Source organism: Eumetopias jubatus, unplaced genomic scaffold, assembly GCF_037043125.1.
Source record: "Eumetopias jubatus isolate StellerSeaLion01/CBP00866 unplaced genomic scaffold, mEumJub1_p1.0 scaffold_6, whole genome shotgun sequence".
In the NCBI taxonomy this organism is placed as follows: Eukaryota; Metazoa; Chordata; class Mammalia; order Carnivora; family Otariidae; genus Eumetopias; species Eumetopias jubatus.
This window is the reverse complement of record NW_028274812.1, coordinates 101,049,891-101,121,979: the sequence shown is the minus strand read 5'-3', so window position 1 is coordinate 101,121,979 and position 72,089 is coordinate 101,049,891. Positions and strand designations below refer to the sequence as shown.

Genomic DNA, 72,089 nt, shown 5'->3' with positions numbered 1-72,089 from the left:
TCAGATATTCCTGACAGCACAATGTGTATGAGGAACAAAAAGCAGGCCAATGAGCTGATGCTCAGTGAGTGATGGCACGAGTGAAGGGAGAAGGTCAAGGAGTGGGAGGGGATTGGTCTCATCTAACTTTTTTTTTTAATTTTTTTATTGTTATGTTAATCACCATATATTACATCATTAGTTTTTGGTCTCATCTAACTTTTTAGGTCGCAGTTAAGTGATGGATTTTGTTATATGTTTGATGGAAGCCATTTAAGAGTTTACGAGTTCACTTTGGCTCTAGTACAACTGAAGGGAACAGGAAGAAGGTCAGGGAGGGAGGTAATTTTGAAGACTACTTTAGTAATCTGTGAGGGACAAGATGGTGGCTTAGATACAGTATCTCTGTTAGCTACCTATCCATTGTTCTCCTTGCACTTTACCTCCCCCCCCCCCGCATGGCTTTGCTCAGTTTTCCTCCCTGGGAACCTGCCTAAACTCCTACCTCTCAGACCTGACCACAGATAAGGAGACCCTGTGCCTGACATTTTAACCCATTGCCAAATCACTGATCATTAATAAGTCTGTCTTCTCTTCCTCACTTCTAATCACCTTGGGTTGGACTCCTTGTGCTTTCTTAAGGTACAATCCGACAATATATCATACTGAGCCATGTGGGAGTTTAGAGCAGAAAGTTTTCTTTTTATCTCATAATACATGTGCACTTTATCCCCCAACAATGTTTGCATCTAACACATAGGGGAAAAAAACAAACAGAAGCTTTCCCCACCCACTCCCCACCCCGCCCCCTGGGAAAAAAATGCAGGTTAGTTGAGAGATGAGAATAAATGCTTGAAAGGAAAGAGAGGGAGAAGAAAAAAGAGGAAGAGAGAGGGAGGGAATTACATAGAAACTGACTGGTAGATAGATGCAGCTCTGATGTGTTAAGATAGTGTTTCTTGAACTCAAATGTGCAATGTGAATAATCTGGATTCTTGTTGAAAAGTAGGTTCTATGTCAGTAGGTATGGGACAGGCCAGAGATGTTCCATTACTTACAAGCTCTCTCATGGTATAAATGCTATTGATCTGCGGTGCCCAGGGAGTACAGAAACCCTAGCGCACATGCATCTTCAGGGTTGCACTGCTGGTCCTCTCTCACACTGTCTTCCTGGGAAGAGAGCTCCCCAACGGTGTGGTGATAACCACAGAGCAGAGGTGCACTGGTGCAATGACAATTATTCTTTCATCCATCATCAGTGAATGTTTTTGTTGCAGTGGAAGTTGAAACAAGGGCAGGAATGTAAACATTAATTCTGGTTACACAGTTTTTAAGAAAATGAAATTCTCCTGTTAGTCTCTCTCCTTCAGTCAGGGGTTGTTGAGTACGGTTGGGAGGGGAAAAAATCAATTGGGGAAGGGTACAGATCTCTTCAGCTTTTCTCCTTATAAGATGCAAAGGAAAACCCTTAACAAGAATAGGTAGTGGAGGAGAGATATTACTAGTGAAAACAAAACAGTGATTTAAATGTAGGTTTCTATTTCAGTTGAGGGTTAAAGATATTAAAGGATAAAAGATTATTGTGCTTTTTTACTTTTATTTTTTTAAAGACTTTATTTTTTTATTTGAGAGATAGCATAAGCAGGGGGAGGGGCAGAAGGAGAGGGAGAAGCAGACTCCCCACTGAGCAGGGAGCCTGAAATGGGGCTCAATCCCAGAACCCCAGGATCATGACCTGAGCTGAAGGCAGATGCTGAACTGACTGAGCCACCCAGACATGCAAGGATTATTTTTCGACCATAATCTTCAGGCTAGGTACAGAAAGCTTTTAATCTTAATGTTCTTAGTCACAAGTTTAGCCCTGTTTTTCTAAATTAATTCTGGATTCTTTATCAGCCCTATTACGTATTAACTTGGTGCATACATAGTAATCTGGATCGAACTTCAAGAATGCCTTTCAATAGGCTTCATGGAAAAATCCCAATAAATATGTTACTCTTACTTGCAGGAATGTGTGCCAAAAATAAGGAAAATATTAGAAATGAATTCTCATGGCAGGTGCAGTTTCTTAAAGCAAGAAACAATAAGATTATATATGTGAAGCTCTCTAGGGTTTGGGAGGAGAGACATATTCATATTTATAGTTCACTTTGTGGCTCCTAGTTTAGTTTACTGACTCTTAGAAGATTATTGAATCTGTGCCTTCTTGAGCAGACTACAGAGCTGAAAAACTTCCCCAACATACCTCAGAAAAACTAAAGAGAACCTTCATATGTCATGCAAAGCTTAGTGGTTTTCAAGGATGTTAAGTTTGTTAACGATTCCTTGGCAGTCTTTTGAGTAGTGGTTTTAAAGTATTTGATCTCTGAATCTCCAGTTTTCATTGAGAAAACTTTATTACCCTTGGTTTTTTAAACTCTCTTCCAACTAACATCATTATCTGTGGAAATTGCAACTATGTGGGCGATATGTGGACAACTTGTTTCTGAGTCACAGACTTTATACTTTAGGATATTAGCCCACACTTCTCCTCTGTCCTCCACAGGGTCCTTCTTGGCTTCTGTGTTCTGTTTGATGGCCAATATGTTCTCCTTTGAAGTGGCAAGCCAATCTTCACCACCTTGTGTGTTTACTTATAACTCTTCTGTCTGTTTATGGCTCTGATACTCATTGCTGTTTCAGTGATTTCACACTTGTCATCTTCTCAGGTCAGGGGCACCTCTCCTTGCTGCTTCTATTGCTACCATTGCTGCTCCAGCTGAAGTCTAGGCTCTTCTCTCCTGACCGGGGTCATGCCTCATTTTTCAAGGTCCCCAAGGGGATATCTATGCACTCTGAATTTCCTACACATCCCCAGTGTGACAACTATAATGTTTCATGTCACTATCTTGAGCAGTGTTTTTCCAATTCCCTGCCTTGTATAGAACAAGGACCATGTCTCTCACACCCTAGTTGTAGAACACCAAGGCCTTTGCTGGGTCGGTTGTCCTTTCCCCAACCTCCACCCTACATTGGGCTACCTCACTTCCAGGCTTTATCACTGTAGTTTTTGGTTTTCTCTTTTGTCTAGTATGTCAAGTTAGCTCATTCTGATGAACACAGTTGGGTAATTAACAATTTTAAAAATGCACTTTACCCAAAGCTTCTGGCTATTCAGTAAGGGTTCTGAATTCTCTGTCTGCCATGTTACCAGAACCAGAAATCTCTGAGCATTTTTAAAAAATAATTTAAAGTATGATTTTGCCCAATGCTATGAAATCTCAAACATGAATGTGGAAAGGAAACCTATTTAAAAGCCAGGACATTTACATGAAACAGTTTTGAAAAAGATAAGAAAGGGGGTCTAACTTTGGAATTTTCTTACCACCTAATGCGAACCAGAAGTCAAAGCAATAATAATCAATATTCTTCTCTGAGTTTGTTTGTTAATAAAACGGAATGTCATTATCTTAATAATTTGCATTCAACCTTTGAAAGATTATGGGACTTGGCCTTTGAAGTGGTGTCTTTCAGCTCTTGAATGTATTATGCCTACTGTTGATTGATCTCATCACAGTTGATGGCAATTGAATGCAACACCCGATATGTGTTGGCTGTCTGCCAAGACACACACACACACATATACATATACATATACACATTGAGAAAAGTCATCAAAAGTTTTCTCCACTCTGGTCTAAATTATTATTCTTAAGAAAGAGTAAACCTCTCAAAATAGCTCAAGAAAAACAGAAGAATATATATTTTTTCAAAGATTTATTTATCTCTTTTAGACAGAGACCAAATGTGCGAGTGGGGGGAGGGGCAGAGAGAGAGAAACTCTAGAGCAGACTCCCCACTGAGCACAGAGCCCAACATAGGGCTTGATCCCATGACCCTGGGATCATGACTGAGTAGAAATCAAGAGTTGGACGCTTAACCAACTGAGCCAACCAGGTGCCCCAAAGAAGAATATATTTTAAGGCTAAAAAAAAATGTCAGATGTAAATTCAGCAAAAGCTGGTTTTGAGAAAAGGCAGCAAGAATGGTGGATTTGTAACTCATCTCAGTGCCTATTCTGCAGGTTCATCTGTTCCATTATCCTCTGACTCACAACTAGCTCCCTTATATCCTTAGTGCTCAGACAGTATCATATCATCCTCAACCTGATTGGACATAAACCTTCAATGCCTATGTTCAACACTGATTGCAATATCCCTCCTTTTCCGCCTGATATATAAATTACATAAATCACACATCTTGAGTTAAATAAAAGATATGCTGTCACAGTAAAGAAACAAAAATTATCTCCAGTAACAAATTAGATGATTGAAATCTGATTTAACATTAGTATTGCTGTTTACATTTATGAGTGATTTCAGTCACTGGAAATTGGAAAATGAGTTGTTGCTACCACCATTTTATATTACTCCTACTGGTAGTAGTAAACTTATTTGGGATATGAAAACCTCAGGTTTTCATTCCGATGCTCCTTAACATTCAAACCCCTCTTCTGATTCCAACTGTTCTTATTTTTTGCTCGTAAGGAAAATTCCTTATAACTTGGCTTACCATGTAAATTGCCTACAGGGAAAATATGCATTTGTCAGGCCAACACAAATGATCAATAAGCCCAAGAATATAATGTCTTATTATAGATATAAATCTTGTATTAAACAGCATCTTGTATTAAACAGTTGAGGCCCAAATTGCCAGTGAGTATCCTAAATCTGATACACACTATGGCACTGAAAAAATAGACTTTGTGGTAAAGCAGAAGTTCGAAGAGAAACATGGTGAAACTGTGCAAGGTAATGGTTGATGTTGACGATCTCTATGAAAGCAACCTGCATGACAACAGCCCCAGCTTGGCAGCCAAACGTTGAGAATGACTACAATGCTTGGTGTGGGTCTTATGTTTTGCCTCCTATGGCAGTGAACCACTTTTGATCACCATGCAGCCTCTCCAGGGCATTAGCAGGAAAAACCAACAAGTGTAGGAAAGGAAAACATGGAGATAAAAGTGAAGAGGACATCTTGGGAGTCATGGACACTGAGTTGCTACCAGGAGAAAGAAAGATACTGGTTTTCCTTTACAACATTTTAAACAATTCATATTTGCCAAAATGTGACCTGAATCTGGGCAGTCTTGTGTTTTTGCATCTGTGTATGTATGTGTTTATGGGAGTGCAGGGATCAAAGTAATTGTTTTTTATCACCCTATACCATTTGTGTGTGTGTCTGTGTCACAGAGTTGCTGGTGTTACATCCTTTGGAGCACTGAATCCATCCTTTCCATTACCTTGCTACTCTTTTTAGATTAGACTCCCAAATCCCAAAACTATATACTTTAGAAATAAAAGCGTAGATGTTTCCTTAGCAGTGATTTTTAAAATGGAATCACAAATCTGAAAAAGACAAAAGCATGGAGACAATAAAAGGATTAGTTATAGCCAAGGGTTAGTGGGATGGAAAGGAACAAATAGGCAGAGCATAAAGGATTTTTAGGGTAGTGGAATTATTCCGTATGATACTATAGTGGTGGATACATGTCATTTACATTTATCAAAACTCATAGAATGCACAAAACCAAGAATGAAGCCTAATGCAAACTATGTACTTTGTGTGATAATAATATGTGATAATAATAATACTGTAGATTTGTAGATTGTAACAAATACACCACTCTGGTGCCAGATGTTGATAGAAGGGGCTGTACATGTGTGGGGTTAGGGGGTGTACGGTAACTTTCTGTACTTTCTGTTCAATTTTGTTGTGGACTTAAAACTGCCAGTCTGAGAAACAGAGGGTTCTAGAGGGGAGGAGGGTGGGGGGATGGGTTAGCCTGGTGATGGGTATTACAGAGCGCACGTACTGAATGGAGCACTGGGTGTTATACGCAAACAATGAATCATGGAACACTACATCAAAAACTAATGATGTAATGTATGGTGATTAACATAACATAATAAAAAAAACTTGCATAATAAAGCTAAACTTGTCATAAGGGAAAAAAACTGCTCTAAGTGTACATGTCATTTATAGACTCATAAATACTAATTATGACAATTTTAGTTTAAATAAAAATGTATTTCTGCTTCCTTATTTTAAAAATGAGAAAACTAAAACCCAGAGAAATCTAAAAAAACAATTTTTCAAGTTACTGTGAAAATAATATCTCAAAATTGTTTTCAGTTATTATGTACCTTTCTTATGATTCTCCAGCACCCCTCAAATGAAATCTCTGAGTTTTAGGTTTTGTTTGACAGTCACAGACATCCAACTCAAAGTAGCTTAAGTATTAATGTATAAATGCAGACTTTAATGGATCTCATAGGAAACCAGCTGAACCAAACAAAAGAGGAAAGCCAAATGTAGGACTTGCATTAGGAAAGACTGTAATGGGGCTCACTCACAGTAATCTTTCCCAGTAATTCTTATATCTATTTCTCTCTATATTGGCTTCACATTGGTCTTCTAGCCTATCAGACAGTTGGGGAATGGAAGGGCTATTTTGTTAGTAGAAGCACCAAACTCACTTTATTATGGAAGTGTGAATAGAGAGGAAGGTGTTAATAATCCCAGGTAAAAACTGATTGGACCACAGTGATCAGAGGTTGAACTTTTAATATTGCCATGGTTAAAAAGCAAGAATTGTAAGAAAATGTTGACCCCTGATTAAATCCTGAGACGAGAATCATGGGAGAAATTCCCCCAAAAGGGGAAGTACAGCACGGAGACAGCACTAAGGAACTTGTTACAAATGTAACAAGTAAATAAATTGGTGTCTATCTTAGGTAAAAAGGAATCATTGTCCTCATTTTACATATGAGGGAAAGAGACAGAAATGATACTCATGTGCCTTTCCATATATGAGAACATTTCAACATAGACATTTTATTTGATGTTAATTATACTTCAATAAAGATGTTAAAAAAATTTAAAAACACATGAAAACTTAAATTTCCAGTCTAAACATAGAGAAGTTACTGCCACTCAGAAATTTAATTTAAAAACATAAATGCCAAAAATCCAATAACATAATGGTCAATGGAAGTTTAAAAAGCAAAAGAAGCTCAATAGCATATAAAATATGACATAAAGCATTTTAAAAAATACAGAAAGACCAAAAGAACCTGTGCTTCTAATACTCTTCAGGAGACATTTTGCAGATGTGTCAGTGATAGAGGACAACTAGCCTGGGAAAGACAAGCAAAGAAATCACTTAGAGGATTGTCCAAAACATAAGTTTTTTTTTCTTAATTAGCATTTATGCTCTCATGTTGAATTTTAACCCCTTTGTAAGCAGAGTTTTAAAATGATGTATATAACTATATGCCTACTTTATCCAAAACACCACACCTTCCAAGATAGTCTATATTATTTGGCATTATGTATGACCACTCCTCCTGAAAATGCCTTTCCCAATTCTAACTTTATTTCAGTTCTAACTATTTGAAAACTCACTGTCTTCTTCCTTTCCATGTTATGCTCTTCAATACAAGTATTCCTCGAGATAGGGTCTCTAGATCTTCATTATTTATGTATGCATCCAGCTATCAATTCACTCTTTCTATAAAAAGGTATCAAGCGCCTACCCTTGGTCAATCTCTGTGCCAGACTCTAGGGATACCTGATAATTGAAGCACAAGTGGTGCTCCTTGCCCTCAAATATCACCTCCTCTTGGAAGTCTTCCCTGAACATTCTAAGAAAAGTTATAATCTCTTTTGTCTTCTCATACCATTTATATGTGTAACTCATATGGTATATATGGCATTCTACCAAAAAAGGGAATTTCTCTAGCTAATATCTTCTCTCAATATTGGGGAGGGTATTCACTAAGCAAATTCCTCAAACCCAGAATTCAAATTTTTGTCATTTTATTTGACAAAGTAAAAGTTGCACTAGACAAAGTTAAACAGCCAAGGAAGACTTTATTGAAGACTATTGCAATAATGGAGAGAACGTGAACTCAATTTCAATGAAACCAAATGCAGGAAGGTTCTTTAGGGTCTGGTGTGATCAAATAGAAAAGCAGGGGGGGATGACAAGGGGCAAGGAGTTTGATCACTGAGTTACCTTGAACATAGCAGGTTATCCCAGAGTTTGCCAATGCTTTCCTCTGTGATTAGACGGTCTGTATTTGATAACTGGCACCCACTGAAGTTAGGCTTTTAACCTCTCACAGAGACTGAGCGACAGGAGTGTTATGTCCTTTGAAAAGTATATTTCAAAGGGATGGTTCTCAGGTCCTTGAGAAAGACATTTCTGGTAATACTGAGGAGAGTCTGGGAGAAGATTTACATATATTTCAAAGGAACAGAGAAAGAATTTACAATTGCAAGTTTTCTAAAGTAAATTCAATAAGAAAAGTGAGGTCAGGGGCCTCTAGTCTGGAAGAAATCCATCTGAAGTTTAGTCAAAGCTAAGGGGAAAACTATCTTGATCACATTCCTTTTGTTGACCATTATATCATCCTTTGAAGCAGTAAGAAAATCAGCACTGCCATTTCAACACAACTATACATATTCTGTGTCTAAAGTATAATCATATCAAATGTAGAAAAAAGTAGAGAAAGTAGAAAAAATGACTTATTCTGATTTAGTTTACTTTTACTTTGTTTAGGTCAAGCAACACCTATTGATAAACTATAAATAATGAGAGACAGAATTCTAATTTCCTTATCTAAAATTTCTCTCTACATTTTCCTTTTGCTCATATCCTCTCCAAAGAAAGATATGTCACTTGGCATCTTTCCTCTCCTACTGGACATTATTTTATCAGTAATGTCAAGGAGTCTTGAAAAGTTTGATCCAAGTTAACTAAAACATTAAAGGATCATGATTTTGCTTCAAAATTCAACAGTTAAGAACATTTCTAGGCAAAGGTTAGCAAATTTTCTGTGCATTATAATCAAGTTGAGGACAGGTTAAACACATATAGCTGGACCCATCTCCAGAGTTTCTGATTCAGTGCCCCCCAAATTAGCATGTCTAGCATGTTCTCAGGTAGTGTTAAAATAGATGCTCCACAGACCACAAATTGCACCTGGAAATTTTACTGATTCTTTTCTGTATGGAGACCAGCAAATATATTCTGTAAAGGGCAAATATTTGAGCCTTTGCTGGCCAAGATGCAAAATCAAGGATATTTTGTAGGAACTTGAATAGAAGAGAGAAAACAATTTTCCATAAATTTTAACTGACAAAAATTCAATAGAGAGTAAGAATGATTGCATATAATATTTTGAGGGGAATACAGATCTACTAATAAGGATTACATTAATTAAACGTTTTACTTAATTGATGTTAGAAGTTAGTAGTTCATATTGTCAAATAAATTACAATGTCATTGGTAAATACTAGCCTTTACTCATAGGCCATACAAGGAGGAGGGCTTGATTTGACCCATGGGCTGTAGTTTGCTAACCTTTGCAATACAGTACCATTAAAAAGAAAATAACAGAGTGATAAATAGGTAATTAAACATAAGAGGATGAGGAGGGGTGGAGCAAGATGGCGGAGGAGTAGGAGACCTGGATTTCGTCTGGTCCCAGGAATTCAGCTGGATAGGGATCAAACCATTCTGAACACATACGAACTCAAATTGAAGAAAAGAATAGCAACAACTTTCTGAACAGAAAAGCGACCACTTTCTGGAAGGTAGGACGTGTGGAGAAGTGAATCCGAGGCGATATTTGGGAGGAGAGACGGCGGGGGAGGGGGCCTCCGTCGGCCGCTTCTGGAAAGTGATAGAGCCGCGGAGCACAAAATCGGAACTTTTAGAAGTCAGCTCCGCTGAGGGACATCACTTCAGTGGCTAAGCGGGGGTCATGGGAAAGTGTGGTCTCAGGACCCTTGGGGTCACAAAAAGACCGGGGGTGCCTGAGTGCGGCAGAGCTCCCAGGAATCGAAGTGGGGAAGCCAGCTGTGGAGACGGAGCCAAGGAGCAGGCCTCAGCTCGGGGTTGCCATAAACCATGATCCACGGCACAGTCTGGCCAAGGCTCCTCCAGCAGGGACCCAACAAGCAGCAGATCTGGGGAGACTCCCCTTCCTCCCCCGGGAGGAGTGGCGTGGGAGAGCACTGCAGGGATCTGCAGGGTTTGGAGACTCCGCATGGGGTCAGGTGCCAGAGAGAAAAACGCTCGGTCACAGGCCGGGTGAGCACAGAGTTTGGCCAGAGACCGGGGAGACGGGAGTGATTGACTGCTTTTCTCTGGGGGGCGCACTGAGGAGTGGGGCCCCAAGTTCTCAGCTCCGCTGGGGCGGAGATTAGGAGGCTGCCATTTTCACTCTCATCCTCCAAAGCTGTATGGAAAGCTTGCAGGGAAAAAAAGCTCCCGAGAGCAACCCAAGCAGATTACTTAGCCCAGAACATCAAAGGTGGGGCAATTCCACCTCCCACAAAGACATTTGGGAACCACGGCAACAGGCCCCTCCCCCAGAAGATCAGCAAGAGCAGCCAGCCAAGACCAAGTTTACCGATCAGTGAGAACGGCAGAACTCCAGAGCTAGGGGAATAATGCACATAGAATTCATGGCTTATTTACCATGATTCTTTAGTCATTCAAAGTTAATTTTTTTAACTCTTTTCTTTCTTTTTTTTTTTGAATTTTTCTTTTTCCCTTTTTCAACCAACATCTTATCAATCCCTTTTTTAAAAAAATATTTTTTATTTTTCATTTTTAGAGCCATATTCTACCCCTTCATAGTAGATCCCCTCTTTTTTGGTATATATATATATATAAGTTGTTCTCTCTTTAAAATTTCGAGATAACAGCTTCTTCTTTTTAAAATTTTTTTATTGTTATGTTAATCACCATACATTACATCATTAGTTTTTAATGTAGTGTTCCATGGTTCATTGTTTATGCATAACACCCAGTGCTCCACGCAGAATGTGCCCTCTTTAATACCCATCACCAGGCTAACCCATCCCCCCACCCCACTCTCTTCTAGAACCCTCAGTTTGTTTCTCAGACTCCATTGTCTCTAATGGTTCGTCTCCCCCTCCGACTTACTCCCCCTTATTCTTCCCCTCCTGCTATCTTCTTCTTCTTTTTTTTTTCTTAACATATATTGCATTATTTGTTTCAGAAGTACAGATCTGTAATTCATCGGTCTTGTACAATTCACAGCACTCACCATAGCACATACATTCCCCAATGTCTATCACCCAGCCACCCAATCCCTCCCACCGCTCACCACTCCAGCAACCCTCAGTTTGTTTCCTGAGATTTACAATTCCTCATATCAGTGAGGTCATATGATACATGTCTTTCTCTGATTGACTTATTTCACTCAGCATAACACCCTCCAGTTCCATCCACGTTGTTGCAAATGGCAAGATCTCATTCCTTTTGATGGCTGCATAATATTCCATTGTGTATATATACCACCTCTTCTTTATCCATTCATCTGTCGATGGACATCTTCGCTCTTTCCACAGTTTGGTTATTGTGGACATGGCTGCTATAAACATTGGGGTGCACGTACCCCTTCGGAACCCTACATTTGTATCTTTGGGGTAAATACCCAGTAGTGCAATTGCTGGATCATAGGGTAGCTCTATTTTCAACTGTTTGAGGAACCTCCATACTCTTTTCCAGAGTGGCTGCACCAGCTTGCATTCCCAACAACAGTGTAGGAGGGTTCCCCTTTCTCCGCATCCCCGCCAACATCTGTCATTTCCTGACTTGTTAATTTTAGCCATTCTGACGGGTGTGAGGTGGTATCTCATTGAGGTTTTGATTTGGATTTCCCTGATGCCGAGCGATGTTGAGCACTTTTTCATGTGTCTGTTGCCCATTTGGATGTCTTCTTTGGAAAAATGTCTGTTCATGTCGTCTGCCCATTTCTTGATTGGGTTATTTCTTCTTTGAGTGTTGAGTTTAATAATTTCCTTATAGATTTTGGATACTAGCCCTTTATCTGATATGTCATTTGGAAATATTTTCTCCCATTCTGTCGGTTGTCTTTTGCTTTTGTTGACTGTTTCTTTTGCTGTGCAAAAGCTTTTTATCTTGATGAAATCCCAATAGTTCATGTTTGCCCTTGCTTCCCTTGCCTTTGGCGATGTTTCTAGGAAGAAGTTGCTGCAGCTGAGGTCGAAGAGGTTGCTACCTGCGTTCTCCTTTACGATTTTGATGGACTTCTGTCTCACGTTTAGGTCTTTCAACCATTTGGAGTCTATTTTTGTGTGTGGTGTAAAGAAATGGTCCAGTTTCATTCTTCTGCCTGGGGCTGTCCAATTTTCCCAAGACCATTTGTTGAAGAGACTGTCTTTTGCCATTGGACATTCTTTCCTGCTTTGTCAAAGATGAGTTGACCATAGAATTGAGGGTCCATTTCTGGGCTCTTGATTCTGTTCCATTGATCTATGTGTCTGTTTTTGTGCCAGTACCATACTGTCTTGATGATGACAGCTTTGTAATAGAGCTGGAAGTCCGGAATTGTGATGCCGCCAGCTTTGCTTTTCTTTTTCAATATTCCTCTGGCTATTCAGGGTCTCTTCTGGTTCCATACAAATTTTAAGATTATTTGATCCATTTCTTTGAAAAAAGTGGATGGTATTCTGATGGGGATTGCATTGAATGTGTAGATTGCTCTAGGAAGCATTGACATCTTCACAATGTTAGTTCTTCCAATCCATGAGCATGGAACGTTTTTCCATTTCTTTGTGTCTTCTTCAATTTCTTTCATGAGTATTTTATAGTTTTCAGACTACAGATCCTTTGCCTCTTTGGTTAAAATTATTCCTAAGTATCTTATGGTTTTGGGTGCAATTGTAAATGGGATCAACTCTTTGCTTTGTCTCTCTCCTGTCTTGTTTTTGGTGTATAGGAATGCCACTGGTTTCTGTGCATTGATTTTATATCCTGCTACTTTACTGAATTCCTGTATGAGTTCTAGCAGTTTTGGGGTGGAGTCTTTTGGGTTTTCCACATACAGTATCATATCATCTGCAAAGAGTGAGAGTTTGACTTCCTCTTTGCCGATTTGGCTGCCTTTGATTTTTTTTGTTGTCTAATTGCTGTGACTAGGACTTCTAATACTATGTTGAATACCAATGGTGATAGTGGACCTCCCTGCCGCATACCTGACCTTAGGGGAAAAGCTGAGAGCTTTTCCCCATTGAGAACGCTATTTGCTGTGGGTTTTTCATAGATGGCTTTTATGATATTGAGGTATGTACCCTCTATCCCTATACTCTGAAGAGTTTTGATCAAGAAAGGATGCTATACTTTGTCAAATGCTTTTTCTGCATCTATTGAGAGGATCATATGATTCTTGTTCTTTCTTTTGTTAATGTATTGTATCATGTTGATTGATTTGTGGATGTTGAACCAAACTTGCAGCCCAGGGATAAATCCCACTTGGTCATGTTGAATAATCCTTTTAATATACTGTTGGACCCTATTGGCTAGTATTTTGGTGAGAATTTTTGCGTCCATGTTCATCAAGGATATTGATCTGTAATTCTCCTTTGGATGGGGTCTTTGTCTGGTTTTGGGATCAAGGTAATGGTGGCATCATAAAATGAGTTTGGAAGTTTTCCTTCCATTTCTATCTTTTGGAACAGTTTCAGGAGAATAGGTATTAATTTTTCTTTAAATGTCTGATAGAATTCCCCTGGGAAGCCTTCTGGCCCTGGGCTTTTGTTTGTTGGGAGATTTTTGATGACTGCTTCAATTTCCTTAGTGGTTATAGGTCTGTTCAGGTTTTCTATTTCTTCCTGGTTCAATTTTGGTAGTTGATACATCTCTAGAAATGCACCCATTTCTTCCAGGTTATCTAATTTGCTGGCATAGAGTTGCTCATAATATGTTCTTATAATTGTTTGTATTTCTTTGGTGTTGGTTGTGATCTCTCCTCAGAGACAAAGAGAAAATCCTGAAAGCAGCTCGGGAGAAGAGATCTGTAACCTACAATGGTAGAAACAATAGATTGGCAACAGACCTATCCACAGAGACCTGGCAGGCCAGAAAGGACTGGCATGTTATATTCAGAGCACTAAAGGAGAAAAATATGCAGCCAGGAATACTATAACCAGCTATATATATCCATTGAAAATAGAGGGAGAGATAAAAAGCTTCCAGGACAAACAAACTCTAAAGGAATTTGCAAACACGAAACCAGCCTTACAAGAAATATTGAAAGGGGTCCTCTAAGCAAAAAGAGAGCCTAAAAGCAACATAGACCAGAAAGGAACACAGACAATATACAGTAACAGTCACCTTACAGGCAATACAATGGCACTAAATTCAAATCATTGAATAGTTACCCTGAATGTAAATGGGCTCAATGCCCTAATCAAAAGACACAGACTATCAGATGGATAAAAAAACAAGACCCATCAATATACTGTCTGCAAGAGACTCATTTCAGACCCAAAGACACCCTCAGATTGAAAGGGAGGGGGTCAAAAACCATTTACCATGCTAATGGACACCAGCTGGGGTGGCAATCCTTATATCAGACAATTAGATTTTCAACCAAAGACTGTAATAAGAGATGAGGCAGGACACTGTATCGTACTTAAAGGGTCCATCCAACAAGAGGATCTAACAACTGTAAATATCTATGCCCCTAACATGGGAGCAGCCAATTATATAAGGCAATTAATAACAAAATCAAAGAAACACATCGACAACAATACAATAATAGTGGGGGACTTTAACACCCCTCTCACTGAAATGGACAGATCATCTAAGCAAAAGATCAACAAGGAAATAAAGACTTTAAATGACACCCTGGACCAAATGGACTTCACAGATATATTCAGAACATTTCATCCCAAAGCAATGGAATACACATTCTTCTCTAGTGCCCATGGAACATTCTCCAGAATAGATCATATCCTAGGTCACAAATCAGGTCTCAACTGGTACCAAAAGATTGGGATCATTCCCTGCATATTTTCAGACCACAATGCTTTGAAATTAGAACTCAAATACAAGCGGAAAGTCCAAATGAACTCAAATACATGGAGGCTAAAGAGCATCCTACTAAAGAATGATGGGTCAATCAGAAAATTAAAGAAGAATTAAAAAAAATCATGGAAACCAATGAAAATGAAAACACATCTGTTCAAAGTCTTTGGGATGCAGCAAAGGCAGTCCTGAGAGGAACGTATAAAGCAATACAAGCCTTTCTCAAGAAACAAGAATGGTCTCAAATACACAACCTAACCCCACACCTAAAGGAGCTGGAGAAAGAACAGCAAATAAAGCCTAAACCCAGCAGGAGAAGAGAAATAATAAAGATCCGAGCAGAAATCAATGAAATAGAAACCAAAAGAACATTAGAACAGATCAACGAAACGAGGAGCTGGTTCTTTGAAGGAATTGACAAGATTAATAAAGCCCTGGCCAGACTTATCAAAAAGAAAAGAGAAATGACCCGAATAAATAAAATCATGAATGAAAGAGAAGTGATCACAACCAACACCAAAGAAATATAAACAATTATAAGAACATATTATGAGCAACTCTATGCCAGCAAATTAGATAACCTGGAAGAAATGGATGTTTTCCTAGAGATGTATCAACTACCAAAATTGAACCAGGAAGAAATAGAAAACCTGAACAGACCTATAACCACTAAGGAAATTGAAGCAGTCATCAAAAATCTCCCAACAAACAAGAGCCCAGGACCAGATGACTTCCCAGGGGAATTCTATCAAACATTTAAAAAAGAATTAATACCTATTCTTCTGAATCTGTTCCAAAAAATGGAAATGGAAGGAAAACTTCCAAACTCATTTTATGAGGCCACCATTACCTTGATCCCAAAACCAGACAAAGACCCCATCCAAAGGAGAATTACAGACCAATATCCTTGATGAACTTGGATGCAAAAATTCTCACCAAAATACTAGCCAATAGGATCTAACAGTACATTAAAGGATTATTCACCACAACCAAGTGGGACTTATCCCTGGGCTGCAAAGTTGGTTCAACATCCACAAATCAACATTGTACAATACATTAACAAAAGAAAGAACAAGAATCCTCTGATCCTCTCAATAGATGCAGAAAAAGCATTTGACAAAGTATAGCATCCTTTCTTGATCAAAACTCTTCAGAGTATAGGGATAGAGGGTACATACCTCAATATCATAAAAGCCATCGATGAAAAACCCACAGCGAATATCATTCTCAATGGGGAAAAATTGAGAGCTTTCCCCTTAAGGTCAGGAACGTGGCAGGGTTGTCCACTACCACCACTGCTATTCAACATAGTATTAGAAGTCCTAGCCACAGCAATCAGACAACAAAAAGAAATAAAAGGCATCCAGATAAGCAAAGAAGAAGTCAAACTCTCACTGTTTGCAGATGATATGATACTTTATGTGGAAAACCCAAAATTCTCCACCCCAAAACTGCTAGAATTCATGCAGGAATTCAGTAAAGTGGCAGGATATAAAATCAATGCACAGAAATCAGTGGCATTCCTATACACCAAAAACAAGACAGGAGAGAGACAAATCAAAGAGTTGATCCCATTTACAATTGCACCCAAAACCATAAGATACCTAGGAATAAATTTAACCAAAGAGGCTAAGGATCTGGACTCAGAAAACTATAAAATACTCATGAAAGAAATTGAAGAAGACACAAAGAAATGGAAAAATGTTCCATGCTCATGGATTGGAAGAACAAACATTGTGAAGATGTCAATGCTACCTAGAGCAATCTAAACATTCAATGCAATCCCCATCAAAATCCCATCCACTTTTTTCAAAGAAATGGAGCAAATAATCCTAAAATTTGTTTGGAACCAGCAGAGACCCCAAATAGCCAGAGGATTATTGAAAAATAAAAGCAAAGCTGGTGGCATCACAATTCCGGACTTCTAGCTGTATTACAAAGCTGTCATCAAGACAGTATGGTACTGGCACAAAAACAGACACATAGATCAATGGAACAGAATAGAGAGTCCAGAAATGGATCCTCAACTCTATTGTCAACTAAAATTCAACAAAGCAGGAAAGAATGTCCAATGGCAAAAGACAGTCTCTTCAACAAATGGTGTTGGGAAAATTGGACAGCCACATGCAGAAGAATGAACCTGGACCATTTCCTTACACCACACACAAAAATAGACTCCAAATGGTTGAAAGACCTAAATGTGAGACAGGAGTCCATCAAAATCCTAAAGGAGAACACAGGCAGTGACCTCTTCAACTTCAGCTGCAGCCACTTCTTCATAGAAAAATTGCCAAAGGCAAGGCAAGCAAGGGTAAAAATTGAACTATTGGGACCTCAGCAAGATAAAAAGCTTTTGCACAGCAAAAGAAACAGTCAACAAAACAAAATGAGAGAAGATATTTACAAATGACATATCAGATAAAGACCTAGTATCCAAAATCTGTAAAGAACTTCCCAAACTCAACATCCAAAAACAAATGATCCAATCAAGAAATGGGCAGAAGACCTGAACAGACATTTTTCCAAAGAAGACATCCGAATGGCCAACAGACACATGAAAAAGTGCTCAACATCGCTCAGCATCAGGGAAATCCAAATCAAAACCTTAATGAGATACTACCTCACACTCATCAGAACGGCTAAAATTAACATGTCAGGAAACGACAGATGTTAGCAGGGATTCGGAGAAAGGGGAAACCTCCTACACTGTTGGTGGGAATGCAAGCTGGTGCAGCCACTCTGGAAAAGAGTATGGAGGTTCCTCAAACAGTTGAAAATAGAGCTACCATACAATCTAGCAATTACACTACTGGGTATTTACCCCAAAGATACAAATGTAGGGATCTGAATGGGTATGTGCACCCCAATGTTTATAGCAGCAATGTCCACAATAGCCAAACTGTGGAAAGAGCCAAGATGTTATTTGACAGATAAAGAAGATGTGGTATATATATACAATGGAATATTATGCAGCCATCAAAAAGAATAAAACCTTGCCATTTGCAACGACGTGGATGGAACTGGAGAGTGTTATGCTGAGTGAAATAAGTCAATCAGAGAAAGGCATGTATCATATGACCTCACTGATATGAGGAATTTTTAATATCAGGAAACAAACTGAGGGTTGCTGGAGTGGTGGGGGGTGGGAGGGAATGGGCGGCTGGGCGATAGACATCGGGGAGGGTATGTGCTATGGTGAGTGCTGTGAATTGTGCAAGATTGTTGAATCACAGATCTGTACATCTGAAAGAAATAATATATTATATGTTTAAAAAAAAGAAGAACAAAAGAAGATAGCAAGAGGGGAAGAATGAAGGGGGGAAATCAGAGGGGGAGATGAACCATGAGAAACAATGGACTCTGAAAAACAAACTGAGGGTTCTGGAGGGGAGGGGTTGGGAGGATGGGTTAGCCTGGTGATGGGTATTAAAGAGGGCACATTCTGTATGGAGCACTGGATGTTATATGCAAATAATGAATCATGGAACACTGCATCAAAAACTAATGATGTAATGTATGGTGATTAACATAACATAAAAAAAAATAAGAGGATGCTTGGAGAATAAACCCTTCTACATTACAGGTTAGGGAAGTGAGATCCAAAGTAATGAAAAAAACTTTTAAGGATTCTTTACAACAAATTTGTAACCTATAAAATAAAAACTAAAAGATAGGACTTCATCATCAAATGTAAGGAACTTGAATCAGTTAAAGAAAAAAAGAATTGAGGATCAGCTGACAGGAGGAAAATCAATACATCGCTGGCAAAACCTCATTTAAGTTATTAATTGAGCATATACCAGAGATATTTCAAGAGGTTGGTGGTATATAAAGGCACATATTAAGAGGTATAGGTCATGAACCGCAGTAAAAATTTCAAATAAAAAATTACTTAAACACTTGTATTTATATACAGTACTTAAGCAGTGCATACTTGGTAACATGACCAATTTGGAGACGTATCCCCTAGATGAAGAACTCTTACTAAGAAATAGTTATATGAGGTATTACATTCAGTATTCACAGAATCAGTTTCACTTACCATTAGAAAGGTAGTACAAATAATACTCAAAGAAATCATTAATGGACATGATATCCCTGAAGTATCACAAAAGAGAATACTAATCTAGTATTCCTCTTAGTAGGAATTAGTCCACTGGAAATAAAGCAATAATAAACAAAAAGAACAGGCAAATTGATCTTTTTCTAACCATAAGCTATCACCATGGTTAAGTATATGTGCTAAAAATTATATCAAATTTTTTCCAATTAACTAGAGTGTCCAGCAAGATTAGAATATAGTTGACTGTTGATGAGTGGTAGTAATGAGATTAATCTAATGATCCTTTGATACCTAGAATATTATTATTCAAGATACAAAGTAATTACTTCCACAATTTGGAAGTATAAATGTTTATATAAACATATCTATATTACCTCATGGAATTTTGACCTTATTGAACAGAATGCTTTAAAAAAAAGGGGGGGAAGTCTTCACATTAGAAAATTTCTTAGTTGAAAAGGATTAAAAGACATTCCTTCTCATATCATGTGATTTTAAAATGAAGGAACAGAGAATTCTTACCTCTTTGGGCTTGCTAAGTATGAGAAAAGTTCAATTCTTTGTTAGTGGTATCTTCAAAGAACTAGGAATCAGAGAGAATACTGCACTTTCACAAAGACAGTGCTATTTTTCTAGACATATCAGCCCAGAAACATTGTGTCTTGATGAAATGAAGTCATATTATGCATTGATATGTATCAATATAGGTATAAAATATAACTTAAATATTTCAGGTAGAATAGCCTAAACTGTTTTAAGCACATGGGTGTAATGTAACAGTAACAACTTTTGGTTAAACTAAATGCCACCTTCTCATCCCTGTCCCCCCCAGCAGCACAATTTTTGGAAATACAAAAGCCACCCTATCCTCAGTGAAGATCTCTAGTCTTCAGGATGGCCAGGGGAGTCCTCCTTTTTGCTACCACACATGTGTCTTCATCTTTCCTAGGCTCACCATGACATTTCCCAAGTTAGCCATATGTGTATCAGCTGCATGAGCTGCTTTTGAAAACTGAAATTCTCTAACATCTCTCTCACATTGCCCTCTTAGACAAAATTAATCCTGCTAGATCTCATGGTGGACCTCGGAGATCGGTGTTCTGAGTAGTTGGTCAGGTTCACTCATCAGCTTACTGAGCTTCCCTCCATAAGACTCTACATTGCTTTCCCATTCCAATTCCTCCTCCAACAAAATTAAAGATTCTCTCAATAGGATACATTCTTTGGGAGAAGCTGATTGAGCTGGCTGAACATAGTCCTAAATTGCTGGAACAAGAACAGCTATTACTGAGCTTCCGTGTGGAATTTTATTTGAATAAATGATTGCATGGGTAAAAGAAGCTCTCTCTCTAAGACCTTATCATTTATCCCTTTGCAGAGCCATGAATAGCAGTACATTGCCCTACTGAGAGGGCTATTAAACTGTGTCATCTCAAATTGTCATTTTATCGGAACTGGTTAAATGCATACAAAAAAGTTAGTAGGTGAGCCAAGATTGGAAGGCTTCACATTTGAAAGAGAGAAAACGTGCATTTTCTTTTAAGAAAGAATTAAAATTATTTTTGGAGAGATTTTGATGTGGAATAAAGCAAGTACGAAGATAACCATGATTCTCATAGTAAAACTGGCAATAAAGTCCCATATATATAGGAGGAAGAAACAGAGCAATTCAGAGAAGTAGCCTGGATGGCAACATAGCCATAATGACATTATAAGGACAATTAGTCTGATCCCTTGTTTTATGAATATGTTTATCCATCTGAAATACAAAGAAAGTGGGCAATGAATAGACAGAATAGAAACTATTTTTATTTATATAAACAGTGGTACTGAGGATATAAAAGTGAATACTTCTATTAAACATTGTATTTTCTTTTTACCCACCCTTGAGTCAATAAGATGCATCTCTGTTCCAGACTTCGACGCTCAATTGTACTTGTTTTCCAGAGTTTATATGCAACACTGATTTCTCCATTTAATGCAGTATCCGTAATCATATTCATCATCATCACAAAATGTTTTACACATTCCTTTCACTCTTTCACATCTCTGAAATCTATACTTGGGCTTCAAGTTACTTCTGGCTGCAATCAAGAAAGACATGTAAAGTCATCAGTCTAATTTTTCACTTGGGAGTCTTCTTAGGGAAGGAGAAAATCTGTTGTAGTTACAAGATCATGTGTGTGGGAGATGGAGAGTCTGGTGTGTCAGTCAGTTTTATGACACAATTTAGCAGTTGGTACAGAAAATGACTGAGCTACAAACATTTTCCTTACACAGATGTGTTTATACTTACCTTACAATTCACATCAGTACTGAACTTTAGCTGGCTCCTGAAGGCTCTTGCCTTCCTATCTTTTTTTTCTTACTTTATTAAGACCAGATTTACTCTCTCATGCTTTCATTAAGATGACATCTGTAGTTTTTTAAAAACCTATAATTTCTATTTTCAGGTGTTTTCAATTTTTTAAACTTAGTCTGATTACCTCTTCACAGTATTATTTGCTCAATGCTTTCTTCTCCATTCCAGATCTTACTCCTAATTGAAATTTTCTTTTATTATATTAGAGCAAATGGATATGTCCCTTTCACCAGTCTATGGTAATAATGAATGAATAACATAACTTAGTACTTAATATATGTATTTTTCTTAAACATTTTTTATGATACTTTTATTCTTGTAGCCAAAATATAAACCTTATATGATAGTAATGATTTCTTCTGATTCTCTGTTATCTCCTACCCAGTATATCCTGATAATTATAGTACAGTAAGCATGAAAATACTTACTGATAGAGTAATTTATTGAGGAAACAAAACCACATAAGATATGCTCAGGAAACACAGTTTTGCTGTATATTAAGTATTTAGGAAAAAGAGGAGCCCCGTGTTAGTCTTCTAGTGAGTCATCTAAGACAATGCAAAGAAGGATGGCCTGAGATTCCAAATTCATAGCTTTGGGTTCATATATTAAAACGGAAGCAAATATTTTGGTTACTTAGGATTTTATTTCTTTTAATGATTCAATTGTACTGCAACTAATGCCTTTAGAAAAGATCTTGGAAGTCAGTCTAACTCCCCCCCACCCCAAATTTTATCATAGTATTTACTTATCTTGGATTCGTCATTTCATCTATCTGCATGATAGGATATAACAAGCATAACTATCACAAATATATTTTGAATATTAAATTTTACACGTGTCAGGAAAAATAAAGCAAAGTAATTTCATTAAAATTTAGAAAATAAATTGAATTGAATTTAGATTAAAATTACATGTTAACTCATAGAACCTAATTGCCTGCACAGAACCCAAATGAAATTCAGAATGGTGTTTCATTTCCATGTGGCAGGTGTTTGAGTATCTAGTATTCTCTAAACATTTGGTTGAGAACTAGTCAGAAACTTCCAATGTAGAGAATGTAGAGAAGACTTCAAATGGACTAACTTTATTGTTGTTAATAAAGTTAGTAGAAAAGAAAAGGAAGTTAAGCATAAGATGAAAGAGATTGTCAGGAGGGTTTGCCATGTAAATATATGTATGTCCTTTGGGAATGGGAAGGTAATTCACGATGATAGAATCCCTGCTCACCAGCAAATTTTGGTGAAAACTGATGAATTGTTGAACACTACATCAAACACTAATGATGTACTACATGCTGGCTAACTGAACAAAATAAAAATAAATAAGTAAATAATAAATTAATATTAATTAAAGATACTTGCATTAGCATCAAAAAATAAAGAAATCTAAAGTTATTTCAGAGCTATATTTGATATAATGAAAAGTAGAGAAGTGTGATCCATGTTGCATTTTACTTTTTTTTTTTAAACTTTTGCTGGGATACGTACTTTTTAAGCTAGTCAACATTCCTGAGACTCTAATATCTTGTCCACCCATAAAATCCATGTTGACGGTCCTGGAAGGCACTGAAACAACATCAGCATGTCGTTGTCCAAGTCGACCGTGGTTCTAGGTTACTGGGATATTCGCAGGCTGGTGCACGCCATCCGCATGCTCCTGGAGTTCACCGATACATCCTATGAGGAGAAACAGTACATGTGCGGGGAAGCTCCCGACTATGATAGAAGCCAATGGCTGGATGTGAAATTCAAGCTCGACCTGGACTTTCCTAACCTGCCCTACCTCATGGATGGTAAGAACAAGATCACCCCAGAGCAATGCTATCTTGCGCTACATCGCTCACAAGCACAATATGTGTGGTGAGACTGAAGAAGAAAAGATTCGAGTGGACATCATGGAGAACCAAATAATGGATTTCCACATGCAGCTGATACGACTGTGCTATAGCCCTGACCTTGACAAACTGAAGCCTCAGTACTTCGAACAGCTACCTGGACAACTGAAACAGTTCTCCTTGTTCCTGGGGAAATTCTCATGGTTTGCAGGAGAAAAGCTCACCTTTGTGGATTTCCTTACCTATGATGTCTTAGATCAGAACCGTCTGTTTGAGCCCAAGTGCCTGGATGAATTTCCAAATCTGAAGGCTTTCATGTGCCGTTTTGAGGCTTTGGAGAAGATAGCTAACTACATGCAGTCTGACCGTTTCCTGAAGATGCCCATCAACAAGATGGCCCAATGGGGCAACAAGAGAATATGCTGAGCAGGAGGTGGACTTGTACTGCTTGCTTTATTCCACCCTATCCCTAGGAGGTGTGTACTCTCTCTTCTCTGCTCTTTTCAATAAATAGCGTTTAGGCTAAAAAAAAAAAAAAATCCATGTTGACTTTAAAGATATGTTAAATTCAGAAAAGAGAAAATATGGATGTATAGTGATCATTTATAACATTAAAATATACTAATGTTGGGCGTCTGGGTGGCTCAGTTGGTTAAGCAACTGCCTTTGGCTCAGGTCATGATCCTGGAGTCCCGGGATCGAGTCCCACATCGGGCTCCCTGCTCAGCGTGGAGTCTGCTTCTTCCTCTGACCCTCTTCCCTCTCGTGCTGTCTCTCATTCTCTCTCTCTCTCTCAAATAAATAAATAAAATCTTTAAAAATATATACTAATGTTGGTTTTACTTATTATTTTAAAGAGTAAAAATGTTTTAAATCATGAAAAAAATCTACAGAATTGTATGATCTGGAAATAAAAAGCTTGTATTACAAAATTGGTTCTATCACTCAGTCATTTGCAAATAATATATCATTTTAGAGTCAGCTATGTCATGTGAAAATTGTAAAAGTTATAATGGGATAAAGTATGTAAATACTGTGAAAACTGGTTATGTGATAAACTGTACAATGTTATACAAATATCATCCATGAGTGCATATTTATGTGAGGTGATTGGAACTAGTTAATATAAACAACAAAAAAATAAAAATGAATGACTGTTTGGAGGAAGGATGCATAGCATCTCTTTTATCTATAAATACCTCTGCACATTTTACACATCACTGGAGAAATGGTCTATGATTACTGATTTTCATGAAAAGAGAGATATATAAACACTAACTGAAAGACCTACAAGAAATATATATTTTAGACAGGTTTCTGAGAATCTGGACAAGAGTGAAGTTATACAAATATGGTGTAGGTCTATTGTAGACAGCAACCTGTAACAAGTCCTGCATACACATGAATAAGGACAACTCTGTTAGGAAACCAGTGGTTAAAAGCTCAGTGGTCTCCATGCAGTTGGTTAAATGTTAGTTTTCCCAAGCTCTGATAGGGGGAAGGGCGGTGCTCCTCCCAGGAAAAATGTCTGGCATATATTTCCCCATCTCCTAGCAAATAACTTCTCTGAAAATGACACTTTTGTTAACTTGTGATGCAAATAGAAAGGCTGACTTGAAAGGAGGAGGAGGTATTTCGGATGATGTCCACTCTTACTGGGTCCAAGTTGAAATCAAAGTAGGAACAAGGTCATGGGTCAGCTGGAAGTTTCTATAGTATGTTTGAAAGGGTGTGATCTTTCAGAATCAGATAGCATGACGTTTCAATTGTGTATGCTGTGTTTATTAGGTTTGATACATTGGACAAATGATTTAGTCCACTGGATTTCAGTTTCTTCATGAAATTGAGGTTCTTGTAAAATTTTAAAATTATAATGGGATAAAATATGTAAACTTCTATAATGTTAAAAAAATGAATAAGCCTTCAAAATCAGGTTACTCTCATAGGCTTTGTTTTGACTTTCCATCTGGATTTATACTTAAAACTGACCTCAAATGAAGCAGTGTTATTAGCATGTATGGCTTGTTATAGTGACAACACAAACCTCTAGTCTTAAAGCTACTTTAGGTCAGGTCCACTGTTTGCCTTGTTCACTGATTTATTTCAACATGTAGTAAAATGCCTGAAGCATACATACTCAATAAATGTGTAAATGCCTGACAAAATGATTGAGTGAAAGAGTTTGGTATCAGAGATCGATATTTAGTTGGTATTTTATACTGGAAAACTCTCTGGACTTTATTACAATCTCTCCATCAGTTAGGTCCTATATGAGCAAATGACTTAACCCCTGTACTGATTTCTTCAACTGTAAATTGTGTTGAATCATGTCTACTTCAGATGGTTATGTGGCAATCACATGAGATAAGAGATAATAAAATGTCCTGTAGCCCACAATTAGTATAGTAAGTTTATTGTCATTAATATGAGTTGTTTATAGATTTGTGTCAGCTTTAAAAGAAAACCTTTATTAAATCACTGATTTTTCTTCACTTTCACTATTATATGAAGAGAATACCTTCTCTTGTGATTCATACACACACATTTAAGTAAGCAACTATTTGTACTTGGCCCTGTACTAGATGTAGATGCAAAAATGAATAAAATAATTAAGCTCACCACCCCCAAGAGTAAACCAATGCTTTTTGGGAAATGGGGGCATAGAAATGGTACAATTCACTTGTAAAGACAATCCTGAGAGATGAATAAAATGTTCTCAAGCATAAAATAAAGAGTCGTACACTGGAAAAGTCTATTTTACTATTACTACTACCACAACCATTATTAAAAGCTATGCTCTAGGGATGGCTGGGTGGCTCAGTCAGTTAAGCATCTTCCTTTGGCTCAGGTCATGATCTCAGGGTCCTGGGATTGAGTCCTGCATCGGGCTCCCTGCTCAGCAGAGAGCTTGCTTCTCCCTCCCCCCTGCTTATGTGCACACACACTCTCTCTCTTTCCCTCAAATAAATAAATAAAATCTTTTTTAAAAAAAGGCTATGCTTTATTAAGTGTCCATTAGGTTTCAGGTTCCTTACTAAACAAGTAGTATTCATTATCTGATTTAATGCTCTAATAACCTTATCAGATAGGTATAACAATTCTCATTTCACTCATAAGAACAACTGAAGTAAAGAACTCTGCATAAGGTTTCAGAGGGAGTAGAAGGGGTTGGGCAGGCTTCAAAGTTAGTTATGTTTTGACTCCAAAGAATTGTACGTCCAACCATTTCACTGAAGAGGTGACTTTTAGTTGAACCTTGAAAAGCCAATAGCATATTTTCTAGGAATTGAGGGGAAGCACTTTTAAGCCGTGTGTGTGTGTGTGTGTGTGTGTGTTTGTGTGTGTGTGTGTGTGTGTTTGGAGTGAAGTGATATGGATATGGACACAGAGTTCAGAAAACACAGGGAAGGTAAATTGGGCTCAGGTGTCAAAAGACCTCTATTAGCTGAGGAGCTGAATATTCTCATACATGGAGTGTGGTGAAACTATGGAAATGTTAGGCACCATCTTCCCTGTAAGGAAGGGATTAGAGGAAATTTTGCAGGTTGTGTAAATGTTGTTAGGACATTCTAAGTAAGAAATAATGAGAAAGATAATCAAGTTAATGGATTTCAAATAAAGAGGAGAAAGTGAGCTTGGGAGTTATTTGTGAATTAGAAGCAGCCCAATTTGGTAATTTTGGATCTGGGGGAAGAGTACCAGGAAGTAGAGCAGTGATGAGTGTTTTAGCCCTTGATGCTGTGCCCTGATGTTAACAATTAGTGAAACAGAGAATAAAAAGGGGGTGGGGGCAGACGTTAGCCTTTGTGAGTAAGATGAAATCTATTTTGGACATATCAGGATTAAAGAATTTGGAAACCATCCAGATAAGTAAGTTCCATAACTAGAAATAAATACAGTTTTGTGGTTTGGGAAGATTTGAGAAAAAAATATTTGCTGATAGCAGAAGTCACTACAGTGAACAAGATAATCTCAGGAAGACATACAAAACAAGAGAAGGGTTTCAGAGACAAAGTACTAGAGGCCACTGCATTTAAAAGACCATCAAATAATCGTCAGACAATTGTCAAAACAGTGACAAACTCTAGCAGTGTGCAAAGTCCACCAGATGAAGAATTAAAATAGGACTTTGGGTTTGTTTTTAGGAAAACACCGATCACATTAGCAAGAAGATTTTCAGTTAATTGACAGGTGGGTGAATGTATCAGCAAAGAGAGTGGAGACTGTAAATCTAGGCTGTTTTTCAAGAAGTTTGGTGAAGAATAGAATAAAGCTTAAAGGAAAAAAAAATCTCATGAAATCTGACTAATTTTACCTTTAACATCCCCAGAATCCTACCGTTCCTCATTGTTTTTATTGTTAGCACCCTGGACTGAACTACCACAATGTATTACTTATATTACAGTAATATCTTCTAACTCCTGAAAGCATTTCAGAGTTTTTTTTTTTTTAACGAAATTCAAGTCATGTTTTTCCTCTGGTTAAAACCCACTGGATTTCTCTCAGTATAGAGGACAAGATCCCTTCTCATTCCTAAAAATTCTGGGTAATCAGCCAACACTTTTCCTTTCAGACAAGCTCAAGCTCACTCAAGACTCTCCTCCTGACTCACTGTTCTCCGGTCCCCTTCACAGGCCTTCCCCTCAAATTTCATGTGAGCTCCCAGGATGCTTCTTGGTCTCTGTCAGTTTTTTGCTCAAGTGTTACCTTCTCAATAAGGGCCTCCCAAAAAATCCTATTTAAAATTTCATTTTTGAGTCCTTTAACTCTGATTTATCATCTTCTAACATAAATTTGCTTATTTATTATGTTTACTACTTGAATTTATCTCTACCTTTAGAATATGGGCTCCACAAAAATAAGAAATATTGTCTGTTTTGTTTATTGATGTGTCCCAATCTTATTACATTATGGCTTCACATAGTTGCTTTTCAAGGAGTATTTAATGAATTGGTAAATAAATGAGAGCGAGGGTGTGGAATGCAGTGTCTAACATATTGTCAATGTTATGAATTGACATTGCTCTTCTTGGGGGAAGATCCCATGTCTTACTCATTTGTTAACTCTATCAAATCTATCAAATTACTTAAAACTCAGTTTGTAATCAATAAATATCAGTTCCTTCAAACAGGAGCTGTAATTTTTTATTTTCTCATCCCCCACCCATAACATCATACCTGGGAAGAAGCAAGACCATTAGTCAAATGTCTGAATAAATAAATTACTATTTTGCAATTAAAGTTTGTTCTTGCCCAAGGACATTGACATAAAATAAATCCTGAAATGGAGTGGGTTTGAGTGTGTGGTATCGTCTGCTCCTAGTCCCATGCTGGAATTTGATGGTGATAGACCTCATTTCAACAGAATGCTTTTAACTGATTCGGGTGTGTATTGAGCTACTAACAACAACAAAAATACCCAACGCCTGATGGCGCCTATTTCATCAAAGTCACTGCTAATCCAGACTCATAGAAAACTAAAACTGAAGGAAAATACACAGTGTCATGGAAATTTCAGTTCTGGACCAAAGGAGAGAAAAAATGTAAAACTTTCAGCTCTTTAGAGCTAACTACAGTTACCCTGGAACAACGCAGGTCTTAGAGACATTGATGGCCCCTCCACTTTCCCACACAGTTGAAAATACACATATAATTTCTGACTCCCCCAAAACTTTACATATAACCTACTGTTAACTGGAAGCCTTATGGATACTGTAAAGTCAATTAACATGTACTATATATGCTATATGTATATAGTATTATATACTGTGTTCTTTTAAAAAAAAAGATTTTATTTATTTATTTGACAGAGAGAGAGCGCGCGCACAAGCAGGGGGAGTGGCAGGCAGAGAGAGAGAGGGAGAAGCAGGCTCCTGGAGGAGCAGGGAGTCCTGGGATCAAGATCTGAGCCAAAGGCAGACGCTTAACAACTGAGCCACCCAGGTGCCCCTATATACTGTATTCTTACAATAAAATAAGCTAGAGAAAATAAAATGCCATTAAGAAAATCATAAGGAAGGGAAAATACATTTATAATACTGTACTGTATCTAAAAAAAATCCACATATAAATGGATTCATGCACTTCAAATCCATGTTGTTCGAGGGTCAGCTGCAGTTTAATTTAAGATTATCTAGCTGTTCTATCAGTTAACCCAGTGAAAGTTACAATGCATGAGCAAGAAAATTGCCAGAAATCTTCCCTTATGTAAGTATTTACCTTTCTTTTTCTTTTCTTTCTTTTTTTTTTGTTGTTAACAAATTCTGAGGTCAATATGAATAATTAGTGATACCTCTTTCTCTCTAAGGAAATAGGGTGCAGAACTTTATCAAAAGGGCTTCTAGAATGGTTAGTCAATATCACATACAGCACACAGTTAAAAGATTTCTTCAGGGAAGAATATTAATTTCATAGTTGATGCCCGTAGGTTTATATTCTCCTTCAAGTTTGTCATATTTGTTCCTTGGGCTGAAGAAAGGCTGGTGGCTTGCATATACACTGGACCACACAAGGGGAGACCAGCTCAGAAATGTAGATGGTTTTGGTTTTCTCTGTCAAGCACTGAGGAGGAGGGTCTACCAGGAGAGATTAGTCCATATGCAGAGATGCGTCAGGTATCTTCCAGAAAAACCTCTTATCATCTACCACTTCTTGGTGGCCAGTAAAAAACTGCTTCTCAGTTCTACATTATAGGTCTTGATATCTTAGGTAAGATAAAAGTCAAACATTTCATTTCTTCTCAGCATGACTAATATGTTTATTATTCAAATGTTGGGCTAATTTTTTTTCCCAGGGACACCAATATATCTCTATCCCATATGTAATAAAATATGAAAATTTAAATAGATAGTTTTCATAAGACACAGAAAATGTGCTACCTGAAAACATTATTGTTTTAATTTTTAAATTTCTGTGAGAATTAGTACTTAATTATAAACCAGTGGTTCTAAATCAGGAGTAATTTTGCCTCCAAAGGGGATTTTTTTTTAATTTTTTAAAAAGATTTTTATTTATTTATTCATTTATTTATTTATTTACTTATTTATTTATTTGAAAAAGAGAGAGAGAAAGAGCACGGGTGGGGAAGAGGGGCAGAGGGAGAGGGGGAGGGAGAAGGAGTCTCCCCACTGAGCAGGGAGCCCAGCCAGTATTCTATCCCAAGACCCCAGATCATGACCTGAGCTGAAGGCAGACACTTAACAAACTGAGCCACCCAGGCACCCTCCAACGGGGATTTTTGACAATGTAGGTAGATATTTTTGATTGTCACAATTAGGGGAAGGGGTGTATTGGCATCTGGTGGGTAAAGGCTAGGAATGCTAAGAAACATCCTATTGCTAAAGATACAATGCTTAGGATAGCTGCCACAGCAAAGAATTGTCTGGATCAAAATTTCAAGAGTTCTCAGGTTGAAAAATTTTGTTTAAATAAATACTGTAAAAATACTTTTGAAGATATTTATACTGCAAAGGAACACATTGAGAACTCAGGGTCTATTTTAAGTTATTAAAATATATGAAAGATAATGCACATGAGGCTCCAATGTGTGCTTAGCAAGTAATTGCCTCATAATGGGAAGTCAAATTGTTTTAAAAATAAAAAAGTAAACATTCCCTTATGATGGAAATATATCCAGAAACTTTATATAAATAGAGAAAAATTATTTCTTTCTCTTTGTGTGTCACCAAAATAGATAATGCTTAGTATGAACATGGACCCTTCTATCTCACATCTACATTTAGAAGATGTAATGAGATGTCATAATAAAAACATCAAGAGAGGTAGCAAATGGCAACTACACTTGTGGTAGGCACTTTGTAACATACAGAATTTTCCAATCACTATATTGTACACCTGAAACTAATATAATATTGTATGTCAATTATACTTAAAAGTAAAAGAAAGAAAAGGAAGAGAGGGGGAAGGAAGGTAGGAAGGAAGGAAGGAAGGAAGGAAGGAAGGAAGGAAGGAAGGAAGGAAAGAAAGAAAAAATATATCCAGAGGGTAACTGGGGTCTGGAAATTCTTTGACTTCTCATCTCCTCTGAGTCCAAGTCTGGCTCATATATATCCACTCAATAAATTTCATTTTACTTGTTAAATTATCAAAATTATATTCCATTTTATTTGGGGGGAAGGCAAGTTTCTGTTTTACTGCTATGCTTTGCCACTGATGATTTTTTTTTCAAAAATAATCCCAAATGAATATCAATAACTGAGCTGTATTCCTAAGCTCGTAAAAGAAGCAGAATGTGCATTTTCAAATAGCAACTGTATAATACAGATGAATTGTTGAAAGTGTTGTACTGTAAAATACTGTGGTCCCTCAGAGGAAATAACAAGAGCAACTCAGGCAGAGTGGAGCTGAAGAGCGCAGGTTACTCCACCTTTCTGTTGCTGTGTGTCTCCTCAGAAAGGATCATCTCAGGACTGAGGAGCTGAACTCAGTTGTTAGCCATAATTTCTGTCTTTGTCAAAAAATGTAATTACATATAGTCTCTTCTTCATGGAATTCTTCCCTTCCATTTTTTCTCCCTCTTCTATTTCCTGATACACATTTTTTCTCCACTAAACAATAAATAAGGACAGAGATGTCGGGGTAGCGCAGTCAGCTAGCATCCAACTCTTGGTTTCAGCTCAGGTCATGATCTCAGGGTCTTGAGATCAAGCCCTTCATCCAGCTCCACACTCAGTGCAGAGTCTGTTTGAGATTCTCTCTCCCTTTCCCTCTGCTCCTCCCACTGGTGCTCTCTCTCTTTCAAATAAATAATCTTTTAAAAAATAATAAATAAGGACAGAAATTGGAACTGATTGTGATTACCTTTGTTTTTCTGTTCTTATATTAATCCTTCTCTTACTTCAGCTCTTTCTCTCATGAGCAGGATCTGCACTCTCTCTATATATATAGTCTCACAAACCCTGTGGTTATATATTTTCATAGCATAATCTATAGAGCAATGGTTAATGATAAAATGACAGCACATTTCCATTGGAGGCTTGCATCTCAGAATGTTTCTCCCATTTCTTTGACTTAGGGATTCTTACAACATTACTTATGTCAACCAACACAAAGCGCATAGAACTTTTGAAGAGTTATTGGGGAACTTGCATGAAATAAATCTGCTGACTTCTGGCACCAAGAGATCAAGAGAAAATGCAATGTAAAGGCACCAGATACATGTGTGACATAGAACCACTTCTGAATGGCTCAATATTAAATTTTATTTAATTTGAGATACACAGGCCTTGAAGGATATTCTGGGAAGACTTAGTAACACTGGTCCTCTCTTCTTGGAGCATGTATCTCTTTCTTGTCTTCTGTAAAGTTTTACTTCTGCAAGCAGCAATGGGTTCCAGGTCGTATGCAGAAAGCAATCCTAATTTCACTTTCATGGCACTCAACTCTACATCGGCCATTACCCTTTCTGCACTCTCTCCTCAAATCCAAGCTACCATATTGGGGATATTTCTTTTTGGCTGTAAGAAGGAAAGAATGACTGAAATTAGCAACTTAACTGTGACACACCCATATTTTAAAAGGAGAAAGTCCAAGAAGTAAAAGATTTTTGTGTAGGTCAAAAAATATGTCCCCCTTCTAATTAATGATGGAAAATCTTATTGAGCAACGTTTAAGTGAACGTACCTGAAAATCAGGGTCTTGTACTTAAGTTAGGTCCAGGGGAAATCCTGAAAATCAGAAAGTGTCTTGGACCTGAGTTAGGTGTGGCAGCTTGCTTCCTTACAAGTGACTGTATAGTAATTCAAGGATAGTTCCCCAAATCAACAGTTCAAAGCGTGTTCATAATTGACCTCTCAGGCTTAGTCTCTACAATTATCCAATTGCATTTGAGCTCTCCCTTTTCTGCTCTCACAAACATTATTTAGACAAAACATTGTACTTTTTGGGTTCTTCAAGAGATTTCTACTGCAGCTTGATTTTACTTTTCCAAAATGTTGAGAGAGAGGCAATGTTAAGCAATTTGTCTGAATTCCTACAATTCCCCGGGGTATTTTGGAATTTACTTCCACCAAGAAATTATCTAACTTATACACATGTCTGATAATAGCACTGATTTAAAAAATGGGAATGGTTAGAGGGTGAGGCCATTGTTGGCCATTACAAGATTGCTAACATTACCAGTGCTCTGAACTACATGTTTTATCTTGTAGCTTGGAGATTGACTTTCACTTAAAGTTTATATTTATGGTAGTTGGAGATATTTGGGGAATTGGGACATGTTGGTCTGATAGGTTGTAAGATTCATTCCAAGCCAAATATATTTTAATTTTATATTTCACAATATGTGCTGGCCCATGAGTTTTCAGAATCCCTATGTTTTCAAGTATTTTTTTTATACACATTACTTTTGATAACTAATCACCTTACTCATGTGGTGAGATTGAGGGGAACTGGTGTGGGAGAATTCTAAATACTGCTGATTGCTGACCAAAGGGCAGACTCAAATATTTTTGTATACTCGTGGTATGAAAGCAAATAAATTTTGCCACTAATTTCAACCATTAATTAGGTTTGGTGTTCTAATCAGTCCCTTTAAAGACCAGGCCTTTCTACCTAGACATTCTGTCTGCATTTCCAAAAGTTTGGTGGTGAGTAGTGATACTTCTTAATGAATACCTAGACTCAGAGCTACATTATCTATAGTATTGGTATAAATAGTTGATTTAAAACCTAACTCTTCTATTAAAATTACCTCTCTTCTAACTATAATTGAAACAATGCAGAATATGATACAATTTACAGCAGAAAAAATAGTTACTTTGCACAGATTAAATGTTAATTCCTAAATGTCATTTTTTATTGTATAACTTCTAAAGAGTTACTATTACCAAGCCCATGGATGATTTGCCAGTGACAGAAACCTGAATTATATTCACTTTAGACATGAGGACTGTCACACTTGTCACACTGTATTCCACCCTAAACTGACCTCATTCCTTCTTTTATTCATTGGTTGTCTTATATCACCTTCCTAAAACTATTATCTTCTTTCTTCTCATTTTGAGCTCTAAGTATAAGTATTCCCCAAGCTTGTGTCTTTGGATTGCTGATCTTCATCTTTGCAAGCCCCCACCCACTCATTCCACTATGAGGCATACTCCGTGTTAAGCTCTAACTCAATCCCTAGTGCAGGGTTTCTCATCCTAAACTCTATTGACCTTTTGAGTTGGACAGTTCTTTGCTGTGGGATGCTATCCTGTTCATTGAAGAATGTTTAGCAGCATCCTTGGCTTCTATTCCTTAGATACCAGCAGTACCAGTTGTGACAACCTAAAAGTTCCCCAGACATTGCCTAATATCTCCTTGGGGGTAAAGTTGCCTCTAATTGAAAATACTGTTTTCAGTGATTAAAATTACTGTTCTAGTGATGCCGTGATAAGCCAAACATATTGTTTTCAGCCTCAGATACATTGTTCAAATACCATCTTCTCTCTGAAGTCTCTTTTGGTCATTTTCAGGGAAGTAAGCTCTCCATTGCTCTCACAAAGCACTTCATATGTATCATTCAGACTGCATCTATTAACATGTTCACATGCTAGGGAATTCCTTTAAACAATATACAAAGTTTTACTTAATATATAAGCTAGAAATGGGCAAGATATTTCCTAAAATATATTTCAACCGATAATTTATTTTTATTTTCACTCACCTGCCATTTTGTTCTTTAAGCTACCATTAACCTTGTTGGAAACGGGGGAAAATCATGACTGTTCTTTCAGCACAAAACCATACTACCCTAAGGGCACCTTGGTGGTTCAGTCGGTTGGGTGTCTGCCTTTGCTCAGGTCATGATCCTGGGATCCTGAGATCAAGCCCCACATTGGGTTCCCTGCTCAGTGAGGAGTCTGGTTCTCCCTCTCCCTCTGACCCTCCACCCTGCTCATGCTCTCACTCACACTCTCTCTCAAATGAATAAATAAAAAATCTTTTCAAAAAACTATACTATTCTATATTCAAAGTACACGTTAGATTTAAAGAGAAGTGATTCTTGGCAATAACACTTTTTTTTTTTTTAGTTTGGCAGATGAAGTAAAACAATACATGAGAATGAAACAATACCTCAGTTCTAGACATTTGGTGCATTTATAGCCTCTAAAAATGAAGAGGAAATTTAAGTGACTTCAATGGAAATTTCCCAGTGTAGACAGTTGAATGGCTTTTATCTGGACATCTTTTCATCTGTAACTGTCCGAATGGAAAAAGAATGAGGTTTTCTACCTCAATTTTGAGTAAGGACTTTTATACTTTGCAAGTGAGATATAAAAAACAACTGAAGAACTCTAAAAGAACCATACATATGACATTTTATGCAGTTTAAGTCAGCAACCATATGTTGGTGAACTATAAGTTGAAAGACAATATCCTTATTGCTTTATTATTTTCTACAACGTCTATATTTCCTACCACATCTTTTCTAAATTTGTGGAAAAAATATGTATCTAGACATTTTTTTTTTAATTTGAGTTTTTTTGTCAGTAATGGTAGTTCTCTACAAGTTTGGTTGATGTGTGATTAACAAGGACAGTGGTCTTACTTTGAAAATACAAGAAAAAATATACAAAAAGTTAATAACACTAATGTTGTAATCTACGCTACTGTATCCCCAACTTGGTTTTTAATTTCTAAGTCTGCAGGACACATGATTTTTCAGTTTGTTGATAAATGCATGAATAGCTTTAATTATTGGTAGGAGCACATGATATAGCTGTTACGAAGAAAAAAAATAAGTGACTAAAACAGAAAAATGCTTGATATAGTGATCTAGTTATGCTAGCTATTGTTGAAATTAAAAGAAGAGAAAAGATTTATCACATGTTAAAAGCTGTATGAATCTGTATAGAATTTCTTTTTGGCCCTTTCTAGAACTGGAAAAAAAATTCAGAGATCCTTTTGAATTTTTGAATGGAGGGAATTTTTGAATGGAGAGAAAGGAAGTTATTCTCTTAGTAAGACAAACAATTAATTGTATTTCTTTGTTACTTCAATGATGCTTGATCTGATCTCTATTTAGAATTTTATCCACTTGCAACTTTTAAATGATAATTTAGCAGTTTATTATGTAAACATTGTATACATTTTTAGATTGCCACGATGGACTCCATAATATTTACAATGAAAGAACAAGTTATTTACTCTCCTAGCCTTCTATTATAATTTCTATTGGGCCTAAAGAAATCAGTCAGGTACTAAAAAAGGAATATTTTCCTGAGAAGTAGAGAATTTGAGCCTAATTTTAGTGCCAATTAGGTAGACTTAAACTAATCCTTTCATCTTAATCTCTTTAAAAAGAAGGTAGTAGACTCAATGATCTCTTCTTTTCCAAAATGTATTATTCTATTTCTGTACAATTCACGCTTAAACATTAACTCAGGAGGAGAAACTCTTGTTACATACCTGATGTGAACAGGTAGCCTTTGAGGGTGGAAAAAAAATCTCATGAAAAACATAGCTTGTGTACAAGGTATTACACTCAATATCCATGTGATCTGTAGCACTCAGAGAGAAAAGTAGTGACCAGAAATATAGAAAGGCAGGCCAACAACGGACATGATTTGCCTGAGATTTGCCTCATGATTGCATGAGAACAGAACAGTAAGAAAGGTTTCTGCTTATTGAAGGTTGTAGGTATAGGTTAAAAAGAAGCAAAAGGTAAATAGATCTTTCTCTAGCACTGAACCATTTATCCCTTACCGGTTGATTATGCTAAAGAACATTTTTTTCCCAGTAAAAATAGATTCTAACAAATTGCTTCATGATAAAGCTGATGAGACTAATGTATAGATCTAATTGTTTTTTTTTATTATTATGTTATGTTAGTCACCATAGAGTACATCATTAGTTTTTGATGTAGTGTTCCATGATTCATTGTGTATAACACCCAGTGTTCCATGCAATATGTGCCCTCCTTGTTTTGAAATCAGTTTAGATATATAGAAGAGTTGCAAAGGTAATAGAGGTGAAACTCCCAATATGGTAACATCTCACGTAACCATGCTTACATTATCAAAACTAAGAAATAAACATTGGTATAATACTATCAAATTTTATTCACATTTCACCAGTTTTCCCACTACTGTCTTTAAATTTTTTTTTCCATTCGGGGGTCCAAGCCAGAATACCGCATTGCAGTTAGTATGAAAATCTTTTAATCCTTATGTTATTACCATACTTTTAACAAGAAACAACTTGTGTCTTCTCAAATTCATTAGCACAAATAAGCCCATAAACATTTTCATGTTACCTGGTAAAATTGTGACCCAAAAGAGCAGAATAAAGAAAAAGAGATGAATCTTCATGGTGGAGTTTCTTAGGGGAAAAAAAAAAAATGTGTCACCAGATCTTTTTCAAGTCAGGGGTTTCCAAATAAGAAAACAGAGAATGCTTTTATTTATAGATTCTCCTGGGAAGTGATTTTAACTACTGAGGCTTATCAATAGTGAGAACATTTGTATGCTTGGTTGAATTGTGCCATGCTCAAAGAACACAGTCACAAGAATTATTACTAAATTTTCCCCATAAAAGTAAAACCCACTTGTGTTACCTTAAATAGACTCTCCTGGAAATACAAACTTTAAGACACTTGTAGAGGAAATGTGTTTGGATTGCTAAAACATCAGGGTGGAAGTGTTATGGCAATACATTCCTCTATTATATGTTACATATGATGCCAAATATTCTAATATTTTAGTATTAAATTACTGAATGTCTGAAACATTGGATTTTATAGTTATAAGTTTCCATTGAGATTTTGTTTACAGATGAGAACCAGGGAGGTTGAATGATTTATTTCAATTCATACACTATGTAATTATTTAAATGTAACGTGATCAAGAAATTCTGGATTCACTGATGAGTATGGGAAATACTGTACACAATAGATTTTTAAGTATGACTTATGAATTCCTTATAATAAATCATCTGATTTCACAATTCTAATGTCTAATGTTTTTAATTCTGTTGATGGAACTGGAAGTGTATTCTGATCCAATTTGCATATTGCCCACATCTATTATTTCAGACATAGGAGGAAAAGCTGGAAGTTTTACACAATACCCAGAAGCTGATGCTGTAAACAGAGAACAACTAATTGATCCTCTCCTACCACCCAGTCAAGAGATTTTCTAGGACAATCGTTCTTAAACTTTAGCTACATCACAATCTCCTAGAGGGCTTGTTAAAAACAAATTGCAAGGCCCCACCTCCAGCATTTCTGATTTAGTAGGTCTAGAATGGAACCTAACAATTGCATTTCTAACAAGATCCTGGAAAGCTAAGACTGCTAGAAGGGGCCACATATTACTCAGGAAACCTGATTCATTCATTCTATTAACCATCAGAGAAAATGAATCCCAGGGTCATAGAACTTATGTCACAGATGAGTAAAGAATGTGAGGCTGCTTAGGGATAATCAGACCCTCTCATGTTACAGGTGAGAAAAGTGAAATCAAAAGAGATTAACTTACTTGCTTAGCATTCCTTATCCTTTACCAAAAAAAAATGTTTCAAATGATAAAGTACAAATGGAAACTGGATTTAAATCAAATGTGAGGAACTTGACTTAGCTATACTTTTTTCTGGAAAAGAAAAAAAACCTGAAAATTCAGCCTCAGCTGATAGGAGGAAGACCTCTTCAGTGTGTCACCATGCAATATTTATTCGACAAATAGTTATTGAGCAGTAAAATTTGCCAAGGTGGAATTTGCTATAAGCTGATGGTGTATGAAAAAAACAAAACAAAACAAAACAGAGTTTGAATATTAATGTTGGAGGGTGACATCAACCAGAGTGGTGGGGTAAAGACCTCTGAGAATCTGCCCCTCAGTCAAAGCAATGAAAAAAAAGAAACTGTTGAAAACTGTCAGAATTAACGTTTTCAGAACTCTGAAAATTAACAAAAGGCTTGGAGCAACTCAGAGTCCTAATTCAAGAAAAATGTCTCAACCTATTTATTTATTCTTTTTAAATTAAATTTTTAATCATTTTATTAAAATATTTTAATTCCATATTGAAATATTGATTATGATTTTCACATATTCTTTTTTTTTAAGATTTTATATTTTATTTGACAGAGAGAGCAAGAGAGCATAAGCAGGGGGAGCAGTAGAAGGAGAGGGAGATGCAGGCAGCGGAGCGCGAACAGTGAGCCTGATGTGAGGCTCGATCCCAGCAGCCTGGGATCATGACCTGAGCAGAAGGCAGACGCTTAACCATCTGAGCCACCCACATGCCTCGGTTTTCATGTATTCTGACAATATTTTTTCTCTGTTGTCTATTAGGATGATAAGCTCATGTTTATGTTTTTTCTCGGGTGGATTTGCATCATATGTGATTATACATTTTGATACAAAAGTAGGTAGTTTGATATTTTTTCAGTTCCACGATCCCTTTGCACTGAAATGATAAGTATTACTATATCCAACCCGAGTAAGATACATTAATATATGCAATTAATTTGCATTTACTGTTATGAGGACACAATAAAGTGTGACCTGTCAAAAAGTGTTGCTAGTTATGCATGCATCTCATTTGTTTGCTGTGATAATATTTATTATAAATGTTTAAGTATTTTACAATATTGCATATAAAGATGTGAAAATTTTAAAGCATATACCTAAACTAGGGGTGAACTGTATATAGTCCATGTGTGCAGGAAATATATGCCAGTACAGAATTAAATGTGCTAGGATTTTATTAGGGGAAATACCTGTAGGAGGAAAAGAAGGGAGTTAGGAAAGTTTAGGAGAGCATCAGACTGGGATGTGAAGCTGATCGTGAGTGAAGTAGACAAAAACATCTGGATGAATGCATCCCTAGGCTCCTGTGTAAATGACAAAAAGTTCAGCAAAGCCATAAAGGACTACTCCCCACAAAATCAGCAATCCAAGGAATCCTGTGTCTCTCAGGAAAGTGTCCACTTTAGTAATCTTGCTGCAACCTGTGAAGGGTGTGGCCTCAGCACAAATGCAGAGATTTATTTCAAAGTCTATCAGCTGGGGGCTGTGATCAATTACAGTCACATTTCACGGCTATCTAAATTTCCCCTTTATGTCATGTAAATTTATTTCTCCACCTAGATTTGAGGAGCAGCTCCTCCATGATTCCTTTGAATCCTTCTTGAAGGCAAACTTAGAAGATATTAGTGAGCTAAATCTTAGCCTCTATCACTATTATTGATTGCTGGGTCTCAAATGGTACTTACCCTCTCCCTCCTCTACTGTCCATCCTAAATACACTTCACCCTAGCTAGCACATCAGGAGGTTTGGTGGCTTTTCTGGGGATGTGATATAAGCCTTACTCCTTATAAGTTTGAAACCCTTGATAATAATACATTTTAATTGAGTGTTCCTGCACATATTTATAAACAATTATAATGGAGCAAGGAAATACCGCAAGTGTTCTATACATCTGACTCTTCAATTTTCTTGCATTTGTTCCAGATCACCCACGGGGACATCTGCTTTTGCCATGTAAAGGGTCTGAAATCATCTGAATCTAGAATCTTTCATTTGTTAACTTCAAAGTTGTTTCTGAAGAGACCATGACAGGGTGGGTCTACTGAAAGATTGTTCTTAAAAGTTATGCCTCCTCAAAATTTTCCGACTGCCTAGGGTTCAACATGATCTCTTTGTAGCCACTAACTCCATGGCAGATGAAACTGGCTTTTGGAACTACACTGCCATAGAATAAATTCTCTCTGTGTGTGAATGAAGTCATCCAAGGAAGACTCAATGCAAGTTTACCATGTACCTTCATGACAGTTATTTGGCATTGCTCAAGCTTTAATATTAAATTGTATTTCTTTATTCATTACAAAGATATAAGAGCAGATGTTCTCACCTCTGAATGATGCTAGGGAATGATCTCGTTCTAGCTTCATATATCTGTTCCATTCTGTCATCCGTTGTTTATAACAGTCTTATATGATGGCATAGAAAATGTCGCAGATCCAGGGCAGAAAGAAATATTTTCCTGTTCATTACAGATCATTTTCCTCTGCCCATTAAGCCTTTTGCAATTCACATCCACAGCCATATTGCTATGGTGGTTTTTTTCTAGTTCTGGCTACTAGAAAATAGGAACAGATGAAATCTATAATCCAGCCATGGCATGTGAAATATCCTGAGCCCTGTGGATTTAGAGCAGGGGTCAGGAAACAGCCTCAGGCCAAATTGGCCCATTGACTGTTTTTATGAATAAAGTTTTTGGAACACAGCCCCACCCATTTGTTTATATGTTGTCTAGGCTGCCTCTGTTCATGGCAAAGTAGATTGCAGCAGAGCTAGCTGTTGCCTGTAAACCCCAAAATATTTACTATCTGAAATTTCACCTTTACAGAAAAAGTTCTCCAACCCTTGATTTAGGCTTTTGCATTAATACTATAGAGTATTTTCAGGAGAGAAAAATGACAGCACACCCCAAGATTACAACTTTGATTCTTATCTCTTCATCTCTACATCCTGAATTCCTCTTTCATCCTCCTCAGTTATTATTAATTCAACAACTACTTACTAAGAATCTACCAAATGTTAAGTTTGGTTTCAGGATCCATTGAAGACAAAAACAATAGGGTCCGTGCCCTTTGCTTCAGTATTATCCCTTCTCTGAAAGTTTTCCTGGAAGTTTCTCACAAACATGACTGCCTCTTCCTTTGCCTTCCCTTGGCTCTTTATTTGTTTCACTCATTCTGCTTTTATGTCATTGTATCTGTGTTAGGTTCTTGGATCCAAAAAGAGGATCTGTAATGAGCAAAATTATTGCAATCTCTAATTTTGATTTTGTCACTCATCTGTATTTTCTCCTTCAGGTTTAATAATTATATCTTCCTTGAAACGGACCAGAAAATTGTGAAAATCTTTCCAACACAACACTAACTTGTCATGATAAGAAATATATATCAAAGTTATACAAAATTGTGACAGGCCTTTGGAAATTTTACAAGATGACAAGGAGGTTGAAATTAAAACTTCAGGGGCACCTGGGTGGCTCAGATGGTTAAGTGTCTGCCTCCGGTTCAGGTCATAATCCTAGGGTCCTGGGATCGAGTCCTGCATCGGGTTCCCTGCTCAGCAGGGAGCCTGCTTCTCCCTCTCCTGCTCCCCCTGCTTGTGCATTCTGTCAAATAAGTAAAATCTTAAAAAAAAAAATAAAACTTCACTTCTACACATATTGGCACAAGACAAATATTTATGGTATTGATTTTATTTATTTTAGTTCCATCAACATGTCATTATGAATCATAATGTGAAAGACGTTATTTTATTATATTTGCAAGCATTGTTTTCTTCTAGCTTATATATCGCCTCTCCAAATTTTGTGGGAGAAATATGTGCTTCTACATATTACTTATACTACCAAAGACCGGATTTGATTATAGAGAAAGTAAGAGCTTGGTAAATGATTGGGAAGATATCTTTTAAAAAAGTGCATGTTTTGAAATGAAGAGAAAGAGTAGTTAAAAAATTAGTAGGAAGAATATTTTATTTTTTCCCCTGTCCTTAAACAGAGTTTAAGGAGTCATAAGCCTGCTGTATACACTTTTTTTTTAATCAACTAATGGACAACCTCCTAGAGCTCTTATAAAGATTAATAGAGTCAATTCAAATAAAACGCTTAGCAAAGGATTCAATATATGTGAATGGAAACACCATCTATTTAGTTTTTAATGAAAACCCCTATTAGTGATGGTGTAAACCCAAAGCTCAAGTGGTCACTGGACACAGAGAGTTGAGACTGTTAGTACCGGCTTTTTGTTCATTAAACTCAAGTGATGTTTAGAGAAATAGAAGCATAGAAAAGCATTTACCCTGAGCACTCTTATTTAAACTCATATTATTATTTATCCTGTAATTTAGTTCTCAGAGGATCAAACAATCAAGCATGCCTGGAATCTTCTCAAAATTAGAAACTTAAATTATGCTCACTTTATCAAACAGGAGCCCATCTTTTGGCAATTCTGTTTTGTTTTGTTTTGTTTTTTGTTTTGTATTGTGAGAGAGAGAGAGAAGGGTCAGAGGGAGACGGAGAGAGAGAATCTTAAGCAGGCTCCACACCCAGCACAGAGCCCCACAGGGTGCTCGACCTCATGACCCTGAGATCATGACCTGAGCCAAAATCAAAAGTCTGCTTCTCAGTGGAGACACCCAGGTGCCCCTTCTGGCAATTCTTAATGTTTGATACTGTTTACCCGCAAGTCCTCCTGGAAAAAATCATATCCTTTGTATGGACCCATGTTTGTTCCTGCTTCACTTCTCTAAAAGTTCCTTACTTTGTAACTTTCCTTTTTTCTGCTCCATAAATTGGGGATTCCTAAAGATTGTGTCTTCAGTTTTGCTTTTTTCTTCTATCCACATGTCCATCCAGTCATTCCATTAATATTTATTGGGTTTTTACTATAATATGTCACATACTCTGCTGTCCTCTAGGAAGACAGAGAAACCAAACAGGTGCTTTTGCCTTCCTGGAACTTGTTCAATACCAAATCTCATTCATCCTATGTCATGTCTTCCTTGAATACTTTTTAAAAAGTTATTATTTCTTCCTTTGACAGCAATAGTATTTATTTTGTTTTATTTCATTTCATTTCATTTTATTGTATGTATGTATTTATTGCTTATAGCAACAGAAATTTATTTCTTAGAGTTCTGGAAGCTGAGAAGTACAAGATCAAGATGCTGGCAGAGTTGGCATATGGTGCGGGTCTGCTTCTAGTGTCATAGATGGCTGTCTTCTTGCTGTATCTGCCCATGGTAGAAACACAGAAGGAGCTCTGTAGGACCCCTTTTATAAGGGCACTAATCCTATTCATGAGGGTTTCCCCTTCTTGACCTAATCACCTCCCAAAGGCCCTACCTCCAAATACCATTACATTGGGGATTAGGTTTCAATATATAAATGTTGGGAGGACACAAATATTCAGTCCATAGCAGGCACCAGTGTGGTAGAAGGTGTTGGTGTCTACAGGGAATATACCCTTACCCAACCATTCTTAATTTGCATGCAGAGTCACCTCCAGGTGACATTAGCCTCAGGATGTCAGGTTAGATTTGATTCAGATACTCACCCTTGCTGAGATAAAATAATCATCCTCCTTCTTATTTCCATGGGAGGACTTTAAGGTTTGAAAAGCATTTCCAATAACTTCCTTAGAATACAAACCATCTTAATATATATTATCTCCTTTCCTAGAAGACTCCTCACCTAGATGTCTCAGGATAGTTATAGTAGATCAGATGTTCTTCTATCTCTCCCTCTCTTTTTTCATTGTTGTTGTTGAGGTATAATGACATACCATGATATTAGTTTTAGGTATACAATATAATTACTTAATATTTATATACATTGTGTTATATACATTTATATATCACTGTAGTAAGTCTAGTTAATATCCGTCACCATACTTAGTTACAAAAGTTTTTCCTTGTGATGACAACTTTTAAGATCTACTCTTTCTTTCAGCAACTTGCAAATAAGCAATACAGTATTATTAACTATAGTCATCATGTTGTACATTATATCCCCATGACATTTATTTTCTAATTGCAAGTTTGTATCTTTTGACCCCCTTTACAACTCATCATAATTATTTTATTTGAATCACTCATATAGCACTTATTACATTTTACCTTGATACGGAATTCCACTGATACACAACCCTACAAACCTCAGAAAAGGAAGGAAGATGATTAAAATACCTGCTAGGAAATTTACTTACAGAGAAAAAGTAAAGACATCTGTCTAGCCAGAGTTATATCATAAAACTATTCCTATGAAATTTCTTACCCCACTTTTGAACAGGAAGTTTAAACCTCCAAAAAGCTACAAGAAAAAATATAGCAGTTAAGATACTGTAAAAAAAGAAAAATAATGTTGTTAATGTCAACCTAACCACCATGTATTGGTTAACTATAAGCCATACGTCATTTTCATTGCTGTATTTTCCACTTTTTCTTTTTTCTCCTATATCATGACTCTCCAAATTGAATGGTGGAAATGAATGACTATAGTTATTACATAGAATAAAACACACAGAGAAAGAGAGAGAAAGGTATTCATGAAATAAGGAAACAGCCTTTTAATTTGTAGGCATGCCCTAGCAAGTAGTTCTGACTACTGAGGCTTATCACTTTTGAGACCATTTGCATTCTTTGTTGAATAGTGTCATGTGCAAAGAGCTTATAGTGAGAAAAAGTCTATTTTATTTTCATATAAAATATCATCTGTCCGTACTAATCTTAAAATATCCCTTTTGCAGAAGACCCTAGGGGCATGCTAATCCCACTAGTAGTAGATTTAACTTACTAAAACATCAAGGTAAAAATGATACCTCAGTGATCCCATCCATCTTTTACACACGTTTCAAAGACACTTCCCATTCCAAAATCAAAATGTTCAAAATGCTCATTATGATACCTAAGACCCTAGAATTAGAATTTACCACAGAGATTTTTTTTTATTGCAAAGATGTATACAGTTAGGTCCAGAGAACATGACTGAATTATCATAGTTCTTTTTATGTATATTAATTTTAAAGTATATGATAAGAATGGGAATTTGTTAATAATTCAAAAGTCACTCTGACCCACTTATGTATACCTTCTAAGTAAAATTACGTATATTATGGCACAAAAATTTTATTCATGAAACCCAGTACTATTCTCTTATTTTTGCTGTGTTTTCTCAGGAGGTATTTCTGATCCAGTCTGCTTGTGAACCATTTTCCATATTTGACACACACAAAAAACCCAATGAATTATCAACAGAACATGGAGGACACCATCAGCTGTTAGATCAACCTGGAGTTTTATGCCTCCCAGCTACCCGTCCATGTCTTACTACTTTGACTATAATAATGTGGCTTTACCAATGTTATGAAGAAAAATAACATACTAAGAAACGGATAAAGATCCAGAACGATGACATGGCTGAATCTTCCTTCAGAATTTCAAGAAACCGGAACAAGAAGACAGAGTGAGCTAAATGCAAGTGTTCATGACGCTTGGAAAAATATATGAATTAATTGCTAATGACACTAAAAACAACCCACTGAAAAAAGTGATCCCACTAATGTGCATCCTTGAGATTTATTCAGTGAAAGAACAAGTGAAATCCATCGTGGAATTGGGTGGCCATGTAACCAACTTGCACAAAATGGGGCCACAGAATCTGGCATGACAATCTCTTTGACAGGGGCACACAGGGAGAAAGTGAGTAAAGAGATCAGTCTTAGCTGGCTGGCCCATAGCCGCTGAGGTATCTTGTCAATGAAGCATGTGCATGTTTGCCTTACTTTTTCTTTTTTTTTTTGTTTTATAATTTTTTATTGTTATGTTAATCACCATACATTACATCATTAGTTCTTGATGTAGTGTTCCATGATTCATTGTTTGTGCATAACACCCAGTGCTCCACGCAGAATGTGCCCTCTTTAATACCCGTCACCAGGCTAACCCATCTCCCCACCCCCCTCCCCTCTAGAACCCTCAGTTTGTTTTTCAGAGTCCATCATCTCTAATGGTCCGTCTCCCCCTCTGACTTACTCCCCTTCATTCTTCCCCTCCTGCTATCTTCTTCTTCTTTTTTTTTCTTAACATATATTGCATTATTTGTTTCAGAAGTACAGATCTGTGATTCATCAGTCTTGTACAATTCACAGGGCTCACCAAAGCACATACCCTCCCCAATGTCTATCACCAGCGACCCAATCCCTCCCACCCCCCACCACTCCAGCAACCCTCAGTTTGTTTCCTGAGATTAAGAATTCCTCATATCAGTGAGGTCATATGATACATGTCTTTCTCTGATTGACTTATTTCACTCAGCATAACACCCTCCAGTTCCAACCACGTCGTTGCAAATGGCAAGATCTCATTCCTTTTGATGGCTGCATAATATTCCAGTGTGTATATATACCACCTCTTCTTTATCCATTCATCTGTCGATGGACATCTTCGCTCTTTCCACAGTTTGGCTATTGTGGACATTGCTGCTATAAACATTGGGGTGCACATACCCCTTCGGATCCCTACATTTGTATCTTTGGGGTAAATACCCAGTAGTGCAATTGCTAGATCGTAGGGTAGCTCTATTTTCAACTGTTTGAGGAACCTCCATACTCTTTTCCAGAGTGGCTGCACCAGCTTGCATTACCACCAAAAGCGTAGGAGGATTCCCCTTTCTCCACATCCCCGCCAACATCTGTCGTTTCCTGACTTGTTAATTTAGCCATTCTGACTGGTGGGAGGTGGTATCTCATTGAGGTTTTGATTTGGATTTCCCTGATGCCGAGTGATGTTGAGCACTTTTTCATGTGTCTGTTGCCCATTTGGATGTCTTCTTTGGAAAAATGTCTGTTCATGTCATCTGCCCATTTCTTGATTGGATCATTTGTTCTTTGGGTGTTGAGTTTGATAAGTTCTTAATAGATTTTGGATACTAGCCCTTTATCTGATATGTCATTTGGAAATATTTTCTCCCATTCTGTCGGTTGTCTTTTGGTTTTGTGGACTGTTCCTTTTGCTGTGCAAAAGCTTTTTATCTTGATGAGGTCCCAATAGTTCATTTTTGCCCTGGCTTCCCTTGCCTTTGGCGATGTTTCTAGGAAGAAGTTGCTGCGGCTGAGGTCGAAGAGGTTGCTACTTGTGTTCTCATTTAGGATTTGGATGGACTCCTGTCTCACGTTTAGGTCTTCCAACCATTTGGAGTCTATTTTTGTGTGTGGTGTAAGGAAGTGGTCCAGTTTCATTCTTCTGCATGTGGCTGTCCAATTTTCCCAACACCATTTGTTGAAGAGACTGTCTTTTTTCCATTGGACATTCTTGCCTGCTTTGTCAAAGATGAGTTGACCATAGAGTTGAGGGTCCATTCTGGGCTCTCTATTTTGTTCCATTGATCTATGTGTCTGTTTTTGTGCCAGTACCATACTGTCTTGATGATGACAGCTTTGTAATATAGCTGGAAGTCCGGAATTGTGATGCCACCAGCTTTGCTTTTCTTTTTCAATATTCCTCCGGCTATTCGGTGTCTCTGCTGGTTCCATACAAATTTTAGGATTATTTGTTCCATTTCTTTGAAAAAAGTGGATGGTATTTTGATGGGGATTGCATTGAATGTGTAGATTGCTCTAGGTAGCATTGACATCTTCACAATGTTTCTTCTTCCAATCCATGAGCATGGAACGTTTTTCCATTTTTTTGTGTCTTCTTCAACTTCTTTCATGAATATTTTATAGTTTTCTGAGTACAGATCCTTTCCTTCTTTGGTTAAATTTATTCCTAGGTATCTAATGATTTCGGGTGCAATTGTAAATGGGATTGACTCCTTGATTTGTCTCTCTTCTGTCTTGTTGTTGGTGTATAGGAATGCCACTGATTTCTGTGCATTGATTTTATGTCCTGCTACTTTGCTGAATTCCTGTATGAGTTCTAGCAGTTTTGGGGTGGAGTCTTTTGGGTTTTCCACATACAGTATCATATCATCTGCAAAGAATGAGAGTTTGACTTCCTCTTTGCCGATTTGGATGCCTTCGATTTCTTTTTGTTGTCTGATTGCTGTGGCTAGGACTTCTAATACTATGTTGAATAGCAGTGGTGATAGTGGACATCCCTGCCGCGTTCCTGACCTTAGGGGAAAAGCTCTCAGCTTTTCCCCATTGAGAATGCTATTCTCTGTAGGTTTTTCATAGATGGCTTTTATGATATAGAGGTAGGTACCCTCTATCCCTGTACTCTGAAGAGTTTTGATCAAGAAAGGATGCTGTACTTTGTCAAATGCTTTTTCTGCATCTATTGAGAGGATCATATGATTCTTGTTCTTTCTTTTGTTAATGACTAAGTGAGTTTTATCCCATATATGCAAGCCTGGCTCATCATTCAAGAATCAATTAATATGATATATCACATCAACAAACTAAAAAAAATCATTCGATCATATCACTAGAGACAAAAAAAGCATTTGACAAAATCTAACATCCATTCATGATAAAAACTCTCAGTAAACTATGAATAGAGGGGAAATTTCTCAACTTGATAAAGAATACCTACAAAATGCTATAGCTAATATCATTCTTAATGGTAAGAAATTCAAAGTTTCCTACTAAGATCAAATACAAGGCAAGGATTCCCTTTACTACTCCTTTTCAACACCATACTAAAAACTGTAGCTAATGCAAAGGACAATAAAAGGAAATAAAAGGTAGACAGATTGGGAAGGAAGAAATAAAGCTTTCTTTTTTAAAAGATTTTATTTATTTATTTATTTTAGAGAGAGAGAACATGAGAGAGACAGTGCAAGCCATGAACAGGGTGGGGGTTGTGAGCAGAGAGGAGAAGCTGACTTCCCCCCTTAACAGGGAGCCCGACTCGGGGGTTGATCCCATGACCCTGGGATCATGACTTGAGCCAAAGGCAGATGCTTTACTGACTGAGCCACCCAGAGGCCCCTAAAAATTTCTTTGTAAATGACACAATTGTCTATGAAGAAAATCTGAAAGAAAAAAAACTTCCTGAAATTCATAAGCAATTATATCAAGGTTGCAGAATACAAGATTAATATACAAATGTCAATCACTTTCCTATATACCAACAATTAACATGTGGAATTTGAAATAAGACAGAATATCATTTACATTAGCACTCCAAACAGGAAATACTTATGTACAAATCTTACAAAATATGTGAAAGATCTGTATCAGAAAACTACAAGACCCTGATGAATGAGATCAAAGAACTAAATAAATAGAAATTCCATGTTTGTGGAGAGGAAGACAATATCATCTAGATGTCAGTTCTTCCCAAATTGCTCTATAGACTCAATTCCATTCCCATCAAAATCCCAGGAAGTTATTTTGTGGATATCCACAAGCTGATTCTAAAGTTCACAGGGAGAGGCAAAAACCCAGAATAGCCAGAACAATATTGAAGAAGAAAAGTTGGAGAAATGACACAACCTGAATTCAATATTTGCTATAAAACTATAGTAAACAAGACAGTGGGATGTTGGTGAAAAAATAAACAAATACATCAATGAATAAAGAACTCATTAATAGACACACACAAATATAGGCAACTGATTTTTGACGCAAGAGCAAAGGCAATACAATAGAACAAAGATAGTCTTTTGAACAAATGCTACTTGAACAACTGGACATCCACATGCCAACAACGACAACAAAATAAAACAACCCCCCCAAAAAAACCCAAAATGAGTCTAGACACCTTTCACAAAAAAAAAAAAACTCAAAATGGATCACAGACCTAAGTGTAAAGCACAGAACTATAAAAAATCCTAGAAAATAACATAAGAAAAAACCTAGATGATCTTGAGTATAGTGATGACTATTTAGATATCAAAGACATGATCCATGAAAGAAATAATAAATTAGACTTCATGAAAATTAAAAAAAAATTCTACACTGTGAAAGACAATGTTAAGAGAATAAGAAGACAGATTAGAGACTGGGAGATCATATTTGCAAAAGACATATTTAATAAAGGAATTTAAGTTGAATTTAATATTTAAAATATACAAAGAACTCCTGAAACTCCTGAAACTCAACAATAAACAAACAACTTGATTAAACAATAGGTCAAAGACCTTAACAGACACTTTACCAAAGAAGATACACAAATGGCAAATGAGCATATGGAGATGTTCTAATGGCTTCAGGGAAATGCCCATTAAAATGAGATACCACTCCACACTTATTAAAATGGCCAAAATCTGAACATTGACAACACAAAATGTTGATGAGGATTGGATCAACAGGAACTGTCATTCATTGCTGGTGGGAATGCAAAATAGTACAGCCACTTCTTTTAAAGTTTTTATTTAAATTCCAGTTAGATAACATACAGTGTAATATTAGTTTCAGGTGTACAATATAGTGATTCAACACTTCCATACAACATCCAGTGCTCATCATAACAAGTGCATTCCTTAATCCCCATCACCTATTTAATTCATCCCCCCACCTCCTCCCCTCTGGTAACCACCAGTTTGTTCTCTATAGTTAAGAGTTTATTTCTTGGTATGTCTCTCTTTTTTTCCTTTTGCTCATTTGTTTTGTTTCCTAATATGAGTTTCCACATATGTGTGAAATCATATGGTATTTGTCTTTCTCTGACTGACTTATTTCACTTACCATAATACACTTTAGCTTCATCCATGTTGTTGCAAATGACAAGATTTCATTCTGTCTGATGGTCATCATACATGTGTGTGTGTGTGTGTGTGTGTGTGTGTGTATGATGACCATCAAACAATGAAATCTTGTCATATACACACACACACACACAATATCTTCTTTATATATTCATCGGTCAATGTATACTCTCATAATTTGACTTTTGCAGCCACTTTAAAGACAGTTTGGCAGTTTCTTACAAAAGTTAACATACTCTTATCATACAGTCCAGCAATTGTGCTACTTGGTATTTATCCAAAGGAGTTGAAAACACATTTACAGTAAAACTCACACACGCAGGTTTATTCATAATTGCAAAAACTTGGAAGCAATCAAAATGTCTCCAAGGAAGTGAATGAATAAATTGTGGTACATTCAGACAATGATATATTACTCAGAGATAAAAAGAAATAAACTGTCAAGCCATGAAAAGACATGGAGGAATCTTAAATGCATATTACCAAATGAAAGAAGCCAATTTGAAAAGGCTACATACTGTGTGATTCCAACTATATGACATTTTATCATGAACTAATGTTGAATAACTCCTACCAATCAGTAGGAAAAGAGGCACAATCAATAAAAACATGGACCCAAGATCCAAATAGAAATTCACAAAATAGCATATCTAATGGCTAAAGAGTATGTGAAAAAGTTTATCAACATCATTTGAGAGAAACAAGTAAATGAAAAACCAACATGATATACATTTACACACTCAGAAGAATAGCTAAAATTGGAAAAATTATTCTATCAATAAACAGGAAAGGACAGCTAATATGAGAAAGTTCCAAGGACTCCATAATAATTCAGGGATAACGCATACCTTCCATCTTTCTTCAACTCTCTCCCCACTCCTTACTCTCCTCAAAGAATGCTGGATACACATCACCAATCATTTATAAATGCTTTTCACAATCAACATAGAATTGGCCCCAGAATCACATTTAACACAGTCTCACCATGGACTTTTCTTCACTGTTTCTACTCTTGAGTTCTAAGTCCCATTCTGTATTCTACTCTTCTTTTCCAAGCCGACACAATGTTCATGAATGATTCAGGCTGAAATATATTTTATTTAGCTCTTTATTCATTACAGACATGTACAGACAGAAACACCAGGTCATGAATGAAGTACTAGAGGTAATGAACTAAAGAGAAAATTTAGTTAATGTTTGTCCGTTTTGTGAATGGGTCTCTTCAATTACTCAATGCGGTCACATTGTCTCAGGCAGCAGAGAGTTGTAGGTCTTGCACAGTATGCCATCTTAAATTCTTTTTCACCACATTGATTTTTACATTGACCACTAAGCTTTATGCATGCTTCCCACCCATTAAAGACAGCATAGTGCTCTTTACTTCTAGCTGAAAGAAGGCAAGAATGAATGGAATTAAAAATTCAGGTAAGAAATGCCAAGATTTAAAAGAAGACACACAAAGAAGCACAGACCACAGAGGTTAAGAAAAAGGAAAGGGATTCACTGGTTTTTTCATTGGAATCTTTCTGTCCCTGTGTACATCAGAGCAAATCAAGGAAATCAGCAAGCATCCTATTCCTAAGCTAGATCTCCCACCTCTACGCATTTCAACTGATCAAGTCATGACTCAATAAGGGATGTCTGGAGAGCTTGCAACAACGTAATACCTTTTTCTACCTCTCTTGCTCATCCCTAATGAATATGAATGCGCCAATCTCCATCTTCTCTCTCATTTATTATAAACGCATAGTTCTGTTCTATTGTGAATCTTTCCTCCTCCACAAGGTTTCATTGTTCATCAAAACCAGACTTTAGTGTTCTAAAATACTAAAAAATACTGTTTTTTTTTAAATTTTATTCAATATCTCAATTTTTCTTGGATCTGTACCCCACTTTAACCCCCAGGAAATGTTTACTTAAAAACAGATACTTTGGGAGGTTAACATAATGAATAGGAAATTAACAGAAAAGGAAAACATAGCAAACATTTCAGCAAGGCTGTTAATTTTTCAGTACTACTTTCCCTTTTCTCTTACACTAAAGTTTCTGAAGCTATAGAAACTTTAAAATTTTTCATTCTTTCACTTTGCTGTGTAGTTCCTTTGATTTTGTAACTTCAACAATCATGAGGAATGAGGTAAGGATTTGCTGTTTCTAACAGAAGTTCTGAAATGCAGGAGAAGGTTTTCATTTATTCCCTGTATCTTCAAAAACGAAACTATAAATAAATGGTGCAGATTAACAGAGAACGAGGTTTTAGCTCAATATAATAAATGCCTTTTTAACATTTAATGCTTTTATAAAGATCATGAGATATCTTGTATTAGTAAATACATATCCATCATCCTAGATAAATATAATCAGGCCCTACTGGACATATTTTAGAAGGTCAGCCAGAATGGGTAAGCCATTGTCACTGATGTTTGTAGGCAAGTTTTCATCCCAGAGACTTTTTAATTCTATAATTAACCAAACCCTTGTCCATCTTTTTCCAGTAAAATATTTTACAGAGGTTTTTATTTATATACGTATTTTAAATAAAGTAAAAATACTATTCATGTGATATTCTCTTTATTCATCTATTGCAATTTTGATGACCATATAGGTTATTTGCTATATGGCAAATGTTGTTACTATTAATATTCCTGTACTCTTTCCTCAACCACATGTTCCAGTCTTCTGTTGGGTAGACATATTCACAATGGAAATCCTAGATCACAGACTATACATGTCCTCAGCTATAATAGATTGTGACAAATTGTTTTCCAAATTGGCACTACCAGTTTCATTCTCTGCAGCAGTGCATTAAAATTCTTACTATTTCATTTGCATTATCATACTTTGCATTATCAAACTATAGAAATTTTAAATATGCTTTTGAATGTGTGGTGATATCTTATCATGGTTTAAATTTGCACTTTTCTGATTAACGAGGATAAACACTTTAAATAGGTTTGTGTATCCACTTTGACAAATTACCTAAGTCTTTTTCCCATATATCTACTGAATTTTCTGTTTCTTTTGATTTATTAGAATTCTTTATATATTTTAGATACAAGCTTTTTGCCAGTTATATAAATATATATATATTATATAGAAAATATGTATTTTGCAATTTTAATATTCCATTCTACGGTTTGGCCCAGCTGCTATATAAGAACTGAGGGAATTTTTCATGTGAGGTGTTGATCAAGTGGGGCTATGGCCAAGAAGGAAGCATCTTAGAAGGTTGTGAGTACTAAAGCCTAGGTTTGAGATGAAGGTGACCAGAGATAATGTATACTTTCTCTGTATATTAATGTAACTCTGTAATTAATATAAATTAAATTATTTTGAAGTTAAAAAAGAATAACATAAGTTTCTAAGTTCATATAAATGCAGGTATATGTAGAGAAATATTGATAGATATATAAACAAAAATAGACATTTAGAGATAGAGATACATAGATAAATCAATGTATATTATAACCAAGGTAATTTTGACTTTGAAGAGTAAGAATTCCAGAATTGCAGATTATAGACTAAGGGAAGATTAAATCTAATGCACATCCAGCCATAGTGAGTAAATGCCAATTTTTAAGTTTTTATGTCATAAATGCAGGCTTTTCCACTTATACACATTGCCAACAATATCTGATAGCCAAAAAATGATATTTATTTTGTTAATGTCTCAAAACAACAGCTGTTACTGAATATACATAACTGCAATAAAGGATGACTCTTCTTTAAACTTACTTTCTTCACACCATAATTGAACTGATGTGATATACAACAAAACTTAAGCAAATAGAATAACTAGAGAACAAATTATTTTTCTACGTTTTTAAGTATTATATCATAAATCTGAGTACAGTCTGACTTAGCTAATGTTACCACATCTTCAAAGAATAATCCTCAAATTTGGCATTATGCTCCAACAAATCAGCAATTTCTTACATGCCTCTGTCCTTTTTCTTGTTTTAAAAATATCCTTGTCTTCTTCCTTTTTTTCCTTTTCTGCCCTCTAAATATGTGCATTCCTGAAGACTATTTTTTGGTTTTCCTCTCTCCCTTTATCCATGCATCTGTCCATTTATTCATTGATTCATTGAATAAATCTTGAGCACCTCTATATGTATCATGCACTGTGGTAGTCTTCAGCAATGATAAACAAAACACAAAAAACTTGGTCCCTGTATAAATTAACGTGGCCAATGACCTCATCCCTACGTCTTTTTCTGAACACTGTCACAAAGACAACCCTCTTTCTTTACCTTCCCATAGAAATTAATTTGTATCACTCACACGGTGTTTGTAACATTCTAACTTGAGAAGACACCTTGCTAAATGATATTCTAAATCATAATTGAAATAAAGACTAAAGCAGAGAAGAACTTTTTTTGAAATAAATCCCCAACACCTACTCTAGACTCTTTTTGCTCAAATGCCTTTTTAAGTTATCTTAATTACAGCATCCTTGGAAGTAATAAGAACACCTTAATTAGCCTTTCTATGTAACAATTATATTTTATGTATCCAAAGATATCAGGCTTATGGACAAGGGGCAGTGGTGATTGACTGAAAGAAATTTTGCCAGCTGTCACATAAGAGGGAAACTAAGACAACTTAGAAGTCCCAGTCTGACTTCTAAGCATAGTGACACTAACGTTTTTTTAAAATATTAAGGATGCTAGAAGCAATGATTGGAGAATGTTCCCTTTTGGAAATAGTAAGAACACCTGTCTAGATAGAGTTTCATAAAAAAATAAGACCCTATGACTTTAAAATGAGACTTCTTTCTCATTCTGAACACGAAATTCAACCTTCATAAAATTAGACGTTGAAAGACAAGAAGAGTTAAATAAATGGGAGCGGGATGGAGAACATAGGATATTTCCTCCATTTCTTTTAATAGATAGTGATTAAAATTGCAAGATATAATTCTACTTGTTTTATTTTACCTGGATTGTTTTCCTTTGTACCGTATTTTGATTTTTCAAATATTGTGGAATAATTGTGCATCTCTGAGTATAGTTTCTCAAATCTTTTTCTACATATGGTCATCAATAGTGGCATAGAATTGGTAATAGGTTGGTCACAACCCACTGCAAAAGAGAAAAACATTACTTTAAAAGCATAAGAAAAGGGTATTTTCCAAAATAAAGACAATACTGTATTTGCCTTTATTACATGGTTCTATATACTATAAGAGGTTTTAAAAAATGATGAGCTTGTAAAAATACATCTCTTCAAAATTAGGTTGACTAAATAAATGAATGGCTTGGCTATTAATAAGCTTATCTCACATGACTATTGTAAAGAGTAATAAATTAATAAGGACAAGAGGCAGAACAGATGCTAGCTATTAACATCATTACTATTAAGGAAAAAAAGCATCAGTGCATATTTAAATCTATGTAATTCTACATAGTATCTCAGAAAAATTCTACAAATATGGAGAATTTTAATGAACGTGTTTTAATAAACTTTTATAAAGATGATGAAGGAAAATAATCTTACTTAAATTAACTCCATGGCCTTGAGTTACATTATCACCTCCATGGCCATTATCTGTTGAAATTCAATTCTCTTTTAGTGAGAAATTATCAGCTAAAAAGCTACTTATGTTTGAGTGTCAGAACAGAGTAGCAGTAAGAGAATGGGTAATTATAGATTTATTTTATGGTGATCTCCTCGCATCTCAATAATGACAGATATCTTGGTGACCCAGAGAAAGTAGCAAAATAAAGAAGAATTTAAATGGAAGTGAGTATATGTATGGCTAGTCTTTGGACTTTTGGCTAGGCATTTAACCTCATTTAACCTCTGCTATCAATACTATAAATGTAAGATGAATAATTTGCAAGCATAAATTCATTCCATTCTCAATTTTTTAAAAATCTACCAGTATATTAAATTTAGTAGAATTTGAATATTAAATAAAGACGCATTTCAGGGATTGATTAAATCATGGTAGTACTATTTTTTTCAATAACTTACATATATATGTACATACATGTATAAATGTTTATATATAGGTAAAATCTCATGTAATCAAAGTGAATTGCAGACTTTACTAGTGAATTGTCCCTGAAAAATTATTCAACTATTTTCTCCATCTAGGGGTTGTAAATAAATATAATATGGTATTGCTGACAGTATTAACATAATGATTTTATAATGTTAATGTTACTTACTTAAAAACAACCTGACCCCACCCCACTTAGTGCTGACCCCTGTGGCAATAACATTCATATTACCTGGTGGAATGCAGACACCAAAGGACAAAATAGAAAAAGAAAGAAGGATCTTCATTGTAAATGATTTCTTAGGAGAAAATAGCTCACAGATCTTCTGTCTTAACTTACGTATTGTTGAAATAAGAAAGAAAAAAAATCCTTTTACTTATAGAACTCTTCTGCACAGTCTTGATTACTGAAGCTTGTTAAGAGGAAGAACATTTCTATGCTTGGTTGAATGTTCAAACAGATACTGGCTAGACAAAGTTGGTGTATTGACACACAAAAATGCCATCTATTGATTTATCTTGAGGCTAGTTTCTCTAAGAAACTTTAACAGTTACAAGATTATGGGTATAAATTACTAAGTGACCAATGTTGAGAATAATCCTGCAGTAATTCACATGATATTGCAGAAGTATGTGTTTTATATAACCACATTTAGCATTTTAATGTCCCCAATATAAGAATGTCAGTGTAATGAGAAATCCAAAACAGAATTTTAGACTGATATTACCATTGAGGATATTTAATTTTACACATAAAAGTATGAGATCTAGTATGGTCAAGTGATTTCATAATCCATTACCATTTTTATTTAAAATATATATTATCATAAACAATGACAGCATACTGACTTGTTTGAAAATTATCTATCTAGATCAGTTGTACCCTGAAGAAAAGTCTATCCCCTCAAGTAAGTTTTATGAATGTCAGTGCATAAGCATCCTATGATAAAAAGTCAAAGTGCATTTCTATTTTTTTTCTATGTAGCATGAAGTCATTTCTGAGATCATTCATAAGTTTTCCATGGTTTATTATAGCAGATATTGAGAAGCGCAGGTGAAATTGTTCCTGAGATCCCATAAGCAGACATTAGGAGCAACAGTCCATTGATTCTCTCTTACTACACCCAAAGAAGGCACTAAGAATCTGGGGATAAAGGGTCCCAGTCAACATTAGCCATCCTTATTCTACATCAACAGACATGTTTGCTATCAAAACATGCATATTTATAATCTTAGCAAAACTTTCTGAACAAAGCAATAGAGACATGTCCAAGAATTTTTCCTTCTATAACCAATTTCTTCACTTTGTAAAATCTGAATTTAAAATGAGGGATTGGAAGGTAAGAACTTAGTGGGAAGTACATGATTGAGAATTTTGTCATCATCTGACATAAAGGAAGACAATTTAAGACTGTCTCTACATAACATGAATTCATCAGAAATTAATCTAATACCTATTAATGTGCCTATTAATGCTCTCATTGCTGTAGTATAACTGTGAAGAAGATAGTGTATTTGATTATTGTGGATGAGAATAAGTATTAGTTGAGTCACTACAACTAAATTTCAAATTCTATTAAAAATAAATTATTGGGTAGCTTCTTTGTTATCAAAACTCCAGTGAATAAACCCTAAGAAAAGAGCAGAGAAGAAAGGTCTTTCTTTGATTTTCTATTCTATTCCTTTCCAAAGGTAGGACAAGGGTGCAATATTGTTACCTCCAGAGACTGTAGCCAATTAGAAATTTACGTTGGATATTTCATTTCATTTCATTTTTCTCAAGGGAAAAAAACGACAAAATGAAAATACTACTGCTGACTCACTTAGGATAATTTGTGACTTTGGTCTAATCCCATGGAGAACGTGGAAATCCTCCCTTTTTTGAGCAGGTAAGCACCATCTCAGTCTTTTTCTCTGGATGCCCAACACATTAAACACAGAATCTACCTCACGAAGCACAACTAGACTATTTTTTCAACAGTTATTATTTGAATATGACAGTGCATATCATTTAAATAGTTTTTGTTTTACAGATACAAAGAATTTTAAATCATAGACAACTGGATAATTTAGGAAGTTTTGGATTCATTCATCACCAATCTGTGATCACTTTGTAGTCATTGCAGATATTTAGGAAACCTAAAAAAAGACCTTGTCACTGCCTTGAAGAGCTCAAATTATTTTTGAAAAGACATGCAAATGAAGCACTGGATGTTATACACAATGAATTATGGAACACTACGTCAAAAACTAATGATGTATGGTGACTAACATAATAAAATAAAATTAATTTAAAAAAGAAAAGACATGCAAAGAAATATATGACAAAGCAATAGGGTTAATGTTATAAAAGTTGTATGAAAATAATTTTTATATGTAGTTTTTCCCCTCCAATATCACAAAGTTCAACATGGAAGTTTGCATATTACAGTGTTTCTGGATTAGGGATTTTGTGGATCTAATCAGAAAAATCTAAATTGTGAAAATTAAAGCAAAAACTATTGCATTGAGTCCATTGAAGAAAGTATTTTATCCTATTTCATCTTCTCTTTATTTCCTAATTTTCCTTATTAAATTATAGAGAAGCAATTTATCACTCTAATTAGTGCCCCAGGGTCTGCAACATTCATGATTATCAAAACCCACACCATCTTTGATAGTAAAAATGTACAAAAGGTGTGTATTTTGTCAATTCAGTCAATTGGCAATGGCTATCTAGACTGTTGAGCTAAAAAGAATTCTAAGGCCAATTCTATGTTCAGTGGGAAAGAGTGTTGTAACTAAATAGTGATGTATATCAAACATTCCAGGCAAGGAGAGTTGCTAAAGAATTATCACATATTTACTGTCTCCAAATTAATGATATGAAATACATAGGATCGTAAAATCTTTGTAACTTTCACGTTATTATTTTCTCTGTTATTATTGCTAAAACTTCTAAAAGAAAAGCAAAGTAAATTCTAGTATTTAAAGCAAGCAGCTTTGCAAGTCTTTTAAGGAGTGTAATCCTGAAGGGGTTGGCAGTGAGAGACTCCTTCATGGAGAAAATGAGTAGATTAGAAGGGAAAGAAAAGAAAGAATGGAAGCGTACCTGTACATGAGAAGTAATCTTATAACTTAGTCTATAAAAATTAGAAAAATTCCAAACATTTAATTACTTTAATTCATTGTTAGAAATGTACTCTTTGTTCCATACCAAAAATCTTGCTACACTGACATTGGCTATCTCTTAAAATTGAAATAAGTATTACTCACATAAGCATATATATACAATCTATTTGCCAGACCTACTCCACCAATTTTCTCTCAATTTTCTCTAAAATAGCAATCAGCAAATCCTTTCTACCATGCTTCTATGTTTGAGCTCAGAGCTTCTCCCTTTCTTCTGAACCCTCCTTCTGACATCTTTTTCTAGCTCTTAGTCCTGAGGAGGTAACCCCCTAAACTTAATAGTTACTTGAAACTATAAGTGCTTAATTTTCTAGTCAGTGGCAGTTGGATTATTCTCACATGTCTATTAATCTAATTGTAAATGTCCCATTGGGGAGCTCACAAAAAATGGTCACTACAATTAAAACAAGATATCTTATCTGAAGGTTTATATCTGTTTCACACTTTTATTCATGGGCTAATTAATTTTTCCACATAGTTTCTTCAGCATGAATGCCCTGCCAACCCTTATTCCATTAGCTAATTCCAATTATTTCCTTCTTCTCAACGCAGGTGTCGTGTTTTTATCAGCAATCATCATGACTACCCTGGATTAGGTTCTACTCTCCTTTAAATTATCTCTTTTTCTCTCCTTCTCCCTCCTGATTAGATACTGAGTTCTTCCAAGTTCTTGTAGAAATTGTGCTTATCTTCATACTTAAGTGGGTCTAGCTCAGTCCTACTATTTAATAAATATTCAGCAAACATAATTCTAATTGACTTTTAAGGGTTGTACTTTTGTTCTTTATTTGCAAGACTTGAATTTTGAAAAAAATACATTATAAGTTATCTAAAATAAGTATTGTTCAATTGCTCAACATCATCTATTACATAAACATTTTTAACGCCCTCATTCCTTACTCAAGAATATTGGGGAGTGCACTTGCTTTGCCTTAATTTTATTATTTTGCTGTTATTTCTAAGCATTTTGAATAAAACATGATTCAAATTAACTTCTAAACATATAAGAAGAATCAAATTGACATTTTTGATTGATTGGAAATTGTAAGGAACAGATAACTTGGTGGGAGAGTTTGGGGAAGAATACTATGGACCCTCACAGTGGTGGTGAGGGCAACTGGGGAAGAGTGAGCTACAGGGCAAAAGTCACTCTTCCCTCCTTCTTTTTTTTTATTTATATAATGAATTATTTGTTTCAGGGGTACAGATCTGTGATTCATCAGTCTTACACAATTCACAGTGCTCACCATACCTCCCTCTTAAACTCATCTCAAGCAGAAACATCTTAAGTACTTTAATCTTAAAGGAAGTTGTTCAGAGTCCCTGACTCTTTAGGAAAAGGTAGTTATATCAAGGGTCCTCTTTCCCATTTTGTTTCCTCACTTCTTACTCCCTTTTCTTGCTCCTTGTCTCACTTCGGGTTTGACAAATTATAAATAAAATAAAATTCCAAATGGTAGTGTTTTTTCTTCTCTCCATATACCAATCATTCTCCCAATCAGCTGTGTCCCATTCATGAGAAATATCTGAACATCCACATCGAGTGCCCCTAGTCTGGTGGATCTAAATTGTTTTATGATGTAACTTTCTTAAGACAAAATGACAGAGAAACTAGTAAGATTTGCCTTTCAAATTAGACTTTCTCCCATACTCTGGTCCATCTATGGGGCAATACTACTTTCTATAGCTAATTCCATTCAAATAGAAAATGTGTTTCTGAAATACCTTCAGTGTAATCGATTCTGTCTTTCTTATTTTTTATGTCTTGAAAAGAACTGAACTACAGAGGTTTCATGTTTATGTATAAATGACTGCTACTCCTGAATGTCTCAAGCATATATATCCCATTTTCTCATCCTTTGGTCATTATAGAAATTAATGAACAGAGTAGTAGTCTTTAATGGAAGTTTTAAGAAAGCTTTAAGAAAGACACTAAATTCTGGGTCCATGGGTCTCTATTTTTTTCTGTCATTCTTAGTTTTTCATCATCTTAACTTCACATCAGCTAATATACAGCTTGAGATGAAGGTTTTAAGCAGTAAACAATTCTAATTTATTATTTGCCCCAGTGATTATTACATTGTCCATAATTTTTTCTTGCATGCCTTCTACAAGTCCAAGCCACAGTAATGGCACTCTTTACTTTTTTTTAAGTGGAAATTTTTTTATTATTAATGTTTTATTAACATATAATGTATTATTTGTTTCAGGGGTACAGGTCCTCTTTACTTTTGGCTAAAATAAGGAAAGAATAGCTAGAATTAAAATCCAACTATGGCAAGCACAGCTCCAAAATGAAATAGGCCAAGAACCACCAGAAAGCAATATACCAATGGGAAAAACCTATCCTACCATCTTGGAAATCTTTATTTCTTGCTGTATGTATTCTATATACCAAACATTGATCAGGTTTATGGAACCATAGTGGCCAGAACCCAGGTCCTGCCATCATGGAACTTACTCAGTCACATCTTCTGATAACCTTGTCTGAGAACTCTCGTGAAAGTGATGGTCACCTCCTTTGTTCTCCCATGTTATTTACTCTGCACCGTTCATACATAACTTACAGCACTACAACTTGAGAGGGACTTCTCCTAAATGATATTCTAATCCTGATTCAGATGAAGGGCCAGAACAAGGAAAAATTCTTCCCAAAGTCCTCCAGAAATCTAGATTTTTGTCACTCACCTGTATTTTATTCTTTCAAGCTATCATTCTTACCCCATCCTCAGCATTAGCAAAAATATCCTGACAATGCTTTCAACATATCTGTGTTCTTTAGACTATCCAAAAGATATACCAAGGTTATAAAAATGTTGACTGGTAACAAGGTATTTTGCCATCCAAACACGAAGGGGTAGGGGTAAAACAGCACCTCACCCCTCACCATATTGGCATTGAATGTACCAAGAGAAAGAACCATAAAAATAATAGCCAGGAGGTTGTTCTTCTGGAAAAAAAAATTATGGTTAGAAAACTAGACATGATTTCATCATTAACTTATCATTTGACTTCAGAAAGAGATTCACAATTACTCATTCCATAGGAGATTTCATATCATATAATCAGAGAAGTGAGGAGACAGAAAGCAAAGCATAAAATACATACTTAATATATTTATCTTTGATTGAGTTGAACAGCAACAAACTATTGATATATTACAATGCACAAAACATCCTAACAATTTTAATCTTTGTATATTTTTGTTATATTACACATGAAGAAACGTTTTAGAAGAAATATATATCTCTTAACGTTAACGAAATATATTTTAATATTTATTATTATATAAATTAAATAAATAATTATATAAATTAAATAAATTAGTTTTACTTATTCTACTTCAATCTACTTTTTGTTGTCAAGAATTTTCTCATCTTGTCAAGAGAATGGAAACAGTTTTCTAAAAGTTTGGTGTAAAGGAAATGAATTTATTTGAAAGTATAAGAAAAGGTGCTTGCAGAAGTAATGACACTTCACCTTTAGTTAATATCTCTATGCTCCTCACTTAAATATAAAAAGCCTACAGTACACATTTTTTTGAAAGTATGTTGAGAGCCACCTGGGTGGCTCAGATGGTTAAGCATCTGCCTTTAGGTCAGATCATGAATTTCAGGTCTCACGATCCAGCCCCATGTCAGGCTCCCAGCTCAGCAGGGAGTCTGCTTCTCCCTCTCCCTCTGCTTCTCCTCCTGCTTGTGCTCTGTGTGTGTGTCTCTCTCTCAAATGAATAAATAAAATCTTAAAAAAATGAAAGTATGTTGAATGAATAAATAAATGCTGTTTGTTTACAAACAGACAAATGGCTAGTGAAGAAATAGTAAACTAATATGTAGAAAATCTTTAGCAGAGTACTCAATACATGTTAGTTACTTTATCATTATTATAGATATGATTGTTAATAATATCATTTTTGGATTTTTATAGCTAGAAAGAGTCGGGGGTTTTTTGAGATTTTTTTTAATTTATTCATTTAAGAGAGACAGAGAGAGAGAGAGAGAGTGAGAGCATGAGCAGGAGGGAGGGTGAATGGGGGAGGGAGAAGCAGACTCCCTGCTGAGCAGGGTGCCAGGCACGGTGTTCAGTCCCAGGACCCTGGGATCATGACCTGAGCCAAAGGCAGATGCTTAACTGACTGAGCCACCCAGGTGTCCCATATATCTAGAAAGAATCTTAATGACTAACTATTGAGTATTGAGATTTCTGAAGAAAATGAAAATTATTCTCCTGTTTAACATAAATGGTATAGCTTGGTTTACACATTCCGAAGTAATTTAGTGATAAATTATCAGCTAAAAAGTGATTGGTGTTTGAATTGGCTGCAGAATATATGATTTACCTATTAGTCAGAGTAAGAATAATCAACTTTTGATTTACTTTATTCTAAAGTTTTATGATTTCAGTAGGCTTGTGTGTGTGTGTGTGTGTGTGTGTGTGTGTGTCCCAGACAAAACAGTAAAGAAAATGTCAGTTGAGGATCTCGTTTCTGTTCTAACATAATAAATTATGTGGTTTTAAGGATGTCACTTTACCTAACTTGTCTTTTCTATCTCATGTAAAAGATGAAGAGCCTGACATAGAGATTTGCAAGTTCTATCCAGCCTCAAACATGTTTTTCTACATACATATTATTAATTCTTGCCTATGTATTAAATACATTGTTTTCTATATTTAGACTATTAATTTTCATTTACATATTAAATACACTTTGCTATATTCAGAATATTAATTCTTACCTACATATTAAATACATTTTTCTATATCCAGACTATTAATCCTCAAATACATATTACATATAAATTGATTATTATGTGGATTTGTATTTCATTGAGTGACTGCAATTCTGTCACCCCATTTTCTAATTTGATATTATAGTAATGAATATACACAGCCCTTGTAACTGCAAAGGCATTTACTTATAAATACTGTCCTTAAGGAATAAAATATCTAATTTTAGGACTTTTTGAGACCTAGGATTTGATATTTCCTTAGGAAAGAAAACTCAAACTAAAAATATACTTCGGGATAATGTATTTGCATTCAAAAACAGTCTCATATTTTGAGAACAGTAATGACAAGTAAAATTTACAGACCCTTAGTAGAAATGCTCTGTCTCCAATTCCCATATAGTAGAGTTGGCTCAAGTGTCCTACAAATCTGAAATAGTTTACTGGCAATAACATGAAGGAGAAGGAGAAGGTCAGTTTTAAGTCAAACATACGGTCAGTGCAGAGGGTGAAAGAAAATATCCATATGTTTTCTTAGTCAAGGTGCAGAGACCTGCGATACTGAATTCTGAATAAATGTTGCCTGATGATATTGATTATCTTAATAACCCAGTCCTATAGTATTAGTGATTATATTACAGTTTAGATATAAAATTCATGATCCTTACTCCAGTATTCTAAACAAGTCCACTAAAAAATTCCATACTACCTGATGTAATTATAGAGAAATAAAGAAAAAGAGAATTTTCACTATAAATGATTTCTTGAATGTAAGGAATCCACTGATATGATCTCTCAATTCAAATCTTGCTTAAATAGAAATAGAAAACTCTTTCATTCATAGAATATCCTAAGAAGTTTTCATTATGCTTAGGAGTATAATGCCACATTCAAAGGGAGATAGTCAGATAAGAAAATTTGCATTTTCTCAGAAAATATACCCATCTGTTTACTGTAACCTCAAGGAGATCATCTTGGGTACAAACTTTATAATTACAAAGTATGTATGTTCAAATTCTTAAGACATCAAGTTTTAAAATTATACTACAACAATTTAATTGGTCCCTGAATATGTATTTTATACTCTTAATAGCAGAATGTTGAGTCTTAATGTGCAGAGACATCTGAATCATAATAATTTGAGTTTGAGGTATTGTAAAAAAAAAAAAAACCACAATATCATAGCTGAAGACACTAAAAACCAAAATGGTTAGGTGATGTATTATAACATATTTTCTTTATAACTTATTAAAAGTGGAGATTCACCAATGGTTTTGTCTGTCTAGCCAAACTTAGATTATTTTGATAAACATTCTGAAAGTAGATCTTATGACAAATAATAAACATTTCATTTTTTGAAACCAAATTCTATGACTCTAACTTTTTCCTAAATAAATCAGAATTATCTAATCTATTCCATAAAATTTCTACAGGCTATTATATAAAGATTTATCTCTAGTCCTCAGATACTGGTACTGAAAACAGAGATCAATTACTTCTTTCCACAACACTCCAAGAGGCCTGGGCTGTGGGAATGAATAGGATCAATCACAGGAGTGTCAATAATCTTTACTCATGTTTGTTCTTCAGAAGCAAGACAATTATTGCATTGGTGGTATAATGGTAAGCAGGGCTGTCTTCAAAAAGCAACACAATTATTGGTCCAGTGTCATAGAATAATAATTCAGGAATAATTCAGTAAATAATTTCAGGATGCCTAAACATTCTGGACAGATTCACTGAGATGAACTGGTTTACCCAGAGATTGATCCCCTCCTCAATCAATCTTTCCCCATACAATATAGAAATCAACATTCCAACCACTCAAATTTAGTACTTGAAACTTAATTATGACACATGTTCTTGCAGAGAAGTAAGAGATTGAGAATTTCCCCTCAATTGACATGAAGGTCACATTTTAGCCGCTTCTAAGTAAAATTCATGTATCTGGTCCTGCTCAAAGCCTACGATAAACAGCAGAGAATTTAATTTTGTTATGAAAAAGAATGATTATTAATGTGAGTCACCAAACCCACGAACAAATCAATTAGAACATCCTTTTGCTACCAGAACTCCTGGACCATGGACAAGAAGAATAAAGAATATTTCATTGATTTTTTTTTCTACTATTCCTTTCCAAAGAGATAACAAATATGAGATTATTCCTTTACTCAAGGGCTGCAGCCCATTAGCATATTTATTTTTGAACCTATGTTTTCCAAATTGGAAGGGGAAAATAGCAAAAAGAAAATGTTAATACTGATTCACCAGGATGTTTTTATGAGCCAGTCTTAAATCCATGAAAAACATGGAAATTGTTGTCTAACCTTATTGTACATATAAGTCTATATATATGTACATATATTGTATGTACATATATATAGTACATATAGCTAGCCTGGAAATAAATTTTAGCTTATGACTTTTAACTCTGCAATACTTAGTCTTTTTTCCCCATTAATATGGCAAGCATAAGTCTAATTTAGGCTTTGTCACATAAAAGGTGATTATTGTCAAAATTTTCATAATCACTACCATTTCTTGAAAGCTTATAAGTCAGTGCTATGCTTTAGAAGATGTTATCTCATCCAGTATCCACAAGAACCTATAAGGTAGATATTATTCTCTACATTTTCTAGATTAAGAGAAGGTAAATAACTTTCCCAAAATTAAATAGTAAGTCAAAGGACTAGAATCCTTACTCTGGTATGTTTTATCCAAAATATGTAGTCATAACCACCAAACTTTGGTCAAGTCATCATTTCTTTGCATCTCTTTCCTCCTCTGTAAGATACAGAATTGAAACTTTTGGACAATTTTCAAACTTTGTAAATTATAGATTTTTGAAATGAAATTGTATGCCTAACCTTGATTTATAAAAATCAAGCTGCAGCAGGAGAAGAAATAGGTCTCTACATCTTCCCATCTTTGTGGTGGTCTAAAATAATTTCACAACAATCTTGGCTCCTATAGAAAACCCATTTTGAAAACTACTAGACTACAGGTGTTTGGGGACCCATACAAATCCTTTTCACAAACATATATTTCCTTTTGAAACTGTATTTTACCAAAGAAATTTATGAGTCTGACAAAGGACTTCATAGTGAACATTTCATAAATGAGCATCATCAGGCTGCTGAGAAGAAACTATGGTTCAAGTGTCCTTTATATTCTGGTAACTCAGCCAACATTTCAAAGACTATAAACACTTCTTCTCTGAGGACATTATTTAGACTATCCAAGAGACAAAAAAGCATATATCAGAATGACCTTTGGCCTAGCAAACAGAGAGGCAATTTCTATCTGCACAGATTCTTGACCAATAAGGCTTTACTGTTCCCCTCACCTTGGCTAAATTTAGACAGGTTTCTTTTTGACAATAGGCCCCTGACCCTCATTTTCCTAAAGTATTTACTTAGGAAAATTTGCAATTAGAAATTATTTTTCTGCTCCTGTGAGATGTAAATAATCTCCCAGTCTCATAAGATTTACAACCCAAGAACGTCTTTTTTATTTTCTCAAGGAATAGATAGATGGTAGCCAGGTTTTGGTAGCCTCTTATGTCAATGGTAGAAAAAAGTGGAAAAATAAATATGTCCCTGATTCTGAGATTTTGATGCAGATGAGAGTGTTTAGAAGGAAGCAGATTGTAAAGAATATGATGTGTGTATTGAGCAATTGCAAGAACAAATTTCAAATGATAAGAAGATACTCATGATTTCTATATAACATTACAGAATCTGCACGTGGGGCAGAAAGAACTCTGCTTGGATAAAGGCTAGGGCAGATATTATATTGCATCATTTGAAGAAAAGAAAGGGAAGTTTTCAAGACAAAGTAATCAAAATGAGAAATAAGTTCAAGGTGAAGGAACTGTTGCCCAGAATTGATGTAGGAGAACAAGATATAATTTAGGTGATCTTGAAGTGATAATGCTTTCCTGTGATCTCTGAAATGGAAATATGCTCATGCTGAGTATAAGGTGAGACCTCTAAGGCTGAGAACACTTTGTAATATCAAGCACAGATAACAAAATTAATTAAAGACGGAAAGTTCTAACTGAACAGCCTGTAACATTTCAACCCAAACACACGGCTATTTCCGAATAAATTGTCCATTAAAACTTTGCATTCCCTTTGATCCAAATCTATGCCCCACTGGTATTCTAAACAGTGGTAGTCATTATATTAGTTAGATAGAATTTATCACATGGTGGAAATAATGAAAGTCATCTTTGTGTGAGACAAAAAAGAAATCAAAGCAAACGTAACAAAGGCAAAGAGGAACCAAAATTTGAGAACTGACTTGAAATTTTTGGTCATTAAACACTTCTTGACTTAAAGATTGCATTAATATGTATGCTAGAAGTGAAAGGCATTTGACTGCAAATAAGCAGCCAAATAAAAATAAGCAAGGTTGGAAATTTTTTTCTAAGTAGCTAATATTTATCTAAGAATCCCCTGGGGCCATTCCTGCGTCTTCACTCATGGTCACAAAGCCTATGGGAGTGAGCTAATTTACACCAGTGTAAGGGCCCCAGAATGTTCAGGGGGAAGCAGAAGAGTTATAACATGATCACCTCCTTTTTAAGGTTAAGAAGTGGCTTCTCCATACTTGTAAAAGGAAGAGGCTTATCAAAGCCTTTTCTTTATTCACTTAATATAGACTGCTTTCCTTTTAGTTATACCACAATTTTATGTTCACAATCCTATTGGAAAGCTATAGTCCTCAGAATACAAAATGTTAAAAAATATATATAATATTTTATATATCTAATATTTTTATTTAATAATATATATAATATATATAATAATCATATTTACATCTCAACGTTCTCCTTGAAAGTGGAGGAATTAGCTTGGGAGAAGTCTAATGCTTCTTCCATGCTCAAAAACTTCTTAAAATAAAAAGGACAAGCATTTATTGGGCATCACTATGCTGAGTATTGTACTAGACAATTTTCATTTGGCCTGTTTCTAATAATAACCTTGCTGAATGGTTTTTGCTATCACTATTTTAAAGAGTGGAAACCTTATTCCTCAGAAAGTTAAAAAAAGAACTATCCTATGATCCAGCACTTGTACTACTGGTAATTTACCCAAAGAATACAAAAATACTAATTCAAAGGGTTACATGCACTCTTATGTTTACTGTAGCATTATTTACAATAGCCAAGATATGGAAGCAGCCTAAGTGTTTATCGATTGATGAATAGATAAAGAAGAGGTGATATATACACACAATGGAATTATTATTCAACCATAAAAAAGAATGAAATCTTGCCATTTGAAATGAATGAATGGAGCCAGAGAGTATAATGCTAAGCAAAATCTGTCAATCAGAGAAAGACAAATATCATAGGATTTCACTCAAATGTGGAATTTAAAAAACAAAACAAATGAGCAAAAGGGAAGAAAGGAGAGAGAGAGAAATTAAGAAACAGACTCTTAACTATAGAGAACAAACTGATGGTTACCAGGGGGGAAGGTAAGTGGAGGGTTGGGTGAAATAGGTGATAGGGATGAAGGAATGCACTAGTTGTGATGAGCACCGGCTGTTGTATACAAGTGTTGAATCACTAAATTGTATACCTGAACCTAATATAACAGTGTATGTTAACTAACAGGAATTAAAATAACAACTTAAAATGAAAAGTGGGAACCTTAGATTGAAAGAAGGTATATTATTCAGGAAATGTGAAATGTGATAGCAAAGCAACTCAAACTTGTATAATGTCTTAAATATAACAGAAGTTTATTTCTTGCCCATGTAATGTCAAAATAGGTAACACCTGAAGGAGTCTCTCTTCCAAACATTTGTTCAGGGATCCAGGTCTTGCTCCATTTTAGGATTCTGGCACCTTCAACATATGGGTTTTAAGTTTACTGAGGAAGGAAGAGAAAGTGAATCTCACGTGGGAGTATTTTATGGATCACCTCCTAAAAATGGTATCTATGAGTTCCTTTTACCAGAATCCAATCAAGTGCCCACTCAACTCTAAGATAAATGGAGTTGTTATGGTCTCAGAAGAAAGAGAAAATGAATTTTTGAACAGCTAGCCAGTCTCAGGCACAACTGACTTTGGTCACCAAATATTCCTGTAAGTCCCAGTCCCAGATGTAGAACAAATTCCCTACCTCTCCAAAGGAGACATCTCGAAATCTCATTCCAACAAAGCCTCCATCTAGAGCAAGATCTTCTAGTCCTATGCAGTCTTTTCTCTCAGGTCTGGATGTGACATATGAAAATAGAAGTTATCCTAGAGAAGATAGGTATAAGAATAATCATAATAGTATAATTTGTAGTAGCATATCATGGAAATAAATTTTATGGGTGAGAATAAAGAAATTGTGGCATATTCAAAATAGCTAATTAATAATGAGTGAATTAATTCCACCTACATCCAAAAATACAGATAAGTTATAGAAATCTAATATACATGATTTGTATACAAGTCTAACACATTTGTATAACAATATGGATACTTTGTATTACATTAACCGCCAGTATAAGAACTAGCTAGAAAAAACACCCTGCTTCCATGGGCGTCTTCTTTGAAATGTTTACTTTGGGTAGAAACGGATTCTCTAAGCAGGAATAAGAATAGAGGTGTCTGCACAAGCAGAAAGAATTTGCTGCTCCAGGTAGCTGAGTTATAAAGAACCAGAATACTGGGTAGCAGGCTCTGCATGCCACAGTGTGAACCTTCCCCAAGACTCCTAAATTGTCATTAAATTTGCAATACCATTTAAATGCAAGTGGAGATTTTGGAGTAACCAGAGAAGTGAGTTCATTTTAAAGCTCAATTAAATGCAGAGGTGCAGATGAGGGAGTACAAAGGCAAAGAGAAGCA

The 72,089-nt window shown here is 35.8% G+C and overlaps 3 protein-coding genes and 1 pseudogene across 3 annotated transcripts; 1 reads left to right on the top strand and 3 right to left on the bottom strand.

Annotated features, from left to right (window-relative positions):
* Nucleotides 1–20,906: 20,906 nt before the first annotated feature.
* On the bottom strand, nt 20,907–22,866 carry LOC114204415 (beta-defensin 110-like). Its single transcript, XM_028097532.2, has 2 exons — nt 22,809–22,866; nt 20,907–21,040 (listed from the first exon to the last, which is right to left on the bottom strand). The coding sequence occupies exons 1-2, from the start codon at nt 22,864–22,866 to the stop codon at nt 20,907–20,909; spliced, it is 192 nt and encodes a 63-aa protein (XP_027953333.2).
* Nucleotides 22,867–22,902: 36 nt separating this feature from the next.
* Nucleotides 22,903–23,581, top strand: LOC114204576 (glutathione S-transferase Mu 3 pseudogene; annotated as a pseudogene).
* An 8,900-nt stretch (nt 23,582–32,481) lies between these two features.
* LOC114204414 (beta-defensin 110) lies at nt 32,482–37,469 on the bottom strand. The gene is made up of 2 exons (XM_028097531.1): nt 37,415–37,469; nt 32,482–32,630 (listed from the first exon to the last, which is right to left on the bottom strand). The coding sequence occupies exons 1-2, from the start codon at nt 37,467–37,469 to the stop codon at nt 32,482–32,484; spliced, it is 204 nt and encodes a 67-aa protein (XP_027953332.1).
* A 15,088-nt stretch (nt 37,470–52,557) lies between these two features.
* DEFB112 (defensin beta 112) lies at nt 52,558–57,625 on the bottom strand. The gene is made up of 2 exons (XM_088023756.1): nt 57,571–57,625; nt 52,558–52,718 (listed from the first exon to the last, which is right to left on the bottom strand). Exons 1-2 carry the CDS (start codon nt 57,623–57,625, stop codon nt 52,558–52,560), a joined length of 216 nt encoding a protein of 71 aa, XP_087879882.1.
* Nucleotides 57,626–72,089: the final 14,464 nt, after the last annotated feature.

What these genes read in the sequence shown, in the direction of transcription:
- LOC114204415 (XM_028097532.2), bottom strand. Translation starts at nt 22,866, where the DNA reads ATGGATTTTATGGGTGGACAAGATATTAGAGTCTCAGGAATGTTGACT. An exon ending in AATGTTGACTAGCTTAAAAA is followed by an intron (nt 21,041 to 22,808) that starts GTACGTATCCCA and finishes TCTTGATTGCAG; the next exon opens with CCAGAAGTAACTTGAAGCCC.
- LOC114204414 (XM_028097531.1), bottom strand. Translation starts at nt 37,469, where the DNA reads ATGAAGATTCATCTCTTTTTCTTTATTCTGCTCTTTTGGGTCACAATT. An exon ending in TTGGGTCACAATTTTACCAG is followed by an intron (nt 32,631 to 37,414) that starts GTAACATGAAAA and finishes TCCTTCTTACAG; the next exon opens with CCAAAAAGAAATATCCCCAA.
- DEFB112 (XM_088023756.1), bottom strand. Translation starts at nt 57,625, where the DNA reads ATGAAGATCCTTCTTTCTTTTTCTATTTTGTCCTTTGGTGTCTGCATT. An exon ending in TGGTGTCTGCATTCCACCAG is followed by an intron (nt 52,719 to 57,570) that starts GTAATATGAATG and finishes GCCTTCTTTCAG; the next exon opens with CTAGAAGTAAAGAGCACTAT.